Raw genomic sequence first — 69228 nt, 5'->3', positions numbered from 1 at the left:
CCCATCATGATCTTCCTTCACACGAAGGAGAACACTGGGGTCATCGCCCGAGGTATTAAAATAGCCACCTCCCTCTTTATCAAAAAATATCTCATCCTGGATAAAATCTCAAACAAACTCGCATCAAGACAATGGAGGAAGGTGGAAACTCACAATAATTTAAGATGACAAGTAATGTTTCTTGCCTGCATGTCTTGCAGTTCAATTGCCCAAACTAGCCAGCTGAGATCACCACCAAGTTCATAAAGATCCAATAACCCCAAAACAAGAAAAGCATAATCATCTAGAAATCCAGGTGCTTTAGACGGGCCTTTCCTAAAGCTGTGTTCAAGTCGACGAGATTTCTCATTGTACAGGTGCCGCCTGATGAAAGATGCTGCCTTCTCCGCAACTTCAATATACTCCCCCGGCTTGAAATATTTGGAGTGCAATACACCAAAACAATCAGTAAAGTAGCAGAAAAAGACGTCCAACAATGTGATTCTCATGAGTCATGACTACCCTTTCAGTCCAGGCCCTATGAACTAATAGTTATTACATCTAAGGAATGGACAACAGTAATAATGTCTTGCTATAAGATATTATGAACACTTGAAACTACCAAAAGTATTAAATTTAGGCATCACTCGAGAAGCATTTTCCATAACTGGTAAACCTTCCATCTATTAACACCTCATCCCCCTATTAATAAAGTGAAGTTGGTAAACTCTTACATCACTGCCAACAACTGGAAAGTTGAACTTGATCTCCTTGGGTTCATTCTTCAGAATTTTAGAAGCTCTTGCAAAGGCTGAGATGGCCAATCCATTCCATGCTACAATTACCTGGCAAGCACCTTCTATATCAATTTATGACTCACAAATAAAAGAAAAGGATGACTGTTTGAGGTATAACATACGACAGTTAAAAGAGAAACACCTTGTCATCCAAATGTGGTCGCGGCCGACTACATCTTTTCTCGAACAGCTTTCGCTTGCTCCGACCCAGAATATCAAGGTACTCCTCAACCGACAAGGAAAACTTTGATGCCTCAGAATCATTTTTTCTCTCAATGAGCACATTCTTACCCTTGAATTCACTTTGAGGATCACTCAATCTGGAGAGGTCACAGTTACCTGCAGGCTTTATGTAATAGTGGTTCTTAAAAAGTGTTGCATCCTCTCCAAGTATATCTTCAACCTGTACAGAAAAAGATGATCAAGAATAGAAAGATAAAAATAAAAGAGTCGACCAAGTATTGTACTCTTCACTAGTGACAGATAAAATTCACACCATTGAAGTGGACATGGAGCCCAAAATTTAAAAAAAAAAAAAGCAATGGAGAAACCTCTTTGCTAGACCAAACATAAAATGCTCCTTCCTTTTTTCTGGTAGCACCTTCCAACTCAGCACTATCAGCATCTTCTGCTGAATATATTTCGCCTTCTGGCCCTATCATGTCTCTCCTCAGATAATCAAGAACATCCCGAGCAATAGATGCATAAAATACATCTTTGGTTATAGAGAAGGCATCTAGGTAGGCACTAGCAAGTTGCCCTTGATCATACAACATCTTCTCAAAGTGTGGTACTACAACAGAACAGAACAATTTGTTACGAAACATATCAAAAGAGACACATGCATCATAATTTGTGACCATGCTATGAATGCACTTGATTTAAACAGTTCAGTCTGCCATCATGCTCTGATGATAGAAATTGATGAAAATTATTCCTTAATAAGGAAAAACTAACCATGCCAGCACTCATCCACACTATATCGGTGGAAGCCACCTCCTATGTGATCGTGAATCCCCCCTCTTGCCATGCATTGCAAGGTGAAGAGAACCTTTCTAACAACTTCACTGGCCTTTCCAGAACTTCCAGTCTCCTCCAACTTCTTTGAATAATAAAGCATCAGATGAATCTCAACTGGTCTAGGAAACTTAGGGGCGGATCCAAACCCACCAAAATTTGCATCATAACTTTGGGAAAACTGCAACAAGATTGAAGCACGAGGTTCAGGGAAATAGATGCACCACTCAATTAAACAAAGCTGACATTTCATACAGCAGAAAAAGCAAATGACATGTTTTTCACCACAAAGCTTCATTATGAGCTTCAAAACTTAATGACACATTGGTGAGTTGGTGACCAACACGTCCCAAAATGCTCTCATACTGAAGTGGAAGAATGGGAAAGAAAATATGCAGCCGATATTTGACTTGGAACACCAAAAACTAAGATAGGTAAACCCATACTCAGGGAAAACCAGACAAGAAAATTCACAATCAAGGATACCTACTTGCTCAGCACAGAGACGCAAAGCATTCATTGGAACCCCATCCGACAATTTTTTAGAGCTTGCACTAGTTGACAGTGCTTCTGACAACTGTTCAATAGCAAAATCTCCGCTCTTAATGAGCATATCCCTCTTGGTCTCCCAGGCTTCTTTGACCTTTCTGAAGCATAAAATGCAGATACATGTAACATTTAGAAAAATCAGCATATTATACTGCAACTTTCCAAGTATTTGTGCCAATCAAGTAAACCATCTAAAGGGAAGGGGTGGGGTCGCTCAATTTACTCTCTAAACATGTGTTCTCACCCAAGTATCGTCTTAAATCCTGGTCTTCCATACTTGTCCTCTGGGGGAAAGTAAGTTCCACCCATCAAAGGTTTCAAATCTGGTGAAAGGAACACGGTCAGTGGCCAGCCTCCACCACCATACAGGGCCTGTACATAGGTCATGTATACCTGGAGAAATGAAAAATGTTCTCAGCACATCAAGCTGCTCATGAAACAGATGCAAAATTGGTACCATTTTCTGAAAAAGAAGTTTATTTCCAAACAAATAACATCCATTTGCGCCAAAGTTAACCATGCACTGGAATGTAGATGCCCCAACTTTTTCTCATATATTTCATTAGATCATATTAGAGTTTATATGGTTCATCTTCGGACACAGTCTAACTGGTATTAATCACCAGTGGAGTATATAGACTTCTAAAGCACATTACACATTTAACCTCGTACACATGACTGTAAAACCTTTCCGTTTCGCCTCCTTATCTTTTGGAAATACAGAATGCTCTTGAAAATCTCTAATATTGCTAAAAATATCATAGCAAGTAGAAATTCAAAGACTTTCAGAAGTAAAAAAGATCTCCCAGTCATATGTTAGGATCTCTTGAAGGCCTACTAATAACTTCTGGTATTAATGGATGTTAACTTCGTAAGGACATCATCATGAATCACTCACCTTATCCACATCTGGCCTTTCCTCCCGGTCCACCTGTGTCAATACTGTGTTAGGAAAAAGAAAGAAAAAAACTACAGAATATAAGTGTTTAACTATGACACTGTCTAACATGAAAATGTGGTAATAGAAATTAGCAACAGAATCATCTCGACTCACCTTGATGCTAACAAACCACTCATTCAGCAACTTGGCAACGCCTTCATCCTCAAACGACTCAACCTCCATAACATGACACCTAAATGACAGTTCCACACCAAACAAATCAGTTCCATTTCATCCCCAACTTCAACATCCAATACAAGTATTAAGTCTGATGAGAAACCTCACCAATGGCATGTGCTGTACCCAACTACACATGTAAAAAGCAGCACACTTTGAATGAGTAATCATGTAATAAAATGCGTCAACATATAATAAGGCTAGAATTATAACAATTTTTACTTGATAAGAAGATGGGCACATCTCTCTTTCGAGCTTCGGCGAAAGCCTCTTCACCCCATGGATACCAATCAACCTTGTAACACAATCAAAATCCCATCTTTAATATAAATAAAGCAAACAACTTTCAGCTCAATCATGGCAAACAAATAAAAACAGAGAAATCCGAGGTACCGGGTTGTGGGCGTGCTGAAGGAGATAGGGACTGTGCTCGGCAGCGAGGCGGTTGGCGTGCCTTTGGGAAGTTGGGTTTGAAGTGTGTCGGTCAGCCATGGCTAAAACCTTGGAAGCGTAGAAGGGTCGACGAGAGATCAAAGAGTGCGGAAGTGAGTGTGGTTTTCTGGGCGAGGAGAGTAGTAATCTTCGGTGTGAAGAGAGGAAGCAGTGACCAAGTTTTCGGAGCATAGAATTGTGGAGAAGCAGAGAAGAAGAAGAAGAAGAAGAAGAGATTGGTGTATGTATAGAAGGAAATGGAATGGAGGAAGTAGGTGGTGCCATGTGTAGGGAAGTGAGTGACATGTAGATGCTGCGCTTGTTTGACAGTTGGAGCGGATTTGACTGTGTTAACTAACTAACATGTGGCCCAGCCTCCGTCATGTATATATGTAGTCTTTCAGGATAGCGGGTACCTTTACAGAACAACAGAAATGAACAAAGAAAGAAATACGTAACTCTATAAACAAATAATTGTCATTGTTATGGGATTTGGTTATAAGCAATTTGCCTCCCTCAGAAAACGCACCTGCAACTTTGTGGTAAAGCTCGTCGTAGTCGCAGCCTTGATCAGCTTCATCGTTTGGTTCATCTATTGCATGAGTCCATGAGAATACCGAGTCCACATCTCCCCGAATTCAAGGTGGAATCAGCCACCGTCTCCCGACTCAATACGGAAGGCTCCTTATTGACCGCCACTTGGTACATCTCTCCTCGCCAGTCGCCATTAACCCCAACCGCAATCACAAAATTTACTTCGACAACGCCCATGCAGGGGTCAATTACAATTACGGTGACACTCCAAACCTTTATTTTTGAGAGCAATGCATATTTGCTTTTCGGTATACGAACTTCATCAGACATTGGTGTCCTAATTCTGGCACAACTCAACTCCTCAACTCTTCTGAGTTTGAATTCCACTGGTAATTAACTCCTTCCGTACCCAAAACACCATATCTGCAGGTTATACCAGTGGCAGACCCAGGACTTGAACCTAGGGTGGACTTAAGTTTGCCCATAGAAAAAAAAAACTTCAGGAGAAAATTCATTAACGGGAAAGGAGAGATACACATAAAAATTGAGGATATAAAGCATTACTTCTCAAATGAAATGAAAAAAAATAAACTAGCTAAATTTAATTCTACGGTTCGATAAAACTTCAAACTCATGTATAATCTCCTCATTGTCAATAGCCTCGGCATACTCTTTCTCAATGTGAAGTACCAAACAATCATCAAGATACTCACCTTCCATCTTGTTTCTTAGTCTATTCTTAACAATATTCATAGCTGAGAATGACCTTTCAGTGGTTGTTGTAGACACAAGAATAGTCAAAATAAGACTAATCAATCTATGAAAACATAGGAAAAAATTCAAACTTCCTTGTTTGCACCAAAGTGTGGCACAATTCTGCAATGGATTCTAATTTCTTGAATTTTGGATCACTACGCATATCCTTCTCATAATATGCACACTCCAATTCAAGGTGCACATTTTACCATCATCAAAATCAGCAGGATAAAACTTCTTTGCAAGATTGCAAACATCTTTAGTTTTGAAGCTTTTGAAATCATCACGAGGATCCAAGGTTGAACCAAGTATAAGGAGTTCTGAAGCTTGTTCTGAGTATCTTTTGTTCAACTCACTCAACTAATAATCAATCAAAATATTGAACAAATCTCTACGGTAGTGATGCTCAATTGATATGAAATTCTGTTGTTGGCAATCACGACATGTTCCGGATTTGTAACGTGCACTCATATCTGACATATCAAGGTCATATTTTTCACAAAAAGATTCAACATCCTTTACCAAATCATCCCAACCTTCTTCTCTCATCTCCTGAAGAAGTGCCTTTGTAAGTCTAACAAAGTTCATTGCTTGCACAAAGTCGAGAGCTTTCCGCTGTAACGTCTGACAAAGAAAATCAGTAACTTTTATGACTTTGTTCATTAGAAGCAAACAGAACACAAACTCAAAAGATCTCAAAGCTTTAAGAATAGCTTCAGCTTGTCCTTCCACCCTTTGATCAATCGTATCATTAAGAGTTTTCTTTGTTGAACTAAACAATTCAACCAAACTCTTAATAGAACGGAAATGTGAGCTCCACCGTGTAGCACAAGCTCGCTGCAAAGTACAAATTTGGTTTAGACCACTGCCTGTCTGAAGTTCTTTACAAGCTACAAGATTTGTAAGTTCTTCTTTTCTCACTTCTCTTAATGCAGAATGCCGCTTAGCAGAAGAATCAACAAAATTCACAATAAGACTCAAGGTTTGAAAGAATTGCCAGATCTCATGAACTCTTTGAGCTGTAGCATTCAATGTCAATTGCAAACGGTGAGCATAACAATGCACAAAGTATGCATAAGGACAGTCTTCAAGAAATAATGTCTGCAATCCATTATAAATGCCTCTCATATTACTAGCTCCATCATACCCTTGACCTCTCATGTTTCTCACTTGAAGATTGTACATAGTGAGAACTTTCGAGATCTCATTTTTAAGAGTCTGTGAGGTAGTGTTAGGAACACCTAGAATCTTAAAAAATCATTCTCGAGTCAAGCCTTGAGAATCAACAAATCTGAGAATAATTGACATCTGCTCCTTACCAGAATTGTCTAATGCTTCATCAACAAGAATACAATATGGTGAGTGCCCAATCTCCACTCGTATCTTGGTCCTCACTTTATTACCAAGAATATTTAGGAGTTGCTTTTGAATTTTGGACTTGTGTACTTAGCATTTGCTGGAGCATTTAACACAACTTTATTAAGCTCAGGACTCATTCTTCTAAAGGCTTTTTGAACTTCCTTAAAATATCCTTGGTTCAAGGAACTTTCGGATTTATCATGACCTCTAAAAGGAGCTCCTTGATTGGCTAGCAATCTAATACCCTCTATTGCAGCCTTAAGCCTCAATCGGTTGTCTTCCACATCCTTCAATGACCTTGAATGTAAAACTGCTTCAATCCCCTTAGTGGGGTTTCTTAACGAGTCTCATTTTTGCATTGCAACATTATGTGCAGAATTAACTCCTCCAACATGCCTTAACAACACATTATCACTTGGGCAAACCCTCTTCCAATTTCTAAACCCATCAACCGTGAAAGCCTTATGTGTATTCTCTTCGGTTTCAAAAAGAAAACATGGGAAGCAATAAGCTTTATCATGAGCAATTGAATACTCAAGCCATGGGTTATCCTTGAACCAACTACTCTGAAACTTACGTTGTTGACCCCCTTGTTCACTATATGGAAATGATAATTCGGGTTGAAATGGACCTAACAAACTATAGGCTTTTCGAATATCATCCCTCATATTTATTAGCTGTTTCCAAATAGGACAACATAATCCAGGATCACGTTGGAGATCATTGATATTATCTTGTGGTAATGACTCATTATTATCTTGTTGTACTGGCTCAGGAATGGAAGGTTGGGGTGGATCATCAATATGTGGAGTGCATACAGAAGGCTCATAGATGACATTAGGACTAGATGATTAATTTCTTCTCGAAAAACCATGAATCAATATATTTTGTTCTCTTCGGTAAATGCTCAGACATTATAATCTAACACATATACATCAAAACATTGATATTCAATTATTCAACTAAGTGAACTGACAAACCAATTCATCTACATGTTTATATATATATATATATATTCAATTTTAGACAATATAATCTAATCACAAAGACACAAACATGAAACATGCAATCTAAAATCAGTTAATCAAACATATAAATTGAGATATTCTGATTATTCTCACCTCAATAGAGCTTGCTATCTCATTCAATTATGATATTACCAACTTGCTTTTCAAAACCCCAATAATTCAAGTTTGAAAATTGAAACCTCACTACCACGGCTTCAGATTTAGTGAAGTCTTTTTCAATCTTAGACAGCCTAATTCATCAATCTATATTAGTATTGAAATGGAATCTGATGATGCATAAATGCAAAACCTCCACAAATCCCCCAAATTTATTATGAAACCCTAAAAATTCAATTAATCAATTGACATTGCTTACATAGAGTGAAAGGAGGGATGAGGGAATGACTGAGTGAGGACTGAACTCACTCAAGCACTCGATCAACTGTGGAGGGACTGAGGGAGGCCGGAGAGCACCAAAGTAATTAAGGAAATGATGATGGAAAACACAGAGGATAAGAGAAATGGTTCAGTGGCCGACTGTGATATATGCTTGTATTATATATTGATTTATTGGTTGATTGGGTCAGCCGGTCAAGACTTCTAGCTTCTATGGGCCAAGTATAATTATTTTGATAGTTATATATGTATAGCATTAGAATTTTTTTTTTTTGCCGTGAGAAGTGGGTGGACTTGAGTCCACTCATCAATATACTTGGGTCCGCCCCTGGGTTATACATATATAGAGAGTTAGCTAGTCCATGGTAAAGTAACCTGGATTCTTCATTCACCTTTAGATTGAATTCGAAGCACAACATCTGGTTGTCTAGCACACCTTCATTCAATGGCTTATAAGAACCTCATCCCCAGGCCATTGGGTCAACTAGGTGCAAGTCCGTCGGATGCCTCATATGCGGCTTCTTCGTGGTTGTGCTCTTTTTTGTCGCAATAGCTGCAGTTTGGTTAATCTATTGGCTACTGACCCTGTTGAGTGCATATCTCCCCCAGTTCGAGGTGAAATCAGCCACCGCCTCCGAGCTCAGTGAAAATGGCTCCTCATTGACAGCCACATGGAACATTAGTCTCTTCACCAAAAACCCTAATTCCAGAAAATTTCTTAGAAAACACAAAATTGACGTCAAAAAGCAGAGGTCCGCTACCACTACATGGGGGACCAAGTTATCAGGCTAGGGAGTACGCAACTGTCTCCCTTGTCTTCAAAAACAAGAGAAGAGAAAAATCTCGATTTCAAGAGAGAAGCGGTGGCGATTAGCGTAGTGGATCGGCAATTCTGTGGCATAACAAATCTCCATCGACATGTCTAGCGGATTGGTGAGGTTTGCTGTTAGATTACCGGGTCCTAATAAGGCGACCTATAAGCTGGTTAATCTAGGGGTGGGTACGGGACTCATCCCACATCTCATCTCATTTTTTTGAAACGGGACAGAATTGGGATGAGACTAGGATGAACATCGAGGTGGTCGGAGACGGCGACGATGAAAATCAGAGGTGTTGTGGAGGAGGTGGAAGTGGCCGGCAAGATGGGAGATAACTCAGAGAATGATGAGTTCTATGCATTGACGAGAATGAACAAGAATGAGGTTGTTGAAGACATAAACCTAAAATGAAGGGTGATGATGAGATATTTAATGGCTAGGATTAGAAGTTATTTGATTGCGGGACGGGACAAGATGAAACGAAATAGACATTATTCGTCGCAGGTCTCATCCCACTATTATGAAATGGGACGGAATCGGGACGGGACAGACGTTTTTAGACCTTCGTCCCCTCCCACCCCTATGACTTTCGGGACAAGATTGGGATATCAACTTTTATGCCCACCCCTAGATCAATCTACTGCCTAACGCTGGATATGGGTTTGAGGTCTCCTGCGATGAGCTTGATATTGAGTTTCTCGGGAATAATAATGGGATCGGCTTATTGACGAGTGAGTCTCTGTGCTCTGTTCATTAATAATCATAAATTAATCTCTTTTAATCTTTTTTGTAGACACTAACTTATTGGTTGCAAGTGTTTGGAATAATCTATAAGAAAATTTGATTTTTTGTTTAAACACAAAAAAATTTGAGTCTTTTTAACTGAAATCGAATGATTCAATTCTCAAGCTTTATGTTTGAGCTTATTTGTAGAAATAATTCCGAAAAAAAACTTGAATATCTCACGTACGTGTACGGTGGGACGATTAGTTCATCTATGACTTGCATGGATTTAGTCCGGAAAATGAGTTCTCTTACGACTCACAACGTACGTGTGCGCTAGATACAAAATTATGACTTTAGGCTATTAAATTTGAAGATTCCTATATTTTAATTATTGGTTAGCCAAAATTGCGATAAAAGCTACAATTGCTCCATGCATGAAGATGTACACTACCACTAAAGGTGGTAAATGGTTCGAAAAACCCAAGTTTGGCACGGACTCGGCTCGTTAAAAATCAGTTTGGTCCGGCCCGATTCCGTTTTGAGCCCGGCACGGTCCGAATACGATAAATTAATGGGTCAGCCCGTTAAACACATAATTTAATATTGTTTATATAAATATTTAAACAATTATCATTACTAGACTCGAATATTATACCTTTTAAATTAAAATCTCTTGATTATTTTAACTATAATATTTCACAAATATTATCAATATAGTGAAGAAAACGTCATTGTTTTGACATACGTAACGTTTTAAAAATAAGATTATGAAATATGTTGTAGTATTTTATTTATTTTACTATTCTAAATAGTTATATAAAACAAATATTCTAATTACATAATATATTTTTTATTCTAAATGTGCCTTATAATGCTAATGAGCCGGGTCGGCCTGTATCTTGGGCCATTAGTCGGGCTGAGTTTGATGTTTAAGCAAATAAGCCGGCCTGAGCATGATATGGGCACAATTTTGGCCCGCTTAAAATGGGTCGGGCCGGCCCGTTCCGACCCATTTGCCACATCTAATTACGACCATAAACATGGTTGGTTTTACTACATATAAACATCATTATTTGAAAAAGGAGCAGCGTGAGCTTTCGATGAATCAATGCGTATATGTATATTTATGCACTCCCTCCTAGCTCGATCAGGGCAATACGTACTTATCAATCTATCATGGACACATATCCAGATCTTTTATGTAGCTTGTAAGGCTGAGAATAGTCGGATGGGTACGTTTTTTAATGGTAATATGGTACATCAGAACCTTTTCTAATAAGCACCCTCTTGTTGATGACTTATTAAGAACCAAAGACTTAATTATTAATTAGACATATTTTTTCATTTCAACCGTAAATTTTCAGCCAATTTGGTACTGATTAAAGTATTAAAGTAGATCAAACTAGTGAACGGACCAAAATTATCAAGCATGAACCGTTGCGAACGCCAAAACAGGAACCACCTAACCTGACTAATCTATGCAAATGCAGCCAAGATTACCATATTAGTTTGATGAGCTAATTGCAGATGCATCAACGAGCCTGGAGATGTTTGTTGCAGATATCCATAGAAATTGGCAAGAAAAACGAGACTGGTTGCAACAGTCGATATCTACAAATTATTGCGTACCTCTTGGTTGAAATCTACAAAGTCGCTTTTTCTGATCCATCAGCATCTCGTCTTGTAGTAGGTTTTGGATTCGCTGGACATTGTAGAACATAAAACTCGTCCTACCCCAACTGAATTTCTTCAAACAGAATGGTGGAGTTTCGTTCCTAGAACTACTCCGCTGGGCAAACCCTTGAGACGATCAACATTTTAGCGCAGGCAAGCTCAATAGGCAATAAATGATTCCGAGGAGGGTGAGGTTCTCGACACTGATGTCTCTAAGGGAGCAATGAGTGAAAGACCTATTAATCTATTATGAAGGAAATCCCATATGCTGCTAGAAGAACTACGGCCAACAATGAGGTCGGGAGCTTGAGTCCAACTAATCTCAGTTAATGTTCAATCTGTCTTAAGATCATCTTTTTAGCTTAATATATGAAATGCAGTGTCTCATGAGTTTCTTTACACAAGGGGATTCAAAAAATACACATCCAAATGGGACCTGAGCTCAGCAATAAGGAAAAAGAAATTCAGAAAATCACCAGATCACCGTATTTGAAAAGGTTTATGTTACAGATTTTCTGGAACAACAGTGAATCTTACAACAATATTGCCTCAGATGGTTGTACTATTACCATGTTGGAGCTCCTACAGATTCAGCAAGTTCTTCCAGGAGTTCCTTTTGCTCCAAGGAAGTACATGCCTGCAAAAAATAAAAATAAAGGAAATCAATTGCACCATGGGCCAAACTTAGAATTCCATGAACCTCATCCTTTCTACGGTCTCAATTACATACAAAGAAAATGGACATGTCTTGCAAGAGAAATGTTGTAGAATGATACCTGAATTGCATTATCTATATCACCACCAAGGAAACCGGTGAGCTCATAATTTATCTTTAACCGGTGGTCAGTGACTCTATTGTCCTGATTCAAAAACCAAAAGAGTATTTAACTTCCAGAAACATAACAATCAGTATCACAGTTCTAATTGCTGAACCTTATGAATTAGAAAGTTTCTAAAGTAGCCAGTTAAAAGTTATTTATTTACCAACACTGTATGGTCAATATCCAACTTCAGTGGCAGGAAACTTGAAATTGATGTCATGAATATATAGATCTAACTACCAATGTGATGTTATTAGTACCTTGAAATTATATGTTCGAATCTTTTCTGCACGAGAACCAGTACCAACCTGCATTTTGAGGACACAACATTAACATAGTAAAAATAGTTCCTAGAGGTCTTATTCTATACCCTCTTCACAGAAAAGCATGAATGAGATGCAAATGTCCACACCAAGGTGTTAATTACATGCATCAGAATTAGATTTTTAGCTAAACAAGTAACAAATACCTGTGATTTCCGTTGATTCCTAATCAGTTCCTGCTGCTCTCTCAATTTTATTTTATACCTGTAAGATCGTCATTGATCATCTAAACAGCACCAAAGAAAAGGTGGGTGGAAACAAGCATTTATGTTTGAAAAAACTGATTGTTTTCAACTAAGTCAACAACTCAACATGTTACCAATCAAAGTAAGAATCTGAGGACACCTAAAACACGGTTCTAATCAGCACTCACAATTTTGCTCTCAGCAACTGAAAAGCACGATGCTTGTTCTGAAGTTGAGACCTCTCTTCACTACAAAAGATGCGGATGCCAGTTGGCTTATGTACAAGATCAACAGCTGTTTCCACCTTGTTGACATTCTGCCCTGCATGACAATGGTGCATAAAATTGTAGCATATAAACAGTCCTTTGACTGGCGAAATTGCGGCATGTAAAATCAAGTCATCTTTAAAATATATATACACAAACATATAATCATTGCACATTTATACCTCCAGCTCCCCCAGACCTTGCTGTTGTCAGTTCAATATCTTTTGGGTCGATAACCACCTCAACTTCATCTGCCTACATTATGGCACAAAAAAGCCATAATAAGTTAATGATACGATCATAAAAGAGTATGGTAAAATAATAGTCACAAAAAAAACAAGATTCAGAATTTCCTGGCTGCCTCAGCATGCTTGACTTGAACAATTATGAAGTGAAGAAGGCTGAATTTAGACCCATAATAAATATGATAAAGCCATCTGGATACAAATTGAAGGAAGTAGCAAGACGGTGCTAGTCAAATTCCTTAAAATGGACATCCATACAAAAGTTTTCTGCAATGGAATCTTTTTAGCAGATATATGGAATATTTACAGGGTAAACTAATTCAATATTCGGAGATAATTTAGGTAAACTCAACATTTTTTTTACTGTTATTTTTGTAATAGCTATGATTTGTATCTATCATATACTTAAACCATATGCATTAGGAAAAAACTCATTCTAGTCTATTCGTCTGGTATTGCATGCTGTAATTATTCTTCAGCAGAATTGCAATGAAAGTAAAAGATGCATATCCTGTTTCCCTCATTCGGGAAGAATCCATTTGAAGCAGCACCTTTTCAATAGAGTTTGAATATAAACAAATTCAAAGATATGTGGACCTAAGGTAATAAAACACTTTATTGAATCTTTTCAAAATCCAGATATAGTGTATAATCGAGTACAATGTGCAATGATAAGCTACCTCTGGCATGATTGCAACAGTTGCAGTGGAAGTATGCACGCGACCCTGTGTTTCGGTATGAGGAACACGTTGAACCCGATGAACACCAGATTCATATTTTAATTTGCTGTATACACGCTTTCCTTTGATCTCCATGACATAAGTCTTGTATCCACCTCTTTCAGCCTAAAAGAAAGGAAGAAAGCTCTATTGGTCATGCCAAGAGCAATAGGATATATCTCAATCAAAATGTCAGAAAAAAATACCTCTGAGCTTGAAACTGGGTTGAACCTCCAATTGTTTCTCTCACAGTACTTCTCGTACATACGAACCTTCAAAAGGAAATTAAAAAATATATAAAAAATGAAGAAGCATCAAGGTATGCTCAGAAACAACTTAAGGAATGGCTTCATGGACTGCAAGAATAATTGTTTAGGCCTAGAATGCGTTCCATTAAAAACAAAACACAGAAAGCGAAGAAGGCAGGCTTGGTATTGTAACAAGTTTATCCACATATATGATAGATACTGAAACAAGCTAGTCCAAAAACCGGGTAAGATAACCCCGCATTGTAGTTTTTTTTTTTACTTTATGATCAACTGCCAGCAAATTTTGCAATATATCTGTATGATTTAATCCTGTTATTAATTTCTTTCTTTATCTCCAATTTGGTGTTGCAAGCAAGAAAGGCAGACAGATTATAAAGGACAAAAGAAACATATATGATATACCTACAAGATCACCTGCCCAGATTCCAGCTTCATCGCCACCAGTACCAGCCCTCACTGTAGCAAGGAAGAATTCTGCTTTTAGTTAATATGAAATTGACCAACCAATACCAAAATTGCCAGCATAAAAATGAATAAAGATGATCATATCTAGTAGGAACAACATGGTGAACCTAAACAGTCATTGAGTTGTCTACCATATTTAGTCCCAGACCACCCCAGTAAAGGCAAGCAGCTTACTCAGTAAAAAATGATAAGAGGCTCACAATTAATCAAATTAAACAATTTACTGAAGAAGGAAGAAATGAATTTACCTTCAAGCATTATATTTCTGGCATCAAGAGGGTCAGTAGGAAGGAGCTTTGTCTGTTAATATAAAAGGTAACATAATTAAACAAAATATCCAGTCTATAAAGAAACAGAAAAAAGGTGTTACTTGAAAACAATCGAATTGCTAATAGCCTAATACAGCGGTCAACAAAATCAACAATATTAAATCAAATTAGCCATAATGTACCTTAAGATTCTCCTCAAGTTCTTTAATTTGATTGGACAAAGATTCAATTTCATATGATATCATTGCTGCCATTTCTTCATCGTCCCCATTTTCGTCCGCCAAGGCTGATACATTGGTTATAAACAAGGACTTTAACACAAATTTATTTTCAAAACCAGAACTCTACTCATATAGTCCAACTGCAGCAAACCTTTACTCTCTTCTAACTGCTTCTCACAGTCCTTATATTCCTTATAGATTGACACAACCTGCCCATAAAAATAAAACAAGCACAAAACCGTATTGAGACGAAATTCGACATGAAACTCAATCAGAAAATAATGCCAACAGAAACAAACAGTACCTCATCGAGCTCCGCCACGGATTGCGCCAGCCTCTGGTACTCAGTGGGATTCGACACGATATCTGGATCAGCCAGCTTGACCTAATTCGATTTCCAATTTCCAATTTGCTTCTCTATAAGTAAAAACTCAAATCCTAGAGTAACTTCCGCAGTAAAACAATTAATTAACCCTAACTACTCTAATCAAACTGTAACTAAAAATCATACCGATAACTCCTTCCATGTCTTCTCCGCAGAATCCAGCTTCGTAATCAAATAGGGCGCCTGCAAATTCAACCACAATTATAACACATGAAATTACTCCAATGACCTCAGTAGGTTTCTCATCAGAAACTGAATGAGGAGGTTAGTGAGGGCTAAATGAACTGACCGCCATGCAAGTGAGTCGTGGAGCTCTGGGATGAGGCTTGGGGATGGAAATGGAAGTCCATGAGTGGTCGGTGAAACGGCGACGTGATGGGAAGGCGAGTAATCTCGGCGGTGCGGAGGTGGTGGTGAGGCCACTCATTGCCGCCGTGGGAAGGAAAAGGCGCGGTAAGCCGGAGCGGACGGGATGGAGGAGGATTTGATTTTGTGAGGAGTGAGGAGTGTGGATAAGTTCCGTTTTAAGGTCCTCGATGTGACAATTGTACATACAGAAAGCCCACACCTCTCATCCTCTGCTCTAGGCCCAATCCGTCAACTCAGACGTTCGGTAATGTTTTCATAACCGTATTTTTAATTGTAAAAGTAAAATATAACGTATTAGTTACTTTTCAAAACGCATATGATGATATTTTCAACTTTTATAAAATTTATAAAAACATCAATCTAAAGTTTTCACTTTCAAGAATTAGGAATATAATAACTAGATAAAACATTACAATAGGGTTTCTTCTTGGCAACATTTAACATCTCATGCGGCATACTTAGTGCGTATCGCTAGTCTTCCTTCTTCTCCTCCTCTCTTTTGGAGGTTTTGGTCTAGCGGTGGTGGGAGGTGAGTCTCCATTTCCTGTCATGTTGGCATCTGCAGCGAGGGTCGGGATTTTTCCCTCCCCTTATTGGGCATGAGATGTTGATGAGAAAAGCATCTCTAAGCAATCAGAGGTGGAGGTGGTGGGTGGTGCTTCCCACTCGCTCACTGTTGTTGATGGTTTCGGATGCGATGACGGTGGGAGAAAAGTTGTTGGAGGCTTTGGGCTACTCAATGTGAATAAGGTCGAGGTTGTCGCCGCCTTGCCATTGTCTCGCGATCGGGATGCTTAGGTGTCATGGTGGGGTGCCCATAACAATTGGATTTGGTTCTCCTCTTGCAATAGGGTTCAAAGTGAGCTTTTAGTTTTTATCGATCTCGAGGATACCTTCTCTATGTAGGGTGGTTCCGGTTTTTTTTTCCAAATAAGCGAGTGTAGTCTTGCATTTAGGGCATTTGATTACTTGATTACTTATATAGATCACACTCCGGTTGTTGACATTGAGGCAATTAGTGTTTAGTTTGCTAGGCTTTGTTGTTTCGCATAGTTTTAACTTCGTGCCCACTAGGTGGGTGTTTCATATTTATGTTGATCTCCTACATTTTAATATATTTGTCGACTCAATTGTTCTATATAAAAAAACGTTTTCACTTTTCATTTTTTAAGAATGGTGTTCAAAAACGATACCAAACAAGGAATTAATGGCAAAAACTTATAACGCAACCTAAATATACAAATCAAACGCTAGAGTTGAGGCGATGGATGAGGTAAAGTGTGACTCAAGTTGTTACGACCCGAATCTTTTACAATTCGTGGCGATAATAGTTTAATCTTTACTCGGAACGAGAGTCGTACTAAGTGTGACGACTTTAAAAGTTGACTTTTTGATGCGTAAGTTTTTCGGGAAACTTTCATTCACGAAAGTCGTAGAGCACGCCTAAATCGGAGTTCGTACGGGAAAGTTATGAATCAAAAACATATTTGGGCATTTTTTTGGAATTTAGTATAAATAGGGGGTTAAATTGAAGAAAATGGGAGAAAATGGGGAAAATTGAAAAAATGGGGCAGGTACTGTTCATCCCGAGCTCCCCCGACCCCGTCGCCTTCCTCCGTTGTTTCCGTCGCCGTCCGACCGATCTAGGGTGGCGCACCGGTCCCGTTCGAAAGCTAGTTCAACCTTCCATCGATCTGGGTTGGTGGCATCTCCTGTCTCGCCGCCGTGAAGGAGCGGTGCCGCCCGAAAGTCCCGCCACCGCCGAACCTGGTTTTCGTCGGAACTCCCTCCTCCGGCTGCCATGGCCTGAAATTCTTGACGGGTTTTGCTTGTCTCAGCCTCGTCGACAACCTCTCCAAAGGAATTGAGCCGAATCGAAGTGTAAGTACTCGAATCGACGAATTTCAATTCTAGGGTTTGTGAATAGTGCCGATTTTGTGTTCTTCGTTAATCGGACTGTTTAGGCTTGGATTTGGACTTTGTTGTGAACTAGAAAGTTGTTAGAAATGTCGTATAGATTGTGTTGATGAAATTTGGTGATAATTGGAGGTCGTCGGTAGCGGCGCCGCCGCCACTGTTCCGGCGGCGCGTAGTGCCGGAATCCGGCCGAGTGTAGGGTTCAAAATAACCCTCTTGGTGTAGGGAATTCGTGATTACATTATGAGATTTGATCGATGAAGTTAAGGATCGTTAGGATTTGTTGAAAATACACATCATTAGGTTTGTAAATCGTGAAAATCCACCCGTTGGATTGATCATGTTTTCGTCCTAGGATATAAGTATTATTTAATCGGGACTTACTTGATGTGTTGGTGGTTGACTTGGTCGAGAATGAGATTCTCGGTTTATTTCCTCGACCAAAATGGTGTTTACCTTACTAAGTTGAACTACGAATGGCTTGATCCCTCGTAGAGGGTACGTAGGCAGCCCAAACAAGGTTTGGGTGCAGCCACAATTAAATTAGATTAGATTTTCGGTTTACTGATTTTTAATTTGGTTTTTAGTGCGTAATTAGGTTAGTTTGGGACAAGTCGTCTCATAAGCAATCCAACTTCCAACATGATTATTGTGATGGATTTACAGCAGCCGCACCAAAATTAATTTCTCACCAAATATGAGAGAATTCAATTTTCAATAGATATGTTGAGGCATTTTATTTGGCTTCGAAGTGCGATTGGAAAAATCTGCAAACACAGATTTAATCAGCAACAACTTCTAAAAGGTCTATTTTGTAACTTTCATAATCTACTTAAAAGTTGCATTAAAGTTTGTGAACTTAGTAAGTAACTTCACTAAATATCTTTATCAGATTATTTGAGAATTTAATCCCATAATATGTACCAAAGTCAGCCATAATTTACATTTCACGAGAGAATTGAAGTAGGAGAGGGAGCAGACGATCTCATGATCCTTTTTTTGTCACCACAGCAAATACATGACACTAAAAACACATGGGAAAAGCGTAGCTGCCTAAGTAATAAAGCACACGAACTGAAACCAAACCCGTTGTGGAAACATATGATTAGGGGAACCCCCAATAATTAACACACTAAGCTAGACTTCAGCGCCAAAATTTTCTATTTAACCCCAATTGCGCGCCGTACAGCGGTAACACCAAACTGAGTAGGCGAGTCCCACTCCCAAATCCCAAATCCCGAACTGTCTATTCTACCCCCCGCCATTCCCTAAACGAAATTGTAACGTGTCAATATCCCCTAGGGCTGTAACGTAACTTCCCAAGCGTCGGTTCCGAAAGTTACCCAAGCTTTCCAGATGCGCTTTATTTCAAAAAACAAAACCCAAAAAACAAAAAGACAGAGAGAAGTGAGTGAAAGTGTGTGTGAAGCCAGAAAGGCCAAAATACCAGACCGTACGGATACGGTCGCTCTCTCTCTCTCTCTGTTTCTCTTAATAGAGAGAAGAAGAAAGCTTTGAGCTTTCCTCTCTTTTCTTTCTTTCTTTTGTTTCTCCGTTACTTGTGTTTTTGTTTTGTTTTTATTTTTATTTTTTTTATTTTGTTGGTTTGGTCGGGGCTAACACACTCTCTCACTCGATCGAGCTCGGCCTCTCCAATCAGTCTGCTAGTTCTTGCCGGTGGTTGTTGTTGTTGTGAGGAGCAATCCTGTGCAGCCCTCCCCCTTCTCTCCTTTTCCCTCCTTTCCCCTTTTCTAGTGTACAGAAGCAGCTACTACACGACGCCGTTTTAGCCCACCAAACATGGAGATGTACGGTCGGAGCCCCGCCAGAAATGGGTCCAACCCGGAATGGAGCTCCGGTGCCGCCGAGACCGGCCTCGAAGGTGTGTGTTTTCTTTGTGATTTTGGGTCTGATTTGGGGAGGTTTGGGTTTCTAGGGTTTTGAAATTTGTGCTGTGGTAATGTGGGGGGTGGAATTTTGTAGAGCAAATGTGGCAATTGGGCCTGACCGGCGGCGAATCGTACCCGGAGCGGCCCGGTGTGCCCAACTGTGTTTACTATATGCGAACCGGGTTCTGTGGATATGGTGTGAGGTGTCGGTACAACCATCCTCGTGATCGTGCTGCGGTAACCCTAGTTATCTTGTACTTTTGTGTTGGTTTGCAACTAGTTCTTGAGCTTATGTCTGTGTTTAAGTAGTTTGAGTGTTTTGGAGTACTTATGTTGTTGTTACGGAACTAGATGGTAGGTTGAATGCGGAGAAATGGGGTTAATTTTGGGTTGATTTTGTCTGTGATGAGAATATTGTGCGTAAATGTGAGTTGTTTGATATGAAATAGTATTTTAGCTTGTTGTTTACTGCAACGGAAATATAAGCCATTCTGGTTTTGGTGCATTTAGTTTCTGTATGTGGACTTGTGGAGCTTGTTGTTTATTTGTTTGAAATTAGAGGGTTGTTTTTTGCTGAGAAACTTGAGGAGCTGGGGATGGGGACAAATTTCGGAGTTATGTTTCTTTGGGGGATCTCTGTTACACCTAGATTGGTTAGATTTGGACATAAAGAAATTATTAGACTAATTATTTGTGCTTTGGACTGAGGGAACAATTGGTTTTAGTGCCAGACAATGTAAATTCATTTCTTGGATTTCGTTAATAGCTGAAAGTATATTAGTTGAGGATCTGGTCATTCAATGAATTGAGCTACTGCTACATTCAGGTTGTGGCAGCTGTGAGAGCTACAGGGGACTACCCAGAAAGAGTGGGCGAACCTGTTTGTCAGGTGTGCAGATGTTTAGTGATGTACTTAAGGATAAAATTTGGCATTTCTTCTGTGGTTTTTACAATGTGATCTGTACCATCAACTTATGGCTTTTTTTGCTTAATGTCCAGTATTATTTAAAGACTGGGACCTGTAAATTTGGTGCATCCTGCAAGTTTCATCATCCCAAACATGGAGGTGGATCCTTGACCCGTGCTCCACTAAATATTTATGGCTACCCGTTACGACCGGTTTGGATCTTCTTTCTCAAGTTCTCAACTAAGTACATTTGACATTTGCATATCTATATGCAAAATTTTGATAAACTTGTCGTGCAAATGGCTCAAGTTTGTTTGGATTTTACAGGGTGAGAGTGAATGCTCCTACTATTTGAAAACGGGGCAGTGCAAATTTGGTTTAACCTGTAAATTCCACCACCCCCAACCTGCTGGAACAACAGTACCAGCCTCTGCACCTCAATTTTATCCATCGGTGCAGTCTCCTTCTGTTCCAATGCCAGAACAATATGGGGGCCAATCCACCGGTTTGAGGGTGCCCAGGCCTCCACTATTACCTGGTTCATACGTGCAAGGGGCATACGGTCCTGTCTTGATTCCTCCAGGAGTTGTTCCTATTCCGAGCTGGAATCCTTATTCGGTATGATAAAAACATAACTATGTTAAGACTTCGTGGAAATTTGTTACCTGTATTTACCTTGTTTATTTGGTGCAGGCACCTTTAAGTCCTGTACTATCTCCTGGAACTCAACCCACAGTTGGAGCAACTTCTTTGTATGGACTGACACAGCTATCTTCTCCCACCCATGCCCTTGCAAGACCTTATACCTCTGTACAATCTTCTGTTGGCCCTTCTAGCAGCGGCCCAAATGAACAAACCTTCCCAGAGAGGCCTGGAGAACCTGAATGCCAGTATTACCTGAGAACTGGAGATTGTAAATTTGGACCGTCCTGTCGGTACCATCATCCTCGAGATCGGATTGCTCCAAGAACAAATTGTCTCCTCAGTCCAGTTGGTCTACCTCTCCGTCCGGTATGTTGAGTTATATATGTATTTCATTTGAAGCTTTACACTTTACATTTCCAGTTTCAGAGCTTAAAAGAACCAAATAAGTGTTTTCACCTGACTAAACAGTAAGATATTATTTATATTCGAACCTGAGTAATTATTATCAAATTCAGATTTATTCAAAACTTACGACCACGATTATGCAATTATGCCACTAAAAGGTTTATTTGAACATGTTTTGATGTGAGATGGCTCTGCAGTTATCAATATAGTCTTTTAGCAGAATCTTGTTGTAAACGGCAGCAAGGATCTTTTGCTCATTGAGTGCCAAAAGTTGATGCTTCTTTTTCAAATTTGTAATTAAAGTTGGGTTGTAGTTTCGTCATTGTTGAAACAGAACCAAATGGTACATAGAAAGTAAGTATTAAGTTGTAATTATAGTGTGCCTCTGGTCATATAAAGAATATTTTAATGTTGTTTTTTCTCCATAGTCCACACATGACACATCCTTTCATTTTAGAGATGGTTAAGACTGAAGTGGCAAAGTTTTCTGATTGCAAATGACACTAGTTTCTTGGTTAAGACGTATGTGCCCAGATTCATCACTAGTTAATCTGTCCTGTGTATTCCCTTGCAAATGCATGTGTTTTGGTTTGTTCTTTGGTACTTGCATTGTTCATTTGCAAATATTCATCACTTCATACCCTGCATTTGCAAATATTCATTTTCTCTTCATCACATTAGTCAATAATAACTGCCAGCACATCACATCTTCATAAAACTATGCTCCCTTTTCTCCGTCAAAGGTTTTCAGCGACAGGGTTTGAGCTTTTCTTTTTATTTCTATTGGTGTCTTGTGCTTTCTTGTGATGCTGAACAGTTTTATTTATAAACCTGTTAAAGATTTGATGTTATATCCTAATCTGTGTACCTTGTTTCAGATCTATTATTTGTTTCATGTCTCTCAATCCGATTTACAGAATTCAAAATTGTGAAATTAAAGTGATTTTTGTATGTTTGGCAGGGTGTGCAACCTTGTACATTTTACTTGCAAAATGGGACTTGCAAGTTTGGGTCTTCCTGCAAGTTTGACCATCCAATTGGGACTATGAGATACAGCCCATCAGCTTCATCTCTCGATATTCCTATTGCTCCATACCCGGTTGGATCTTTGCTGGGTACTCTGGCTCCTCCTTCCTCATCTTCAGAGCTGCGACCTGAATTAATTTCAGCCAGAATGCCTTCTTCTGGGAACCCCTCAAGTAGTTCGGTTGGAATAATTTTTTCTCAGAGTGGACCTGTTTCACTAGCTGATGTGCAACTATCAAGTCAAACTTCTGCTCCTATAAGCAATAGCAGAAGCACAAGACAAGGTGGCGAGGTTCGTCGTTCGAGTTAGTGTAATTCCCGAAAGTCACTCCTCTTTGCCCCCCGGTTGTGCAGTTTCACCAGCCTCTGTTTATAGATGTCGGTAAATGTTGTAATGTTCAATTGTGCAAAGGTCTCAGATTTCAGTCATGGTCTATCAAGAAATTGTGTTTAGCCCACACTAGGATGGATATTGTTGATGCCAGTGTCATCTCTATACAGCAATCAATATGATCCCAAATAAGCTGCAATTATCAATTCCCATATGTACCTAATATCTATTTCAAAATTTCAAGTAATCATAGTAGAGAGCAAGCAATTCAAGTAAGCCTGCTATATTTCCTTTGTGGACTCCGAAACATTTACAAATGCATATCATTTGGTTTTCTGCAAATAAAGGTGTCACCTTCAGGCTGCACAAATGTATCTCATGCTTTTCTCTTTTAGTACCACCATTCATAATATTTAAGAATCATATGTTGAATGTGAGTCCTCACATCGGATCCGCATGTCTGAGACTCTGAAACTGTGGTTTATGGTCAATGCTCAGTCCTCAATATCTGCCCTGAAACTGAAAAGTTGATGACCTGAATCCAATTATTTTGATTTTGAAAAGATGATTCCGGTTTCCTAGTACCTGTATAACCCCAACCCCCCGCCCCCGAACCAGACTAGTCCCCTAGCTCAGGCAAGCCAGCCATATCCTCAATGTCTGGTTGTTAGGAATGATGTATGATGTAAGGCCAGTCTTGGTCGAGGGTAACTTGGAGTTGGCTTCGGATAAGATTGCCTTACACCAATCCTCATCATATCAGAGAAGTTAGTGCTCTTTTGCATAGATGATGAACAAACAGGTCGTTCAGTAACCTGTGTCTGAAGTTGAATTCTATGTCTCCTTGTTGCTGATACGAAACATGTATCTTTAGCTACTTGCTGGCATTGAGGAACCCAGGGCGAGGAAGTAGAAGATAGCACCGCATTATATGGAGCAGTGTGACCTGAACCTCAATTCAGATTTGCAGTCTACTCGAGGTTTTGATAGATTACCATACCTCAAAGCACAACAATGTTGATATGGCCGAGTTGGTCTAAGGCGCCAGATTAAGGTTCTGGTCCGAAAGGGCGTGGGTTCAAATCCCACTGTCAACATATCTCTTCTTAGATTGACATAATGTCGGTCTATAATTCGAATGGTTTTGTTTTTAACATCAAAACCAAATCTACATCTTTCTGAGTTTTATTACAAATGGTGTCTATAATAATCCAAAAGCATTATGATGTATGATCCCACCGACCCACACGTTGGATGAACACAATGCATGCTTGCTGCACATTCAATCATATTCCTCAAGCTTTAAATTAGTGGGATCATCTACTTTTTTTGCCTCTACATAATTAGTGGCACACCAGTCTCCTCACCTGCGCTAATCATATCATGTCCTTTGTCACCCTCGCTCACGTCTATCCTAGGCTCCTAGCTCTCAAATCTAATATACGTAAAAAGAGAACTTAAATTGGTTAATTTGGTAGACAAAAGAGTTATATGGGTGTGACACATGGGAGCATTTGCCTCCGTTGAGCCTTACGGTGGATAATGTGAATGGCTAAGAGTATCTGATTCAAATTGAGAATGGTTAAATATACTAATTCATATGAAATGTTACTTTCAAGTTTCAACTAAAACTTTCAAGTATTCTGATGAATGAGATTCCCAAACCGTAGCCTACCAACTAGGTCCAGGTGAAGATTAATTTGATGAAGCAACTTTAACAATTCATATGGAGCTAGTTCCATGTATAATTGATGCTTCAGGCTATAGACCCTATCTGCCTATCATTATCATCCTCAACCTTAAATAATTATATCATGTCAATTTGATTGACCATAACAGATCCACAACAAAGTTTCTGATAGATTGGAACAAACAGCTTTTGCCTTCCTGATGCTACTTATTTTTGACCCAAAAAAAGGAAAAAAAAGGCTACTTATTATGAAAGTTTAAATTACCTATCACAAGCTTTTCCATAAAACTGGTGAGAAACTGAGAACTGGGTTATTGTTTTATTTTATAAGTGCTAGATTCTATGAAGATTGTGCTGCATTCTGACTGAATAGGCAAACAAACAGGGTACTATATCAGTCCAAACCTAGTTTTACTATATATTCTCATTGTCTGTCACAGACCACCATAGAGCAAAGATTACCATATACGTGGCAAACAACATTAAACCTCTGGGATTCACCCTGGGACTCATGTTTTGATTCATTTGGCTAAAAATCATGAACACAAATAAGCATGCTCGCAGTTCGGAAGTTTGTTACTCTTGGAGTACTGATGATAGAATTTTTGCACTTTCTCACACTTGTGCTAGGTAATTTATTACTTGATTACATCTGAATCTGTAGCAATGTTGAACCAGGAAGGACCACTAGCCAACTAAGAAGAAAGAATCCAATTCATTTTCTTTTAGGGTTGAGCCTGTGATATAATCATGTTTAAAAAAATGTAAAAGGGTGCATATGCCATATGGTGGAATGAATGAATTGATCTGACTACACATTAAGCTGGTGATTGTGTTTGGCTTTGCAGTTCTTCCTGTTTACATGCTGTTCATGACCTACCAGTAGCACAAAAGAATTGAATAGATGGGGTCATCATTACCACCTGATCGACGCAATCTTAGGCCATAATGGAACCAACAGTTGTCACACCAATAGCACTCGATCACGATCGGCTTATATTTTGATATATTGACAGAAATTGTGTTAGAGATATAGTAATTCTGAGAAATGTACCCAGAATAGTATTACAATACAATCATCTTTGCTATACATATAGTTAAGTGGATGCATTGTGGTTCTCATTATATCATGTAATTCCACTAATCCTATAAACCTCCATTTGGCTTAGCTTTACACATAATGGATGCTTAATTTAAGCAAAAGCTCAATGTGGGTAGCCTTCAGTCACCATGATTATATCCCCCAAAAGCCACTGCAGCATCTCAGAAATTCAGCAATTTCTCCAAATCAAAAACCATGTAAAAAGAATACCTTTCACCGAAAAGTGTCACAGCAGTTACAAATTTCTTGACTTTTAGATTAACAACATCATTTAAAAAACCAAATACTCATTAAAAGCATTGGTTTCAAAGTCATCACTACCCCCCTTTGTTCCTGCATGGATTCATGTGGCTTTTTCCTCACTCCAGCACTCTCTTCCTTCAGGCCCTTAAAACCGTTATGTCAGAAAAAAAATGAATTATTTGTGTCAAACTGATGAAAGCTGAGATGGGCTGCTGTTGCGAGTACTTGCTTCATTGAAAGATCGAAACTTTGGGATTTGGGGGTAGGTATTTGTGTTGCAGTAGTTTTAGTTGTCAAAATTTAGATGGGTTTTTCTGGCAGGTTCAAAGATTGAAGCTTTGGAATTTGTATTGGAGAAGTTTGAGTTTGAGTTTTGCACAACAGTTGTTTGAGGAAATGGGTGTTGTCACTGTTGGTGAATTGAAGCCTAGCATTTCAGGGAAGAGGTCTTTTCGTCCAAGCTCAAGTATAAGGCATGCCACAGAATGGTAACCTCCTCCATTTTTTTGACCTGCATTTTCTACTTGTAAGCCAAAAAAAAATCACTAAATTGAATGGGGGTGGCTTAGACTTATTTATTAGCTTGGTGCCTCTAAATTTATTGCAGAGAATTGGTAAATGCATTAACTTTGTGATGTAGATTCATGCATCTGTGTTTGGGATTTTGAGTTGTCAAAGACAGTCTGGGTTTTTTTTTAAACGCTCTCGTGGCCATGCTTTTGGAACCAGCCTAATCTTAGGCCCCCTTAAATTTATGGAAGACAACAAAACTTCATGGTATATCATTATGGAATATGAACCCTGTAAACTTGACCTTGGAGACAGTCTGAAATCAAAACGACATCGGCACGAGGTGGAAACATGTCGATTTTCAATACTTCACTATCAACATTGTGAAATGCCAACTGCCATACGCAGTGAAATTCCTGGTCATGAATTATTTTTGTGTCTTCAACATCTGTAGGTCCTGAATTAAGTACGAACTAGTTGCACAATTGTTCTCTAAGTATGACAAACTTTTTGGCTTTATATGGGAATATGAACATATTATGGAATGAAGCCAAAACCAGCTTGCTAAATCACCCAAACGGACCCCTACAGAGCCCTATCAATCTCTTAGGCAGGTGAATTGGTCATTTTGCTCCATTTCCGGAGAACAAGTTTCCGGAAAGCCTCAAATCAACTATTTATCCTTGGCATATCTCTAACATTACTGCTTGTGCTGAATGTAATCCACTCGTTTTTCCAATTATTGAGTCGTCCTTTTACAGTTGGGCCATCCATATTGAGTCATAATAGCTAAGAGGATCAGAGTCATCAGACCATCCATAAGTTCTAATGTGCTTACTGAACCTAGATTGAACCCGATTGTGTAGAATTCAATGGAAAATTACAGAAGTTCATGCATGGTTTTTGATATGATGGCAAACATCAACAACATGTATGCATGCAATTATAAATGATATATTTATGTGTTTAAGTATACCTTCTCTTCAGTTGCCATCTAACACAATTATCTTTTGCAGGCCGGTCTCTGATGTTTCTAGTGATCTTACTGTCGAGATAGGATCATCAAGCTTTGCACTGCACAAGGTAAGGAACTGTGATTCAGTACTAGTGACTTTATTGTTGAAATAAGTCCTCTATAGATATATGTTTACAGTAGCAACATATTCATCATTTTGGTATATTGAATGAAAGAAAAACAATGTGGATATTATTGCAGTTTCCTCTAGTTTCTCGGAGTGGAAAGATTCGGAAACTGTTGCTTGAAGCGAAAGATTCAAAAGTTTCACGCTTAATTATTCCGTCTGTTCCGGGTGGAGCAGAGGCATTTGATCTAGCTGCAAAGTTCTGTTATGGACATAATATTGAGATCACACAAGCAAATGTTGCCTTGCTCCGTTGCACAGCTCACTTTCTTGAGATGACTGAAGAGTTTGCTGAGAAGAACCTGGAAACAAGAACTGAAGCTTATCTAAAGGATATGGTGTTCCCAAACATATCAAAATCAATTGCAGTTCTTCATCGTTGCGAAACACTCTTGCCAGCAGCAGAAGAAATCAGCCTGGTTAGTAGACTCATCAATGCAATTGCAAACAATGCGTGCAAAGAGCAGCTCACTTCTGGCTTACTAAAACTTGACCACAACTTTCCTTCAAAAGTAGCTCCCTTGGAACCTGAAACACCCTCAGATTGGTGGGGAAAAGCGCTTTCGGTGCTTAGTCTGGACTTCTTCCAAAGGGTTTTATCTGCAGTGAAAACCAAGGGTCTTAAACAGGATATGATCAGCAAAATTTTGATAAATTACGCGCACAACTCTCTACAAGGTCTTGTTGTAAGGGATGCACAGTTGGTCAAAGGAAGTCTCTTGGATTTAGAACTGCAAAAGAAACAAAGGGTAATTGTTGAAGCTCTTGTCAGCTTACTACCAACACAATCAAGGAAGAGTCCAGTTCCTATGGCATTTCTTTCGAGTTTGTTAAAAACTGCAATTGCATCATCAGCATCCACTTCATGCAGATCCGATTTGGAGAGGCGGATTGGTTTGCAGTTGGATCAGGCAATTCTAGAAGACATCCTCATTCCTACAAACTCACATGGAAACAACCACAGCACAATATATGATGCGGATACTATAGTGAGAATCTTCTCCATATTTTTGAACTTAGATGAGGATGATGAAGATGACACGAATCTGTTAAGAGATGAAAGTCAAATGGTGTATGATTTTGACAGCCCTGGATCTCCAAAACAAAGCTCAATCTTGAAGGTCTCAAAGTTACTGGATAATTATCTTGCCGAAGTTGCATTGGACTCAAACTTGTCACCATCAAAGTTCACAGCTCTAGCAGAACTACTTCCAGACCATGCACGAATAGTAAGCGATGGGCTCTACAGAGCTGTAGATATCTTCCTAAAAGTGAGTGTCTTAAAATTATCTCAATTTGTCTGTCCATTTCTCTTTTATGGTTTGAGGATTTCAACATATATACTTGTGTTTCTGTGTATAGGTTCACCCAAACATGAAGGACTCTGAAAGGTACCGGCTTTGCAAAACCATAGACTGCCAGAAACTATCCCAAGAAGCCTGCAGTCATGCAGCACAGAATGAAAGGCTACCTGTACAGATGGCAGTTCAGGTTCTATACTTTGAGCAAATCAGGCTGAGGAATGCAATGAATGGTGGCCACAATCAATTCTTCTTCGGCGCAATAAATGGTACTCAGTTCCCACAAAGATCTGGCAGTGGTGCTGGCAGTGGAGCCATTTCCCCTAGAGACAACTACGCATCCGTGAGGAGAGAGAATCGAGAGCTGAAGCTTGAAGTTGCTAGAATGAGAATGAGGCTGACAGACTTGGAGAAAGATCACGTCTCAATGAAGCAAGAGCTTGTTAAGACACATCCTGCAAATAAGTTGCTCAAATCCTTCACCAAAAAATTGGGGAAGATCAATGCATTGTTCCGGATTAATAGTATCAAGACTTTAGGTGGTAAGGCGCATTCAGAGAGCAGATTCCCATTCCAGAAGCGAAGGCGTCATTCGGTTTCATGACTGTCTAGGAGTGAATATGTAGTATATGTACAACTACGACAAGAGTGCATACTATAGTTATAGTATCAGTATAAATATAAGCCAAGTGTGATGGCTTCTAATCTCAGTTTCCACAGCTTTTTTAGTGTGTACTTGTAATTTGCTTCTATTTGCTGTAAAACATGCATTAATGTGATGAATCCCTCATTCCATTTCCTTCTATTGAAGTGTCTCTTATGGGGTATCCTTGCCAATCAAGTTTAATATTGTAGGCACTATTAGCACTAGTTCATGAACTCAATTGCAAAACCAGGATTAATATGAGGGTTTGTAGCATGATTGGTTTGACAAAAACTATTAAACAGGCTAAACCAAACCAATCATGTTAGAAACCCTCATATTAATCCTGGTTTTGCAATTGAGTTCATGAACTAGTGCTAGTAGTGCCTACAATATTGTTGTTTAGTTAAATGATGTTGCGAGTTTCTTGTTTAGTTAAATGATTTCAGTCTCTTAGTGGTAAGATGAAACTTGGTGTCACCGGTATTATTTTCCAGTGGCAACACGGTGGGAAAACTGATAGACATTGTAATTTATAGCTCTACACGAGCATTATCTTTCCGGTGTGTTGCTGAAATTGTAAAGCAAACGAAATTGTCAATGATGCACTCTTGCTATATGGTGCTTAATAGAATGTATAAGTTATGTAAAGACGTATGATATCATTTCGGGATGTTCTTACACTCTCTCTTTGTATTATACGGTTCCATTAATATATATGACATGAGGGGGGAAACGGCTAGTTATGACTCGCACAAAGGTATAGTTCTCAACTTGTATTAAAGTAGGATTTTATGAGGCTAGTTGACAGCAGGACTCTGTGGCCCAATGGATAAGGCGCTGGTCTACGAAACCAGAGATTCTGGGTTCGATCCCCAGCAGAGTCGTTATTTTATATTTTTATATTTTCAGCTAATTTTTTATTTTTCCTTATGAGAGACCAAAGATTAAACGACGTCGTTGCTCTCCTATTACTTTGTGTATATTTTATATTTTGCATGCGTGCCACCGTCGTCAAATAACAGAACCGGCGGGTGTAGAGAGAGAGAGAGAGAGATGACAGTATCTCCCCCATGGCTGCGGTCTTTGCCCTTCTCCAGACTCTTCGGGTACCTCTCATTTTAATGACCCAACTATTTGCTTTATTCAGATTCCAGCTTGTTCCCTTTGCTTAGTTCAAATTGGAATGGCTATGGAGCTAAAGTGAATATCAAGTTATGACTCACGAACCCATCTGATAGAAACCCAGTAAACCCAATTGCAGATACACAATTATTTCATCTAAATTTTCCAATAAGTGTTGCAAGCTTGGAACTTTATGTGAATGGGAAAAGGAAATAGCCAAATAGGTTGTTTGATTGACAATATTGGTTTAGTATCGTGTTTGTTACAATTGAAACTCATGTTCCTTTGTGTGGAGTGACCTTCTAATCTGTTTAGTCACAGTTTCATCTAATTGTAGATCTATTACATGTGTTGTGGTCGTGAAACATGATGCTAAGTAATTGTTAGGCTCTCAGTTTACAAAGCTAATACATTAGTATGAAACTGAGAATAATAGAATGTAGAGGCTTTAAAGGAGTCATAGCAGCAACCTGCCAATGGAGATTATTTGGAATTGGATGAAAGTGTTGAATTGGAGAATAAGTAGCGTGAGAGGTCAGAGCCGCGGGACAGAAGGCTAGAAAAAAACACTTTTTCTTAGATGCCTATGACTATATTTGTACCTATAATTTTCATGTTATTAATAATTAAGCTGCCTAAAGCACTGAATTATGATGTTCAGTTGTGCCTTGCTCTCGAAGTGTATATATTTGCTTACTAAAGCATCTTATAGATCATTGTACATTTGAACTTGGATCGTGTTCTGGTTCTTAGGCAGCCGGAGCATGAGATGGAAACTGTTGTGACACTGCTGCAACCTGGTCCGTTGGGAATAATTGAACACAAGTTCTCTTCTGAGGATATACGCAAGGCAAATGCTACGGTTCAAAAGGCAGTACATAACTGGTGTCGAAATGCAATCATAGAAAAGAGAAATTGCATCTTAGAAGAGTATATACAGAAGTGATAGATCTTAATCTGTTTGTAGGTAATAATAAATTAACAAACCATGTTGCCATAGCATCCCTTTCGTTAAATTTTAAGAAAGGCTTCTACTTGTTATAGTTTCCTCTCTTTCTGCGAAACTTGTTATATTTATAGGCAGGACTTGTACTTTCTCTTCAGATTTTGTTTGTAACATTATACAATATGATAAAAATATATGCTTCTTTTTGGTCTGTTTTGATGACACTTCTGTTTTACTATAAATGGTGGCGGTGATAAAGTACCAAACTGGAATATATAATTTACTTGTTGTTCTGATGAAGGTCTCTTGTTCTTTTGAGGGAGGAGTAACTATGACCGATTGCAATAATAGATTTACACGTGTTAAGGTGCTGCCAACTGAGTCGATTTAGGAAGAAAAACAACAAATAAGAAGAATTACGCAAATTATATAGTAAGTATATAGGGAGATTACATGAACTTGAAAATTAAAGCTCCCCACTCCAGGAGGGAGGAACTTCACCCAGCTCTGCTCTTCTAAATAAAGAACTAGTAGTACAAGGTCATATAAATTTGCCAGCCATGGTTATATTAAGCACAACATATTCACTCCAGTGTACTAATTAAACCCAAAGGATCCGGAGGGAGGGAACACGAAAACGTACTGTTATTTAAGGTCATGTTTTATGAAGTAGATATAACTGGGAGTCGCATACTACTGCTGGTTCCAAATCCAAATGGCATTGGCAGCTAGGAGCATAGGCGCGAGCTGGTTTCGGAGTTGGAGGGTCATGACCTGATTAGCTCCACCAACGAACTGTTGGCCTATGTAAACAGCCGGCACGCTAGGGTCGCATTTCAGCTGCTCGACTAGTACTTTCTCTACTGCTTGCCCATTTGGGATTTGATCAAGCTCATAAACTGTTGGATTCGCCCCGTACCCCGTTATCAGTGACACGATGGAGTGACTCATGCAACAGGTGCTCCTGCTGAAGATCACCACTGGCTTTCCGGTCACCATGCTTGTTATCGTATCCATTGCTGAAGCTAAACTAGCTCTTTCAGTAGTTTGAAACGTGGAAATGCGGGTGGTTTATGTGATGGAAGTGACTTTGTGGAGGTGATGAACTTTGAGCTCTCACTTGGGTCTATTTATAGTGTGTTGAACTGATCATCATGGTAATATTGTTTCTCAACGTGCAAGATGTGATAATTGGTGATTGGCCGTACCAAGGAATAACAAGATAGATTACCAAAAAGTTATTTGATTCGCATTTTATCCTTATAAGATTTTTATGCGCATACTCGATAATGAATCACTAGCTCTTTGCACATCCATTCACTAGATAATTCTGGGACGTTAAACACAGATAGGATAACTTTCTTTTCTGGTCTGTGTCGGTGAGTTGGTCTGTAATAACCCTTTTTTTTTTCAAACAATATTTTGGTTTGATATAAATTCTATGAAGTTGTGAAATGTAATTAGAATGAATGTGATCGGTTGCGACGTTGTGAAACGAGAAACGGAAACGTTCTCAGAACGTTTAATTAGAAAAAACGTTACGTTCCGCAACGTATATATCGACTTTTATTCCGTCGCTCGGTTGCGAAAACTTCATTCACGAAAGTTGTAGAGCTCGTCGATACGAGTGCGTGGACATGTGACGCGTTCGAATCGGTTATCGGAGGTGAAAGTTATTAATGTCGGAAGTTAGTTTCCGATTTTGAAAACAAGTATAAATAGGATAATTGTGTGATTATGGTTTCCATTTCAGGAAACCCTTCTCTCTCTCTTCTCTCCGCCCCCCTCTTTTTCTTTCTCTCTTTTCTCTCTTCCTCCCCGAGCTCTCTCCCTCTTCCACTCGGCTTCACCACCGATCTCCCTCCTTAGGGAGACGTGGCCCTCACCGCCGGTCTAGGAGGCGTCGCACCACCCCGCACAGGCGACCCCGAGGTCGACGCTCTCTCTCACGCCACGTCGGAGCTCCACCAACGACGTTGATTTCTGCAAATTTTCCTCCGCCGTACCCAAGCCATCTCCGATGGTTTTAAAACACGATTGAGGTGAGGGTTAGCTTAATTAGGTTGTTGTGATGCCTTGTTGTTGTTTTGTGGTTGTTTGGTTTCGATTTGGAGGAGATTGGAGGAGAATGGATTTGGGGAAGATGCCGCCGCTTTAGGCGGCGCGTGGGGGAGCGTGGTAGGCGTAAGAGGTGGTCTGAGACCGTAGGAAGGAGGAGGAGGAGATGAGGGAGAGTTTTGGGGTGGCGGTGGCGTGATACGCGCCGTTGGGGGTGTCAGCGCGTGTACCCCACGCGCCGCCACGTGCGGCGGCGTGAACAGTGATTCCGAGAAGGGTATTTTGATAATTTACTTACGTACGGTAAATGTAAATGTAAATTTTATTTACGTACGGTAAATGTAAATTAAATTTTACGTACGGTAAATGTAAATATAAATTACTTTCAATAATTGTAAAAGGTAATTTAGTAAATTTTATTTACTGAGATTGTATTTATATTTGAATAGTATGTATATGTACAGAAATACGTAAACAGTATGTATACGTACAGAAATACGTATTAATTGTGTATTTGTACAGTAATACATGAGCAGTACTGTGAATAGTAACCGTGAACAGTAAATTCGTAAACCGAAAATTGCTGAACAGTAACCGATTATTACTGTTTCGGCATTTAAAGGTTTACGAAACGTTTCTAAATTCTTTTCTTATCTTTTCAAGGTGATCGATAAATCAAGGAAAAGAATTATCTTCGGAAATTGTGGAATTACGCTTGAGTCGATAAGGTGAGTAAAATCTCACATATTTACGAATCTACCCTTGCGGTGATTCTAAGATATTTGCAAGAGTTTTTAATATTGAAATACGACATGTATACAATATAATGGATTCTATATATATTGTATAAATGGTAATAAGTACATATATATATAATTTACTATATTATATACTGTTATGAATGGATCTGAATTAGGTCAATTCGATGACAAGCATGTGAGTTTAATATGGAGTTTGTTAAATGTTTTGTCTTCGGACGTGTTTATAAATTATGACATGTATAAGATATAATGGATTATATATATATCGTATAATGGTAAATAAATACATATATATATATATATAGTTTGCTATATAATATACTGTTATGATTTTATTGTGATAATGTCATTTTGATGACAAGATATATCGAACATGTGATTTTGATTTGTACAATATGATGTGAGATTATTGTACGTGATTTTAACATTGAGACTGTTAAAATGTGATTTGTTTTCGGACCTGATGTTTGGTACAATATGATGTGAGATTATTGTACGTGTTTGGCAAGTCGAAACCTAGCCTTTGGCCGGGCGAAAGTTACGATACAGTTAGAGCTCTAGTCTGTCTGCCTTAGTACTGCATGTGAGGCAACGGGTGGTTATCTGCTCATGGGTACTCAGATTGTTTTGGATATTGGGTAGCGGGTGGCTATCCAATATCGGCGGTGTATTACGAGAGGGGTAACAGATGTGTACCAGCGTTCTTGGTACCCGTAATATAAATGCATTTGGGTAACCAGAAGGGTTACTTAATTTCTCATGAGCGTTTTATTTCATATTTCTTTGAGACGACCAGATGGGCCGTCCATTGACTCATGAGTGCATTTATATTTGATGATTTGTGATTTTTCGTATATATTGATATGCGATTATATTTTCATTTTACTCATACGAGCTATAAGCTTACCGGGTTTGTGTTTACAATCCCGGTGCACCAATCCGATGGTGTATGAGATAATTCCGCAGGTGTTGATTAGTGGAGATTGAGTGACAACTCCGGAGGCTCGAAGTCGTTCGAATCCTACTTGTGGTGAGGTTTTTAGCGTGGATTTGTGTGTGAGAAATTGGTGTAGTTTTATTTGTGAGATTTGTGAGTGATTGTGAGGATTATTACATTTCCATTTTATGTATGGATTATAAATTTGGTTTGTAATAATTGGTTTGTCTGAGTTGTATTGAGAACTCAGAATTGATCCGCTGTGACATTTTAAATGATTTCGATTTCATTGAGATTATTTTGTGTTTAACGACTTTAAAATTTTGAGTTTTTAAGCTCGAAATTTTAGGGCCGTTACATGGTCAATCCATCTACATATATTATTAGTTATGTGTCGCGATCGGTGTATAATGTATGCATGCATTAGCTTGGAATAGTCAATAGACTATTTGCTCATTTTACGCGACACACAGTGTCGAAAGCAGAATTTGATCTTAGGGGTTGATTATTAAATACTGAATCATAAAATAGAAAGTACTAATATAATATAGTATTAAAATTCTTATTCAATAGCTTCCAAAAATCCATTTAAGAGAAAATATAAATAGTAGAGGTTTAATTATAGTCACGTGGGAAGAAATGAGATTTGACTCATTTATAATACAATGAGAGGTAATATTAATTGTAAAAAAAATACTTTTATAGGGAGTCTATTTAAAATAATTATACTATATTTATAATACTTAACAAATAATATATAGGAATTGTTAAAAAAAAACTGGGATGGGTCCGGACCCGGATGGGCCTGTGCATATGGTCCCGCTACTGGTGACACATATATGATCAGAATACAAGAGAAACGAGCAGATTTGAAGATATTTTTGGATTGAAAAGAAGGCCATCAGATAATGTGAGTCATGAAAGAGTTTCACTACATATGTGCAAGGTTTAAGAGAAGCCAGTTGCGATCATGCAAACTTCGATTAATTCTTAGTCTGTGCTAATAACGTTTTAGTTGCAAAACTTGTGGCCGATCAATTTAACACCAAAATATAACAGAATGCATTTTGACCTGGATAAATCTAGTTGCAAAACTTGTAGTATGTTTCCAATGTCAAAATACGTATGTACGTATACGCAATTTGAGTCTAATTATCAGATGCATTGATTCGTCCTCATTCCTTCGGTCGTGGACGTCGACTCGCTCATTGTACATGAGAAATTGCTATTAAAATTTTTAGAAAGCATGCAGCCATGCATGCATGCAATAACTTAAGGGGGAGAAATTTTAGAAATGATTCCAATTAATCTTTGACATATATGCAATTAAGCTAGCTAGGGTTCTATTTGATTGGAGCATCTGTCATAAAATTGGCAATATGCTGATGTGGAGAAGGAAGATGGGTGCTATATCAAGAAAAGGAAATTATTCTCCCCAATTCAGTCGAAGTAAAACCGACGATATAACCTAGTGCAGTGATAGCTGATTTGCATGCTGTCCTTGTGTGAATTCCCGTACAGGATAGGAAGTCGAAGCTAGATACCCCAAAGGACCTACCACCCTATCAACAATGGTGAAGAAATGCCACTAGCTAGCTGGCTGATCTATTTTCTCTGTCGTATCTAAAACATGTTATGTAGCTAGCCACATTTAACTAGTAATTAACATATATGTGCACGGTTCTTCATAGAGCCACTTTGTAATTCTTAACCACCAACCAATGATGATGTCTATCGTAATTTGATAGTAGTTCTAAAGTAAGATCCGGGGCTTCCCGCAAGTTGGAGGAACTTGAAAGCTGGTGTTGTGTGGTGATGGCCGCTTTTGGTGTTTGTACGTTCATTAATTAACAAGGATGAAGATGATATCGAAGACAAGAAGTATTCGAATGCAGCTAGATTTGTTTTAGGGGAGAATGTAGCTAGATCTGATTTTGTTTGATTATAGGATCATTTCAAGAGCATATATTATGTGCCTGCTGTAGATCGATGAAACCAGCTAGCTAATCTTCTCAAAGTTGTGGAACTTCCAATCAATTTGCATTTGAAATCAGAATCTCCGCGTGCCAGACCATACAACAACTATATTTAAAAAAATTTGAAAAGTGTGCGGGTACGATTAATCAACCTTAATTATAATCATAAATGATTGGTTTTATATGAACTTGATTGCTGGTCAAGCTAGCTCAGAGCATCGACCTAGCTGGAGGATATATGTAAATCAATCCAAATAGTTCTCTTTATTATGATTTTGATCGAGAGAGAAAACTGGCCAACTGGGGGTGGAAAATGTCAATCTGAAATCAACTTTTTTTTTTTGCTGGATATAAGTGGGGGACTGTTTTTTTTATGGATAACAGTTTTCAGATCAAGAATATATACACATGCAAATGCAGGACGTTTCTGGCATCACAAATTTCTGATTCCTTATGAATAACAATAGTAAATTAACAAATATATTTCTCATGTCTAGCCCTGAAGTTTTAATTAATAACCTGAAGCATTACAACCTTTTATTTATATTGATTTAGTCCGATCGAAATTCCAAACTAGTGTAGTTAAAGTGCAATACATGTGCATGCAGCGATCTATATTATCAGTATCACCAAGTAAAGTTGAGCGAAGATAATGCCCTAAGCTAAGTGGGGACTGTTCAGTTTTGTGGACAATAGCGTCTTTAGTTATTTTGGCCCAGGTGGATAACAACATCGATCTAGAACAAGAATATATACATGCACGAACGATTCCTGTCATAAACACCAATGACCGTTAATCCCTTGAATCGTTTGTCGACGCAGCTCCTCATCAGGACCAATATATTGGTAAGAGCATTTATAGTACCTACATGTTAGATTTAAGGGTAATTATCCGAAGCATTATAAAACTTAGGTTCAAAGAATACATAAGATTTACTTTATTTAAATGAGATTGACATCCACTTCCTTGTTCTCAAAAAGAAAGCAAAAGAAAATATCAATTATATAAAGTGAAATACATGCAGCAAATATATTTTGTTATATAAGCTAGGTTTACGTATATATCATGTTCAAGTGGCTTCATATTCATAAAATTAAGCACACCTTGATAGATAATCTTCACATGGCTCCCTATCCATATTTTGTTATCGTACCAAGTGATGATATGCCACATCATCGTTTAATTGGGACTCTGCAATGCATGCATACAACACACCTCTTTAATCAGATATACCAGGTGCGTCACTGGCTAAAATCAGCTAGTCGATCGATCAGTTTCCTGGGCTCCATGCATTTACCATTCACAATTTGTATGGCTGTTTGAAACTGGAAATGCTACGAAGCTATTGAATTTGAACTCTCCGATGAAATTTAGGTTCTGCAAGACAGCAAATCTCTGGGGAATGATCTATTAGCTAGACTACGTACAGTGTTTGATAAAGTTTCTTTACGTACGGTTATATGGTAGTCATCGTAATCTGCAGAGAGCCGTTTTGTTGTGTATGCTTTTTCCTTCTCATGAATTATGGAAAGTAACGCTATTCCCGATTTGTATATGAATTCCAAAACCGGAATAAAACAAAGCGAAATCATGAAGATGGATTTGTGGTGATTGCATTACAGTATAGTCCTGGATTCACAAATCACAACTACTGGTATTGTTGGTTCTAGAAAAGCCAAACGACACAGGCCGTTGACTAGACTATATGATCTTGGCTTTGAGCTGTGCTGATTTCTGAGTTGTAACTTCTAAGCTAGGTAACATCCTGAGCTGAATAGCTCCGATCCACAACGAATTGTTGGCCTATAAAATTTAAAAAACAACCGGCACATGCACTTGGCTCGCATTTCATTTGCTCGATCAACTGATACAGTAGTTTTTATAATAACTTTTGATCAAGCTCATACAATGATGGCTTCGCCCCGTACCCCGTCATTAGTGACCTGATGAAGTAGCTAACGCGCGCAAGCATGTGCTCCTACAGATAGCGCCGAAGATCCATCACTGCCACCATGCATGCTTGTTACTTGTCGTATCTGTCGCAAACGCTAATCTTGTTCAGTAGTTTGTAACTTCGAAATGCAGTTGTTATATATGAGGAACCATGAGTTACTACTACAGGTGATCAACAGAGATTCTTAATTTGCTGAAGTACTAATATAGACGATGTCGAACCTGATAGATAGCCAAAAGGACGTTCGACTCTAAATGACAATCCGAAAAGTATGTTAATGAGAGAGCATTCGGACGCACATATTAAGTTGGTCACAAGTTTTTTCATGTATAGTGTAGAGTGTGACGTTATTTAGTACTCAAATTAGATTGGATTAGATATTTAACTGTTAAACTACTTGATGCAATCGGCTTGGTATATGATTTTTGTTTACACTAATTTTTTTTACAGTTAGATTATCTTTATTGGTCAACTTGTGAATAATTTAAAATTTTGATTTTACATTACAAAAAAAATACAAATAAAAAAGAGTTTAGATGCATGAGTACGTACTTAACTAATCAAGATGTTCCTATCTAAGTCGTCATTGGCATAGAAGGGGACATTACGTTGCTAAGAAATTGAAGGCATGCCTTGGCCTATTCACAAGGCGTAAACAGTAAGTAGAAATCGTTGACATCTTTAGCTAGCTAGCGTTCTATCAAATATAAAGATTCTCTTCCAGTTCGGTCCTCAGTCGAAAGCAAACCGAAAGCAGGGAAGAGATTTTGGAGGATCAAATATGGTACTTTATAAAATTTGTCTATATATTAAGGGCTAATCTTCATGCCTTTCTCCTAATTAAGTAATCCACGTGATTTCCCGTGCAAGAAGCTCAGTATGCATGCAAATAAAAGATATTACTACGAAGTTTGATTTGTCTGCAGATACGACGCACATAATCAATAACCATGCACGATCATATATCGATTTCATGAACCTTATTCCCGATCGAGCTAGTTCAATCATATCTACCTTGAAGAACAAATTAGAATAGCATATATAGCTCAGGAATCTGAGAGAGATCGGAAACGTCAATCAGCATAGTGAAATATATGAAAGAGATCGAAGATTGTGTGTCGTACTGTGGTAGATTGGCGAATGTCAATATGAATTTCCTTTTAATATTCTAGATAAGCTGGGACTGTTTGTTCCTTCTAAAAAAAAAAGTTGGGACTGTTTGTTGCCATGGGGAACAGGCCAAGGTGACATGCTAACAAGGTCTAGCTAGAACAAGAATATACACATGCAATGCAAGATCGGTACGTTCCTGGCATCAATATATATATATAGTGCGTCCCTTTGTTTTACTTTAGCGTTCTTGATCGAATACACACACACACACGCTCTTATGAAGTCACTCCATAAGTATGAGTTAAATACTTAAATTCGAGTACAGTTTGAATACTTCTATCAGATCTTTATTATTGAATGATGGAACAACAAATGTATATATTTACAAAAATATGAATATATAGGTGGTTTGTTGAAATTCATGACACGTACAATGAACCATATTCTAGTTTAATCAGATGGATAATGCCCGAGCTTGACATACATATCAAAACTGTGGTCCTTGGGCCTTGGCTTTGATTACGATGCTGTTTCCGTGGTTTTTCCTTCAGCTAAACAGTTTGATCATCTTCACATGGTTCCCCATCCACGTTTTGTTCTTAAAGTGGATACCGCACGCAGCATCGATCGTTTAATCGGGACTTTGCATATCGAAGCATGCATGCAACACGTGCTTTATCCTCTTTTAAGTGTGTCCTCCTGAAACGAATCAGCTTCACTAGGGCATTCACCCACACAGATTCGACGAACACTAGTACTAATGGATTATTGAACAACTCGCACCTATCAATTGACGTAGAGAAGAGCTATACGTACTGAAACATTAAAGCATTTATATGTATCTCTATCCTTGTTAAGGAATTTTGGATTCTCATGACAATGTGGCGCGGATGGGTGTTTGGTTCTGGAATTCTTGTTTAGGAGAGTGTTAAGCTCACACTCACTCTGAGCGTGAATGAGACACACGCGCCCTTATTCCTCCAAGTGGTAAGAAGAAAAACACATTAGAAAATTTGACATTTTTAGAAAGAAAAAATATGTATAAATAATCCAAAATTACAATCAGAGGAAGATCCGTTGTGGACATGAAAACTATACACTTATTCATGTTAAATACGTACCGGCGATTACAGTAAATGAGTAACTTAAAAGGATTCAGCTATAACATAACATATTCCATGTTAGGAGTATCGACACCTCCTCACGGCCAATCTCAATTAAGAAGAAAGCTGCTCCATCAAACACTAGGGAGAATTTGGATCATGATCCAGTTAATTTGGAAATGAAAATAAAAACTTCACCATGATCTAATTCGCCTCCTCTGCTCCGTACCGAGTCCCGACCACCCTTTTTTACACCAACACTGAAATATGCTCCACACTTGTTGGCATCTTCACGGCGTCACCAATACGGCGAGACCCGTTAATATACATAGGCCAACGCCGGCAACATAGAGTCATCACCCTTGCCTTCTCTAAATTCAAATCCAAATCCAAACTCACTAGCCACTTACCATTGTTGGTGGCCTCAAAAACAGAATTGTGACCGACGAGCCTAGGTGAGCGGAGAAGATATATGCAACAAATAAGAGTTGCAATTATTATTTATTATAGTTTGAGGAAGAATTGAAACCAAAAGTAAACGATAATAGTTTAGTTGTTATTATTAGCCTCAGTAGTTAATTAATTTTAGATCTAATGGATAATAATCGGAATACAATTTTGACTATAATTTGAGGCCCCTAATTCCTAAAGGAAATAATAATTAAATTAATAAATTACGTGGTAGAAAGAGAAAAATAAATATCTAATTTATGTGTTTGCCAAATTGGCAAGCTAAGAGTGATGGAATGTTCACACTCAACGTACACAAAGTACCACCTGATATCATCAAGATGATGGAATGTTGTAAGATATGTATCCTTCAATTTTGTAGATATATATTAATTTCATGAGGATTAATATGGTACTTATGTCCACTCTCTAAGCATACGTATTGTTCTAAGTTCATAATTTACACAGTTCTCTCTGTGTAACTGTGTTGCATAATTAAGTACAAAAAGAAGTTCTCAGAATCCATCAGGAGCGTGCAGAATAGTTAACTGTAGTTCTCATACAACTTCTCATTTAATTAGTACTGATTTTACCAGTAACTGAAAACAAAACACAGAAAGAGCCTCAACGGCCAAAGAGGAAATTCAAAAAAGAGGCTCTTGCTTAATACTATAGCAACACTACTTGTTGTTCCAAATCCATATAGCTTTTGCCCTCATGAGCAACGGGACGAGCTTATTCTGCATATGGAGACTCATCACCGTGTTCGTGCCACCGATAAACTGTTGCCCTATGAACACAGCAGGCACACTCGGCCTGCACCCGAGCTGCAGCAGCGCCCTTTCGATCTGCTGCCCGTTTGGCATTTGGTCGAGCTCGTACACCGTCGGGTTCGCCCCAAAATCGTACATGAATGTCTTTGTTGAGTGACTCATGCAGCACGAACTCTTGCTGAAGATCACCAAAGGCTTCTGGTCCACCAAACTTGCCACCATGTCCATCACTCTGAGCTGATGAGAGAGTACTGAACTAGAAATAAGCAGTAGTAATGCAGAGTACGCTAGTGAAGTAGCTAAGTGAATAAATGTTTTCGCTTGATGATGTTCATTATGGATCAGAGGTCTTTTTATAGCTACGGAATTGATATTCAGTGGGTGGCAAATGGCGATTGTACTACATTTAGAACTCTGGACACACGGAGAATAAAGGAAAAGCTTAATTAGCTATAGCTAGCTCAGAGGTACATCATGATATCATGTAATCTGATTCCCAAAACTGTATACCTTTATGATCATTTCTTGATAATTACCATATAATTACATGAGTTAGAATGTACAATATCGATAATTACATGTAAAATATATATAACTAAAGAAAAACGTGTAATTTAACTGTGCATGAGTGGTATGAATCCAACGAAGGATCTAGAGATTATCAAATTCACCATATGATCCAGCGGATATCACGCATGGGTTTATCGTATGTATATATTCTAGCTAGGATTGGACACATGTCACTATGGTTCAGTTTTAAGTAAAACTCATAACTCAATCTAAATTTTAAATTCGATTCGGTTCGGTTCGGTTTTTTTTTCTCGGTTTTATCCGTATGTAAATACATAATATTATACATTAATTTAAAGTACAAAGTTTAACATCAATATCAAACATAAAAGGTTCAATTGATTATTTCAAGCCTAATTGATTCTAACATCTTCATAATAGATATTTAGCTCAAGTACAAAAAATACTATTACGTTAAAATTAGAGAGGACCTTATATGATATGAAAAATTAACAAAATCATTGATCAAATAATTCAATTCTAGAGTCATGATATAAAGAGAGACGACATGAGAGAGGTCGAGGGATGAGGGAAGAGCGAGGGAGGAGCTATGTGGACTGATATTGCATATTGAAGTGAATTTGTAGTAGAGGGTTACACTAAAGAGTGAGAGTTTAGAAAGTGAGAGAGGATCATAAGTTTTTTGTTTTGTTTTGTTTGAGAGAAAAGAGGGACGCACGATTGATTAAGTCAATTAGGTTTACGTTAGTTTTAGTTTTATTATATTTTTTACTTTAAAAAGTAAAAATATACCAGAACAATGACATTAACCATTGACTTCAGGTTATTTAGGTCGATTCGGTTTTGTTCGGTTTATAAGGGACTAAACTCAAAACCCAACATAATCGGTTCAGTTTTTGTATTTTTTATTCGGTTTTTTAAAATTTTCAATTTTTTAGAATTCTGTTTGAATTTAGATGTGATTTTTTTTTTCAATTTTTAAGTTTGCATGTCCACCCCTGATTATAGCTAGAGCACCTAGTTTAGTGGAGAAAGAGGTTAGGATTTATCTTATGCATGGATAGAGGCTAGGTAATAAGATTCGAATCCACCACCTTAGCCACCTCTTCAACTCGACACTCGGCACAACAGAAAGCTACTCAACTTTTATTTTTTTGAGAAGACAGAAAGCTACTTAGCTGAGCTTATATAAAGTCAAAAAAAAAAGGTAAAACTTATCAAACAAGTAATTAAAATATGTCTAAAAATACTTCTCGCAAGAAGTCTACCCTATTTTGGATGCCACTTGGATTGATTAAGATTCTAATTTAGGTTTCGACCATATTTTATAATCAATTATTGATTGCTCATGGCAATTCTATATGCATCCAAGAAGTGATATCAATCAATATTAGGTTGATAGTGGATTCTAATTGGGATTTTGATCGATTATAGAATAAGATTCCTGAAGAACATTACTTCAAGTGTGTAAAAGCTCTTTGGCTAGATATGGATTGTTTGATTGGTATATGTAAGAAGGTACTCCGGTTTTGAGCTATACAATTGACAATGACAAAGCCAAAACAAGGAATTTGGGTCTATATATTCTCACCGTAATCAACATGCCTGATCTCATCAGCTTATGATATAAAGTCATATAGAAGAAAATGTAATTGGAAAGCAATATTCTCTTGGGCTCTTGGCCCTTGCTAAAGTGTAGAGACATTATATATCGTTAGTTAAGGTCGTACGCAGGGATCCGTTTGAGATATTACCAATAACATGATTTGATTATATTCTACTCTTTCTTTCTCCTTTATTATTTGTTTAAAGTTGGTAGAAATAATAACACGTTTAGACCATGAATGCTTAAATAAGATTTCCGGACAATATTTCATACATGCTTATTAGACAACAACAAACTGAATTAATGGAAAATAAATTATTTAGATTTTAAGAAAAAATACGACGGCGGTTCTTGGCATCCTCAATGGATTATATTAGATGAAGATGTTAGACTACTTTGTTTACTTTTGCAGATCCTCTTTCGTGACGTATTCTTCTTATAGATGATATAATCTCTTTACTTATCTAAATCGGGTGAATGTGTAAAACCTAAATGATCCCAAATCACAAAAAGCAAGATCTTTCTTAGCTTAGCCATTTAGCAACTATCACAGACAAGTAGGTCTTGGCCTCCAGGTTGATTTTTATGCTTTATATGCTACAACTTTACAAGTTTATATTGATTTTCTAGATTTCTTAGGATATCTTTAATCTATTGTTCTGAACAAAAAGGATAAATACAGATTGATTGCATTAATTCTTCATATTTATCTGAATTTGTAATGGTGAAATATGGTAAACCAGAAATGAGAGAGAATAAGAGAGGAACTGCATTGTTTTCCTACTAATAATCTGTGGGTCTAAAAAGAATAAAAACCGTTTCCATTACGGAATCTCTAAAGCCCCGAGTAACTGAGATAATTATCTTAATGTGGTGAGCCTTTATGGGCGGCTTTGATAGGTCCGGTGAGTTGATAATTCTGCGTAGAGATGTCCGGCTATTAATTAAAAGAACTTGCCGGCACGATCACAACACGATGAAGTTATTGAAAGACAACAATGACGAGCATTAGGTCAAGTATGTGACAATGGAAATGTCTCAAATGAGTAAAAGACGACTCTGAGTCCCTCACTGAAACAGAAGACTTAATCGGGAATGTCTCATAAAGCAGGTGCTTGACGGCGGAGCAACCACCAACCTGACCGAAATGTGGATGTGCATGCCGCCTGTAGGATGAAATGAGTGGCATGAATCTGCAACTCGATCATCGCGACATACAAACAATGAAGCCCGCTCTATGTCTGTTAGGCAGTATGGTATGCTGGGATGCAAGAAGCATACCACTGTAAGAAGCATGAGTTTATGTTTTGAAATGTATCGAATACTCATTAACCATATTTAGCTACAACATGAAGTCCAGCGAAAAATGGAAATAAAATGAAACACAGATTGTAGTCACTACTGTCTACTGTAGTATCAATCATCAAAGGAGCTCAAAACGTGCTTGTTCTCAGCACAAATTACAACCTGGAGAGGAGCCAAGTGTTTTTGACGCAGACGCTGCTACTATTTGATCATATCGGGACCACAGAATTATAGTGCTCACCAAGCCCGAATGCGTGCTTATGATATGACAACATAATCAAACCAGAAACATTTGCACTCTCAGATTTGTACTCCTTACCCATCTCCACATCAGGGAATGATCCCGAGTATACCATGATGGGCTTTTTAAGGCAGTGAGTTAAAGCCCCGAGCTCTAGCTGTCCTCCCCATGCTGCTGTTGACTCCACTAACTTACAGTAAGTCTCAAATCTTTCAGCTAGTGATTCATCGGAATCACCATCATATTGGTTGTCTGATAAGAAAAAGGGGAGAAAATCAGGTGCATGCTTCCTCATATAAGTAGCCACCATTTCTCGAAGATCTTGGTATGTGTAAGGTGATGAACCTCCAGAATGGTACGCCAGCTGATCCTGGATAGCTCGGTAAAGGCAATGACCATCAGGCTTTATCTCATTAATTGTCAAACAAAGCGGTTCAAGCTTTTTTCCTAGTTTCTCATCCTCAACCATTCGGTCACTTACTAAGTTGCTCTGCTCTTCTTGAATTCTTTGCTCCCTTGCTGCATCCTCCTGCGCCCTTTTCACTTTTCTCTTTGAACTCTTGCTAGGCTTTGCATTCTCGGGTTGACTGCTAACAGAAACACCAGCTATGGCCTTTACTAAAGTGTCCAGATTACTCTTTTCACCTCCATTATTAGTGCTGCTATAGCCTAATGATGCAAGTTCTTCGGCTTGCTTTTCCTTAAGCTCAGCAGAAACTCGAGAAATTTCTTCCTCCACCTGCTTTTTCTTAGCTTTTTGTTCGGCCTTGCTACCTTTTGCTGCTGCCTTTTTCAATTGAATTTCCTTGTCCTGTAACTTTGATGTCTCTTTCCTGTATTTTCAAATAAATGTCTTCAGGGGAATGAAATGAACTCTTCTGGTAAATTAAGAGAAGTTGACCTAGTGAGTTGAAGACACCAGCCTCTATTAAGTATTAACTTACAAGTGATCCCGATTCTTACCATTCATACTACCACTTTATCCTCAGTGAATATATTATAACGACAAATATACCAAAGTAGAAACAACAAACAATTCACAAGTCAGCAGAGCACCCAAAAGAAGACTGACTGAGTTTTTAATGTTGCAAAGCTGAGTATAGTTAAATAACATATCGAAGCTCCTACAAGCTTTCTTCTTGTCACAATCGAGTCTCAAATCACCACAAGTTGAATCAAAAAGGGTACACAGATTACAGAGGCATTACATGACAGCTCGAGTGTTTGAATACCTCTTAGATGCACGTAAAGGAGCTTATTTCCACTACAGACCAATCACCAGCGAGATACAGATCATACTAACAGAACCAACAATGAGACCTGATGAGCAAATTACCTGTGCCTGGAGAGCATTTCATCGCGAGTTTCCTGTATCTTTCCAGATGAGCCCTCTAACATTGTCTCAGATACTTCTTGGGCATCCTCCATTTTAAGCAACCCTGAAGTCAAGTTTGAGCAAATACAAATCACCCAACATGACAAAGTTTCAGCCTTTACTAATCACTCACCTAACCAAACATCAGATGGTTCAAATTTCAAGACCACACCAATTTCAACCATCCAAAACTTCACACAAGCAGAATAACTTGCATTTTCAGTCGTCCTACACCTTTTAACAGTTTAACCCATCAAGCAATCCTACTTTTCATTCGCAAAGATTGAAACTACTAGGCTGTTTGACGAAACCCCCCAAATTAATTGGAAGGGTTTTAGATGCTTGAATGCAAAGTATAATCTTGAAATTGCGCAATTGAACAATTTTCAGGGGTAGAGCTAAATCACTTACCCCAGACGCCGCAAGAGGAGTCTCAGACCTCCAACTCCGTTAGGCTCTTCTGTTTGGAAACCCTAATTGAGGAGAGCGGAGCGACAAAGCATTTGGGGGTTTTAGTGTCACTGTTTCAGACTAGTATTTATTATAAGGGAAGGTACAGATGTAAAATCACCCACTTTAGCATGTACATGAGATCGTGTGGCTGAAAATTATTATGATCTCGTTCACAATGCGATCAACGGCCGCATGATGTCCGAAATGGATAGTATGCAATGATGTACGATATAAATTTCTATCCTTTAATATATTTTTCTGAGGAAGTGAGGATAAAATATTTATTAATAAAGGCAACAGAAATGAAATAATCTAAGAAATACCGGCGGAGGACAAGGTCCCCCTCTTATTCTAGTGTAACCAAGTCTTTAATCAGAGATACGTTCATGAGTCAGTCAAGCACTCAAGCCTAATACTTTGGGTTATCTATAATCTATCACTCATAAAATTTCTTTTGAAATTGCTTTTATAATCCTTTTTTCTTGAAATTACATTTACTCAAGGTGTTTCATTAAAATTTCTCTAGCGATGATATTGAGGGGATACAGGTACAAGGGGCTATGTAAAGAGTAAATTTTTGTGTTGTCGCAATGGCAAAATGAAACCTATGCCCCTTGTGCTCACCACCACGCCGTGATGGACTTCAGTTCTCATCATCGCTGATGTAATCTGGTCAAAGCCGCTCACCAGCAGCAGAACCTCCATCAAGTCAAGCCTCATATTAGGTAGCGGCAACTTCAGCCATGCACAACGGGCAGAACACCAAGTTTCCTTGATGTCTTCAAATACTTACATAGTTGAGGCTCCAAAATCAATTGAGATAGAGTCGACGGAGGATGTACGTGTTAGGCAAAACACCTAACCAAGTCTTTTTGGAGGAGGCAGCAATAGCCGGACTAAACGGGGTGATGAAACAGAGATCGGCATAGTTCTCCATCGGCGATGGAGAATGATGGTTACATGTTGTACATCAAGGGCAGCACGAGCGTAATCTTTGTAGAGCGGACTAGAGCCACTATTGCAGGTCCATATTGGAGTTGGTTTTGATATAGAAGCTACAATTTAGATAATTAGTGTCAGATGGGGTTGCATCTGAAGGGATGGAACATGTGTTTACAACCCTCAATTGGAGAAGTCTTTAGAGTGTTATGGCGGTGCGTTGGAACTGAAGCTCTAGTTGTAAAGTCTTGAGGCTGACCAAAATAAGAGATGGCAAGTGATCGATAGGATAGATTTATGAGGTACAGTGTACGTGTTCCTAGTCCAACTAGGAGAACTCATGGCTTTTGCAATTTCGGGTTTATGCACTTCATAAAATGATCTTGATATTTAGTCGTTATACAATTCGTCATGTATAACACTACCTAAACCGTACTTCGATCTAAACAAATTAAAATACGTTCACAAAATCTAAACTACGGGAGATCCAAAATATCACCCTCATACCACAAAAATGTTTCATGGTTAGCTTGGTTAACATAACATTGATAGGTAAAAGTAAACATAAACAAACTCGACCGATGCAATTTTAAACTCTCTGCAAGACCAAAATTCGTCTTTATATTAACTGTATATGTACAAATATCGGTTAGGTTAGGGAATCCAGAAACTATATGGAGTAATCATCCATGCATATCCATCTTCATCAGGAATCAGGACCAACATGACCGACAACATGCAGCCCACGTAATTCTGAATGCCTCGTCGATTCTCATGCATCTTCATTGATGAGGACAACTATATGACACCGATCATGCATATATGTTCCTTTCCCTTTACTAAAATAATAAAATGGTGACACGTGGTATATTCTGGAATTGATGGACAACAAACGAGAAGCTGCACTTGTTCTCAACTGTCGATCGATCTTGTAAAATGAATATTAGAATCTCTGGCCCTCAGCTATATACCTATATCGTCTCTTCAAACTAAATTGGGGCAAATCACCAATTGAACTAGTGCTGGATCAAAAAGCCTTGCAAACAAAGAAAAGTTTTCTCAAGTCATTTTACGGGTTTTTTAGAGCAACTAAGCTCGATCGATAGCGAAGTAAACTTATTTATGCAGGAACTCTAATATATACCAGACGATAACGGGCGTAGGGAATAAGAAATGGATTCTCTCTTATAAATGAGTATTCAAATCGTCATGGATAGAAACACGTCGGTAATCTAGCTAATCTCGGATTCTTATTCAATGCATTTTGATGTAGATACTAGATTAGATGCATAGTCTAAATATTCCATGAATTTGATGGAGGGACCATAACAGAAGAAAGTAGAACTTCATTGGATAGACTCTTATCTTTTTCCCCATCAGCCACGTACCTTGACACTACCATGACAAAGAACTAAACAAAGAGCATGCAATTCAATCCGAACAAAACGAAAAAGGAGAAGCTTAGCTTTAATGTTGTGTTTTCGAATGATGATTGAACTTGTGAGGTTGTACATAGAAACTACCGATCGATATGCTGAACGATGTATTAGTACATACAAGTGTATCATCCAAGAATGAAGGTTTTAACTTTAAACAGGGTCTCTTATTGCCCTCTCACTGCTCTAATATATATGAGGTATTCAGCATACACAATGTCAAAGAGTACCTTGGATATACAATTCTACTGAGATTTTCCTCGCTAAGCTATGCTCTGACTTCCATCAAGACATTTGGAATATAACTTGATTACTTTTTCATGGAAGTCCACTCCTGTTGTTCCCCCGGCCTCATCCCTAGAGAGCTGCTCGTAGAATTTTATAATCAATAATTTATATTCTTGATGCCTCCAACCAGGCCGAAAGTGTTAAATCTTAAACATATATGATACAAACGATTCTTATTCCAAAACAGTTCATATATAGTACGGACATTCCATGAAATCTGACCTGAATTATGATCATCATAGTGTGTGATCGATTATACATATATCGATGTGCTGCCGAGCCTGCAATTTGTTTATAGCATAAAGGGTCACCATCAAGCAGATCATCAGGTAGAGGAGGCATTTTTCTTATCCATACTAACCATACAAATATCTAAAGGCAGCTACTTTCTCAGCTTTTTCCTTATCCATTTTATGATTTTTTAATTTGTTTTCCACACTCCATTGCCACTATAAATAGGCTGATGAATCCCAACTTTCTCCACAACCAAGCTTAGCTCACTTACTCATCATCTGATATTCATACACAAAGCTTTCTTGTATCCCAAGGAAACCAACCAACCAACCAACCCTTTTTGTAATGGAGAGTGTAAGAGAATTGGCTACAGAGAAGGCAGCAGTCATCTTCACCAAGAGCCAATGCTGCATATGCCACAGTGTAGAGAGGCTTTTCTACGAGCTCGGTGCAAGCCCTGCTATTCACGAGATTGATCGGTACTCAAATGGGAGGGACATGGAGTCAGCGTTAAAGCAGCTCGGGTGTAACCCTTCTTTCCCTGCTGTGTTCATAGGTGGGAAGTATGTAGGCTCATCAAAGGATATCATATCCCTCCATGTTGATGGGTCTCTAAAGCAAATGCTCAAAGATGCAAGAGCCATCTGGTTCTAGCTACCTAGATATGTATTATACTAATTAGTAACTGCACAGAAACTAAGCTATATATGTACACATATAGGCTAGTTAATGTGCACTTAATTAGCTGTAGTATGTATGTAAACACAGAAACCTAGCCCCAGTGCCATGCTTAATAAAGAAAATGTAGTATTGGGGTTTTTAACGTTTCTACTATGTACCTAATTTTCTGGCTACATGCTTGAAATGCAAGTCAGATCATCAATATGAAAAATATTATATACATATGAGCTACGAGCTGACAGGAGTACGTCTGCAAAGTTCAATGACTTCAATCTAATTTCATACAGCACTTTGCATACATGCATGATCATTAATATGAAAAAGAACAAAATACTTGTCATTCTTTATTGATACCCAAAAAATCACGAATGTATTTTACGCATTACTCCAAGTACAATAAGAAAATACACATAAAATCTACATTCAAAAAGGAAAATATTACATGCTTATTATTCGGACAATCACACCACGCATGTGGACCTAAGCCACAATCACGTTCTTGGGACTTACAAGTTTGAGTGTGGTGTGGAAGGTAAAGCAAGTACATGAAACCCAGTTTAGATTTTCGATTATTATTGATTTTTGACTTGGGATCAAAATCGAGGTTCAATAACCTTAATCTTTAAATAGTAGTTATCATGCAATTGCATAGTCTTCTTTAGTTTACTTCCCTATCTGCATTTGACGTATATAGTTTAATGGAAATACGGGTTTTACATTATTTTTGTGATTTTCAAAGACACACACAAAATTTTCCAACAAAACTAGAGATTGGTATTGTAACGACCCTAAAATTTCGAGTAGAAAACTCAAAATTTCAAAGTCGTTAAACACCAAACAATCTCAATGAAATCGAAATCATTCAAAATGCACATCGGATCATTACTGAGTTCTCAATACAACTCAGAAAGTCAATTATTACAAACCAAATTTATAATTCAACATTACATAAAATGGAAGTGTAATAATCCTCACAATCTCTCACAAAACTCACAAATAAATCCACACCAATTCTCACACAAATCCACTCTAGAAACCTCACCACAAGCAGGTTACGAACAACTTCGAGTCTCCGGAGTCGTCACTCAATCTCTACTAATCAACACCTGCGGAATTATTCCCTACACCATCGAATTGGTGCACCGGGATTGTAAACACAAACCCGGTAAGCTTATAGCTCGTATGAGTAAAATGAAAATATAATTCGCATATCAATATATACGAAAAATCACAAATCAAAAAATATAAATGTACTCATGAGTCAATGGACGGCCCATCTGGTTGTCCCAAAAATATATGAAATGAAAGTGCTCATGAGAAATCGGGCAACCCTTCTGGTTACCCAAACACATTTATAATACGGGTACTAATGAACGCTAGTACACATCTGTTACCCCTCACGTAGTACACCGCCGATATTGGGTAACCACCCGCTACCCAACATCCAAAACAATATGAGTACTCATGAGTCGATAACCACCCGTTACCTCACATGCAGTACTCCGGCAGATAGACTAGAGCCCTAACTGTATCGTAACTTTCGCCCGGCCAAAGGCTAGGTTCCGACTTGCCAAACACGTACAATAATCTCACATCATATTGTACAAAAATCAAGTCTGAAGACAAATCAACATTTTAACAATCTCCATGCTAAAATTCACGTACAATAATCTCACATGAAATTGTACAAATCAAAATCACATGCTCGGTAATATTTTGTCATCGAAATGACATCATCACGATAAAATCATAACAATACATTATATAGCAAACTATATATATATGTACTTATTTACCATTTATACAATATATATATATATAATCTATTATATCATATACATGTCATAATTCATAAACACGTCCGAAGACAAAACGTTTAACAACACATTAAAATCACGTACAATAATCACACCTCATATTGTACAAATTAATTCACATGCTCGTCATATAATTCTCGTCATCGAAATGACCAATTCCAATGAATTCATAACAATATATAATATAATAAACTATATATATAAGTACTTATTTACCATCTATATTTTACTCATTTTATCGACTTGAGTGTAATTCCACAATTTCCGAAGATAATTCATTTCCTTGATTTATCGATCACCTTAAAAAGATAAGAAAAGAATTTAGAAGATAATCGGTTACTGTTCATGTAATACTGTACAAATACACATCCGATACGTATTTCTGTACGAGTACATACTATTTACGTATTTTTGTACGTATAAATACTATTCAAATGTACGTATTGTCTCAGTAAATAATAATTACAGAATTACCCTTCCAAAATTAATTTTTACATTTACATTTACCGTACGTAAATAAAATTTACATTTACCGTACGTAAATCACCTTTTTACATTTACCGTACGTAAAAATAAATTACAAAATTACCATTCGGAAACACTGTTCACGCCACCGCATGTGGCGGCACGTGGGGTTCACGCGCCACCTCCGTCAGGCCGCGCGTGGGGCCCATGCGCCGACACCAACCAAGGCGCGTATGACGCCACCGCCGCCCCCAAAACCTCCGTTTTCCTTCCCACGGCCTCACGCCGTGCCTAGCCACCTCCACACGTCCACACGCGCCGCCTAAGGCGGCGGCATCTTCCCCAAAACCCTCCTCCTCCGATCTCCTCCAACACGAATCAAACAACCACAAAAATCACAACCAAGCATCACAACAACCTAATTAAGCTAACCCTCACCTCAATCGAGCTTAAAAACCACCGGAGATGGCTCGGGTACGGCGGAGCAGAAAACGCAGAAGTTGACGTCGTTGGTGGAGTTCCGGCGTGGCACGAGAGAGGGCGTCGACCTCGGGGTCGCCTGTGGGGGATGGTGCGACGCCTCTTAGGCCGGCGGTGAGGGCCACGTCTCCTTGTGAAGGGAGATTGGTGGTGAGGCCGAGAGGAAAAGGGAGAGAGCTCGGGGAGGAAGAGAGAGAAGAGAGAAAGAAAAGAGGGAGGCAGAGAGAAGGGTTTCCTGAAATGGAAACCCTAATCACAAAAATACCATTTTATACTCGTTTCCAAAATCGGAACTAACTTCTGACGTTAATAACTTTTACGTCCGACGTCCGATTAGAATGCGTCACATATCAACGAACTCGTATCGACGAGCCCTATAACTTTCGTGAATGAAGTTTTCGCAACTGAGCGACGAAATAAAAGTCGATATATTTGTTCGGAAACGTAACGTTTTTCTAATTACACGTTCCGAGAACGTTTCCGTTTTCCGTTTCGTAAAGTCGCCAACAATCAAATTCATTTTAATTGGGTTCCACAACTTTATAGAATTCAAATCAAACCAAATATCGTTTTGAAAAATAGGGTTATTACAGGTATATAGAAAATGTTTTCGACAGAGTGTCCTTTATATATTCATCATGATCACGACATTTTTCATTGATCCTCACTTTGTTTTTGGTTAATTAACGAATTTTCGTTCATTAAAAGAGGGGCAAGCCCAATTACAAATCCCGCAAACACGAAATCAGAAAAACCAACTAGGATCTAAGAGCACATACCATCAACTCAATCACACAAAAATGAGTAATCAATGACCAATGGCTCACTAATCTACAAAATGCAATAAATACTTGAACATTACCTAATCAACCACTCGCACAATTCATTCTGGCTAACATTGTCGTCGCAAACGCCGCTCGCTGCCATGAAGAAGGGAGGAGTGCCAAATTAGAGCATTGCTACCTGAGTAATTGATGCCAAAGAACCTCATAGTACAAATCATATGGATACCCGCAACCATGAAGAGATATACACTCAAAACAGTTCCATACAAACCACCATCAATACCTAATTCATGAAAAGTTGTGGTTGACGAAGTAGAACCAAGAACCATAACCAAAAACCAAAAATCGAAACCAAGAAAATGGGGGTGATAAACCCACGCGTGGCTAATAAGTTACGCACCCATAATCCAATAGGTAAGTGCCGAAATGCACTTTAAGCGTACAAATACACAAATTCTCACTAAGGTTTATAATGTTGATCAACATGTTTTGGTGTTAGATATCTAATAATCTAGAAACATATGAAATTCTCTCACACCGGTTTGAGGAACCAGGTTCTCCCGTGCTGGACAAAGCCAACAAAATCCACAAATTGATAAAATGACACCACAAGGGTGTAATAGGCTCATATATGTGTAGCCCAAGGAAATTAACATCATAACTAAACAAAGCAATAAAGATAGATATCTCATGAGGGTTAACAACCTGAGCCAAAGCCATGACCCAGTCCCAGGCGTAAGCCCAATGAGCATGTGGTCGATTGCCATGCAGAAACACAGTCCTTCTCCAAGGCCCATTAGCAGCAGCCCAGTCCAGCCACCAAATCTTCCAAAGCACAGACGCTCACCGACAATCTCGATGCCGAAGCACATAGGAATCACCACCGCGATTCAAGATGTTGCCCTAACGCCGAAAATTAGAGATGCTCCGCCGATCTACAGTAGGGTTGGGCATAAACCGATTGTAAATGGATAAACCGACCGAACCGAACCGAATATATGGTTTGGTGACCGAATCGATTTCAAATAGATTGGAAAATGGATTCAAAAAATCTAAAACCGAAATGAAATGGTTCGAAAATGGTTTCATAGGTTGAACCGACCGTTTATAAACTGAACCGACCAAATTAATTTTTATGTATTAAAAAAAATTCATTATAAGTTAATAAATATATTGTTTGCACATAAAATAACAAGAATTAAGTTTGGCGCAATGGTTCTTTGTCATTCTCTACACTTAAGAGGTAGGGATTTTGACTCTCACCTCATGCAAATTTTAAAAATTTTGTAATTGGGTCGAATTATCAACTCATTTACAATGAATTAGGTTAAAACCATAACCGAATCCGACCCGATTCAAAATTCGGTCAAACCGAAATTTTTGGCCGAACTCATTCAAATACGGTTTCGGCTTTTGTTTTGGCCTAACCGATTGGGTCGGTTTCAAAAATGATTTGAGCCAAAAACGGACCCGAACCGACTTGCCCAGCCCTAATCTACAGTGACAAAGCTCCGCCCCGCCGCCAAAAGCCCAGTCAACTACCGAGAACGAACATCCGACTGACCTTATGCTCGGACCCGCCGCTGGGATTTCGATTGCAGACGATGAGAAACTAGTCTCCTCTATCGCCTAGTCGCCGACCCACCAAGACTAGCTCTGGATCTCCTTCTGAAATCAATCGAAACAGATCAATACCACCGATCTGTCCAAACCTTTTCCATATCCCATCCATCCATCCCTAGACGGTCTCTCAGCTGCCTAGTACCCTTGTAGATAGCCATGCCTTTAATCCCCTCCCAGGCCGCAACACAGCACCAGACAAGCCGGCGGCGTTCGGCTAGGAGAGGAGGATTCCTCATATCTCTCTTTTTTCTCGCGCGCGTGCGGCGCGTTATATTCTAAAGGCATGTACCGATCCTTTGTGTGTATAGATGGAAATGTTCATCGATCAAGGATCAGAATTATTATTATTATTTTTTGGATCAACACTTATCACTAGCTTGTGTTGGATTCTTGTTTGAATATTATATTGGGTTAGCTAGAGATATATCCGTCCCTTCACTATCTGCACTTAAATTATAATACAGATGTGGAATGTGAAGTTTTCTGGATTGTAATTAAGTTAATGCATTTCCTTATCCAATATGAAACCTGTAGAATCCAGCTTTAATCATAGGCTGGGGTATTGATCTTGTATGAAAAAGATGGAATGGTTGGCTCTCAGCTGGGCCTAGCTAGTATTCCCTCAAATCTTCAAAAGGCCAGAAAGGTTCTCCAATACAGCATTCAATCATGTATATATGCAAAGATATATAGTATAAGAGCTAGCATGGTAATACTTAATCATATATGGCATATGTATGTTCAGCGTATATTATAACCACCACCCCCCCCCCCCCCCACATTCATCCTCCTTCTCTTAGTTTTGCCTGCATTAAAGATTCTTTGTATTGTTTTAGCGTAAATTCTAACTGCTTTTGGATTCCTTGTAGTTAGCTTCAATTACATTGTTGCAATTTTTAGATCGTTAATAGCTTTAGTTCAACTCTTAACTTTCTGCATCGATCTGTGATGACTGATGAAACTAGGGAGCGGAATGAAGGCAACTACCCCTACTCCAGTTATTGTTCGAGGAATTGTCACAAAGAGGCATATATATGTAATTAAGACCAACTCGGTAAGAAAGCAAGATAGTGTGCCAGCTTCTATATTTTCTATCAGGAAGAAAAACTATGGATCTGCTTAATAGATTTTCATAAATCCAAGAAAGTAACTAACTTAACTAGTTATGCTGCATGTGCATGTTTATGTGATAGCTTGAGCCTTTGGCTGTGGCCTTGCTGGTAACAAGGGTTCACTTTGCAGCCATCGACCCTAAGATGAATCATCATTTTAGCTCGGAAGATGATTTCTTTCTTTCTTTCTTTCTTAATGGAATCTCAATGCTCATCCACACAAGTAGCATACATAGGAACAGTTCGATCTATATGAACTACTCAATTCTCACATGCAGTAGTACTTATACGTGTGGGGAGGAATTTCGGCAAGTTGGTTGTGGGCGCAACACCAGGAATCGATAGGCACCGAAAGCAGTCTATCTCATTCGCCATCTTTCTGCACAAGGATTCAAGGAAGGTGATTGAGGGAATCTGGTGTGAATTGACCAGCTTTGCTTGCCCGTAGAATTTTCTGCTTTTGTAGTGTATAGAGTATAAACAGAACATTAACCTAAACAAATGGTGCATAGTCTGTACACGTCTGTTACAAATCAATTGCACCACTCAATATATTTTCAGGAAATTATGTAAATTTACTTCACTCAGTTTGATGTTGTTTCTTAGTATTAGTAATGTATTGCATGCATGAAATACATTTGCCAACTTGTTCAGACTGATAAAACAGTAGTCTTTATCTTCTAAAGTTGCTGTATTAGTTTGGGAATCTAAATAAAGACCATCCTCTTTTGAATGTTGTTGTTCAAACAAAGCAGTCCACCCTTATACTGTCCCTATAAATAGTCCAACATCAGCTCTCTTCAAACTATCATAAGCTTCAAACGTTTCTTCCTAGCTTAGTTCCCTCCCCTTCCTCCGAACTCTGAAAACCAACTTCCCCATTTGGTTGAGTTCCCCTTGGATTTGATCCGATGGTCTTAAACTTTCATTAAGTAAACTACTCTTTCGTAACCAAGGGTCGCCTTTCGTCTTCCCTTGGCTTACATTTTCCTTTTAAGACGAAAGTTTGCTATACCAAATCAAGCTTATCAAGATGGATAAGGTACTACGATTGGCAAGAGCAAATGATGTGGTGATTTTTAGCAAGAGCTCATGTTGCCTGTGCTATGCAGTCAACATTCTATTTCAGGAGATTGGAGTGCACGCTTCAGTTAATGAGATCGACAATGACCCTGATGGCAGAGAAATGGAGAAGTGTCTTATGAGGATGGGGTGCTCTTCTGTTCCGGCTGTGTTCATAGGTGGAACACTGATTGGATCAACCAATGAAGTCATGTCTCTCCACCTGAAAGGCCAACTGATCCCAAAACTGAAGGCTTATGAGCAGAAGGCAACATCTTGAAGATTAAACTACTCAAATATCATGTCCCAGAAACAAAAATAAACTGGCTCAATTTGGTACTGTAGTGATGAGCTTTGTATTCAAATTTTATGTAGTGTTTGACATGTCATGTACTTTGTAAGATTGGATTAGCAATATATATAGCATGTAATCTGTTTCCTATTGTTAATGAAAGTTAGCTTGCATACATTTTATCTTGGTGCACTTACTAATGTAATTATCAAAATGCATGAAAACAATGTCATTGCTAAAACATGTATCATGCATGAGAACAATACCATTCTAAGAGTTCAGACTCTTAAATCTACAACTTCATACTCATAATCAAGTATTGTACGATCAAATTTGACACGTATATCAGAATGTTCACAGAACAAAGTACAATACCCCAATATTCTCTGATGGAAAATGAAAACACAGGCAGCAAAATATCTAGGGCAATTTCTTAAGTACTTGCATGTATGTGATACTCTCATTTTTTTTTAGGGATTTAGAACCCAATTAAGCTGGAAGGCTCAATCCCACACCGGGTTCTATTTATTAATGATACCCACATTTACCTTTACATATAAATGTGGGTATCATTATACTTTTGATTTGTTTCTTAATTAACGAGATTACTGTTGACTGTTAAATTCATCGGTTACTCTCTTTAGCATCTTGTAAACAACCATAATAGGAAATCTTGAAGCGAGAAACTTTATGTAAAATTCTTGTTTTAGTCAAATCTATGATTTAACTTTTAGCAATCCATGTTGCTTCCCTCCATATGGGAAAAAAAGGAAGAGAGTTGAGAAGAGAAAAGTCTTCTTTTTGGCATGGAATGGATTCTTCCAAACTTTATCACAGATAAAGAAAGGTATTGCATTCCTTTCTTTTAGCACTTTGTAATCTTTTCATTGATTCTCTTGCATGGTCTCCCTCCAACGATCCTCTAGTGTTTGGTAGTCAGTGTCAGCCCATCCCCGTAAGCTATTGTGTTCCACATTATATCTTTCTAGCTAGTGCATATATGCATAGCAAGATCAACATGCCGGCATCTCCACTGTATATTCCTTTCCAAAATCACAGTCTCACAGACATGTCCTTCTCACTTCTCAACACAGAAATCACGACAGTGCTACTAACAGTCCCTAGTTAAGATCTTTGTGTTGTCTAACATGATACTAAAGCCTTATTTGCTGTGTGCTTCCCGCGCAGTTTGGCACTGCGTGGAAAGTGTATGTTAGCTTGATATATGTTTTTGGCTCAATTCTTGAAAGCTCAACCTTCCGGGACATATTGAATCTCCGATAGGGATGAGTCCTTAGCATGCATGTGTTAAACAGAAAGAAGATAGCTACAGTCACCTAAATCATGAAGTAAACGGTCCCCTCTATATGATCTCTCCCTAACATGATTTTTGGTTCCATTACAAGTGGGAATGGTCCTCCCCCTAGGCATCTATAACATCACATTCATTAAATTTGTATATCATACCGAAGTAATCTTTTAAGATTCCCCAATAGAGGGAGACAAGCACATGAACGTAGTTGAGGTGAAAAGAAGAAGAAGAAAAAATCTGTGAAGCTGCCCCAGAGAATCAGAATAGAACAGACATTCATGTTAGGACTCCATGATCAATATATAATCGTCAGTCTTAATCCGAAAAATTCAAACTAGGCATTACTTGTAAAACTTATGGAAAGGGCAGTGTTTCCTGTTCACCCCAGATCCATGGAGTGTGATCAATCTGCTGATGCATAATGTGTTTCATGGTAGAACACATTTAGATTGCGAAAACCCAACCAGGTCCAAAACATTAAGATCCTGCCCTGTAAACTCCAATACTGAAATGCTAGGTTAAATCTACTGTGGAGAGGCTAGGGTGTGAGTGACATATTCGGCATTAAATCAAATTCGAGTCTTTATCTTGCATCAACGATTTTTAAATGATGACACTAAACATGAACTGTAGAAAATATTTAACAGTGGATTCCAGATAAAGATTAGTGCTTGCAGCACTGCTACAATATCCTACTGTTCTTCCAAGGGTTTTGGAATCAGCTCATTCAGTACGTTGAATGCAGTAGAATGTGATAAAGGAATCGAAGGAACAAAGTCTCTGCACTGAGTAAATCATGCTTTTGGGATCAGATGCATAAATGCATTATGCTAAGGTGAATAATGTTATTATTGATTCTCATTAGGTTTTCCCAGCAGATTTATTTTTTCATTCCCACAAGCAGCAGAAAAAATTGAGCGCATTGCTCTGCCTGATGCATACACATCTGACTCTCTTTTATTGCCGCACTCCTCCTCAAGAATTATGACAGCAAAAGAAGCTTTTGTTTTCTTCTCAAATCATGGTGAGCATAAAGATTGGGGTAAAGTGATATGGAGTAAAACAATTCAATCCCGCAAAACTCTTGTTGTTTGGAAGGCTCTTCATATGCGTTTACTAATTGATGATGTTTTACAACGGCGATGTTTTTCACTTCCATCTCGTTGCTCCTTTTATGGAAGTCATGCGGAATCGGGTACACATCTTCTTTTGCATTGTTCTGAAATTGTGGGTTTATGGAAATAGGTTTGACTTTTATTTTCTCATTCATTCTCGTTTTGGGGGTACCCTTGATGAAGTGTTTAATGATGTTGGTGTTTCAGCGTTTTCAAAACCTAAACGTCGACTTTGGTTTCTAGTATCTTGTAATCTAATTTGGTTTATTTGGATCACTAGGAATCTGGTGCGTTTCGAATGTAAGATTTTTAATGTGTTGAAAGCCCAACGTCATCTTTTGGAATTGTTCAGAGAGTTTGCTCTATATTCTTTTCATCCTTACAAGAAGCATCACGATATGTCTATTTTCTCTATTCTTGGTATCTCACAACTGTCTGTCAATGCTACCAGTTTCATCTTGTCCTTTAATTAAGGGTTTCTTAACTGAGGGTTTGCTATTTGCTAGAGGTTTTTATATCTATGGTTTTGCATGTGTGAGTGTACACATGCCGGATTGAGTTTTTGTTTATCCTCTTTGTTGAAGTTTATCAGACATATGAGGTCATGTTCTTTTGGAATTATTCAGAGAGTCTGCTCTACATTCTTTTCATCCTTACAAGAAGCATCACGATATGTCTATTTTCTCTATTATTGGTATCTCACAACTGTCTGTCAATGTTATCAGCTTCATCTCGTCCTTTAATTAAGGGTTTCTTGGCTAAGAGTTTGTTATTTGCTAGGGGTTTTTATATCTATGGTTTTGCATGTGTGGGTGTACACATGCTAGATTGAGCTTTTGTTTATCCTATTTATTGGAGTTTATCAGACATGCGAGGTCATGTTCTTTTGTCCACATAATTTGTTAAATAAATAAATTTTTTTAAAAAGTAATACATACACTCACAGGGGCATTATGGTCAAATGAAAGCTGGCTGAACTAGCGGCGCCGGTGAAGTAGTAACTGACGGTAACGAATTCATGGATTGGTGGCGCGTTTGGACCTCAACTGCTTCCCTCATTTTGACCCAACTACTCTCGACTGCTTCTACCAACATCTCCTCCTACCCAATCACAATGCAACAACGCACCAAAACAGGGGTAAATTCGTCGTTGCATGACATGTTCCTTACACGTGGTAAAATCAGATTGGATTAAAGAGACAGACCTCCCTCGAATGACTAGCAGGAGATAAAAGCCCTGCAAAGATCCGTAATTTCTTAATGCGTCTCTTTCTTTTCGCTCTGGGATTCGATTCTCTTTACACGATTCACGATTGAGAAGAAGGATGAAGACGAAGCACAATTCCGGAAGATGTGAGAGTCTTGATTAGAATCCAGGTCTTCTTAATCTCGTTCCCCCGATTTTTTACGCCGTTAAATTTCGTGAAAAATTTACATGGGTAAAGATTCTATCTTTCATGCCTGTGATTATGTTATTTATGAATATATTTATGACTGTAAATTACGTTACATCATTGTAGAGATTAAGTGAGATTGATAGGAGTACTGGAAGCAGTGGAAAGGTCATATGAGGTGCTCACTTTGCTGGATTGGTTCTGATTCTTTTGATTCAGATGTAAAGCCTTTGATTCTTGTTCTTGACCGATTAGTTGAGTTTTCTAAGGTTAGTCAGTTAGTAATTTTGGGTTTTTCATTTCTGATTATATAGAATTTTGATGATTTATGTGAAATTGGGATTTTTTTTTTTTTGTGGCAGGTGAGTTGGGGGAGATTGGATTTCGGGAGTGGAAGTTTTGTGTTTAGGTAGTGTAGTGAATCATGTCTCAGAGAGAGGAGCGCATTGAGCTTAAGTTCAGGATTTATGATGGAACTGATATTGGGCATAGTTCTTATGCACCTTCCATGACTGTAGCTACTCTTAAGAAAAGGTTACTTTCTGAGTGGCCTCAAGGTAAATTTATTAGCTGTATGCATTTTCGAGATTCTGTTCTTGGTTGATTGAACTTCAGGGTTAACAGATTGTGTCGTATTTAGATAGATTAGTATTTTGATAATTGCTGACAGGTTTGTTGATTTGAGTCACTGTATACAATAATGTGTCTGGTTACGTTATGAGAGATATTGACACATTGTTGTATATAGCCTTTGATAGGGTAGATTAGTTGTAAATGCATTTGCAGATTAAGGAAATTTTCCTATGTTAGAGATGGTGATATTTTTTTGTAATTGATGGAGATTCTTGGACCATTGCAGCCAAGACAGTGACACCCAAGACAGTGAATGAAGTGAAACTGATACATGGTGGGAAAGTTCTAGAGAATAGTAAGACACTTGCTGAATCCAGAATAACGTCCTTCGGGAACTTGCCTGGTAGTGTTATAACCATGCATGTGGTTGTACAGCCCACTATTGCCAAAGAGAAGAAAGGTTGGTCTAGCAATCTTTTTTAGTTTGTGTCAAGTTTTTTGCTATAGAAACCCTGTTTTCACTTATGACTTGTATATGCAGCTAAAAACCAGAAGGACATGCAAAAGATGAACTCGTGCTCATGTACCATTCTTTAAACCTGGAAGGCAGGCCCTTGGCTCCATCCATGGCTGCCATTGCAGAGGAGTGAGGACTGCGCTTTTCACACGTTCTTCTTCTCTGATGTAGTTGATTGCGGTGTGAAAGTTAGATCACATCTCTATAGTGATTGAGTTGCTTTTGTTTACTTATGTCAAACTTGTAGCGCTGCACTGAATCTACAAAGATTTTGACTTTCTGAGATGCTTAGAATCCTTAGATGCTTTCGTGTTTTCTTTTCTTCTTCTTGGACTTGGCTGTGGCCTGGTGGCCGAAAGAAACTGTGTTGGGTTTGAGGGCTTCTCTTTTGTCTTTGGTTCTTCTGTTGCCGCTACGTATGTTATTCCCTATTTCAGACCAATCAGAACAGATTGAAAAGACATGGAATTCGAATTGTTAGTCGGAGAAGTGCCACAGTAAGGCTCACAATGTTATTATATGTGATTTGGTCATAGAAGATTATCCGAAGTCCAAACACATGTGGACCTTGGTTGGATGCAAGAAAAGAAGAACATAAACTAACTGCAAGAACCTCTAACAAATATGGATAATTCATGAACATGCATTTGCCAAAAATTAGAGTGGAAGACGGAATTCTATGGTGGAGCGCTGCATACCATACATACTTCTAATCCACTATTCATACACCATACGGGCCCCAAGTGCATTTAAAGACACCCTCTATCTACCGTCCGATTCGGTATGTATGGTATGCAGCGCTGCACCATAGACGAATCCAGTGGAAGACTACACAATGCATGTTTAATGTCAGGATTTGGATGAACAACTTGACGGAAGGGGTCATGTTTGAAGAGGTAATCTCCAAATAGTACACTAGATATGTATCTTAATAACTCTGAGAAATTTGGGTATATTTCTTGTTTCATTTTTTTCATTCAAGATGCATATTATGTTCACACATTCTACTCAATACTTTCCGGGATATTATATATCAAATAGAAATATGTGAATAATTGTTAAATAGAATAGGCTACAAATTTCAGAATTTTAATCAAAGCACTCGTTGGCACATAAGCATATCAGTTACTCACTTATAAGTTTAAAACTTTGTCGGTGCATAATCCGAATAATTTTATTAAGCGCGCCATAAAACGGTCCCAAAAATAAAAAAACTATAAAAGGGAAAGAAAGTAAAAAATATGTCAGCCGTTGGATTCATTGGGGACACAGATCAGGAATATAAAGGTGCCGGCCACCCGATTCTGATTACGAATTTACCGTCCTAGTCTAGAGTCAAGAATTCGTATCAGACTCGGCCATATTGAGCTTTTCCGGCGATGGAATACTCCGAGTCTCCGGCGCCAAAGCCACTGGATTTCGAAAAGCTCGCGCACGGGTAAATAGCATTTCAGAGTTAACCCAACGCTTTTGCAGAGCTCTATGGTTTTCTAAGGGTTTGTGGATTCCGGCGGCTAATTTGGGTTTTGTGTGGTGCTTCAGGTGCAGCCATTATCGGCGACGCTGCAAGATTCGAGCCCCTTGCTGCGATCGGATCTTCTCCTGTAGACATTGCCACAACGAAGCCGCCGTAACTCTCTGTTTCTCTCTGTAGTTTGGGAATTTACTTTTTACTGTTGGTTAATCTTGTTTGTTTTGGTTGTTAGAGCTCTCTGAGCAACCCGAAGGATCGACACGAAATTGTGAGGCAGGATGTGAAGCAGGTATGGACATTGTTGATATATTCACTGTTGTATTGAAAGTTTGAGTTGTTTTGGTTTGGCGTAACTGTTTGATTGATTTGGAATTGGTGTTGCAGGTAGTGTGCTGCATTTGCAATGCCGAGCAAGAGGTTTGTTTTCGGTGCTTTTGTCGATTGAATGCTGTTGCAAGGTTTTGGTGTTATTAGGGATGATGTTTTTGTTTTGGTCTGGAATCTGTTACAGGTTGCTCAGGTCTGTGTAAGCTGTGGTGTGCAAATGGGAGAGTATTTCTGCGACATTTGCAATTTCTTTGATGACGATGTAAGATGGTAGTGTCTGTTGGAGTTGTATTTGGATGCAATTTTTGTGTGTGGTGTATTTTAGTGGTTTATGTTAATGTACTGATTAACAATGCAGACCAGCAAAGGGCAATTTCATTGCAATGAGTGCGGAATTTGTAGGTTAGCAAACTTGTTATCTTCCTACATTTGATTTTTCTGTGTTTGATTAGGGATTTTATTGATAGTTGATTCATTTCTGACTTGCTAGAGTTGGTGGCCGTGACAACTTCTTCCACTGTCAGAAGTGTGGTACGCTCTCTGTGTCCAATTCTGGATATGTGATGCTATTCTGTAACTACATAGTTGTATTCCCATTTTCATCTCACACCTTCGAATGTACCGTGCTTTGTGCTCTATGCTTAATACACCTATGGTATTAGGTACAGGCTTAACTAATGCACATCTGATATATGAGAAGATGAGTTTCTAATGAATGGTAAAAAAATATTGGTTTCTAGTGTTATGGATAGCTAACTACCTAGTTGAGAGACCTAAATTAACAAGGTGGAAAATATAACAATAGGTCAAGTGATTAATAAGATAAAATTTGCTGGGAATTTCTGCTAAGAGTTGAAAAATATACACAATTAAACATCAACTTATGGTCCCGGAAGTATCCACACAAATTATGTTGATCTAACTCATTTCTTAGGCTGGTCTTCGTTTGCTAATGGTGTTCCATTAAATAGGGTCTTGCTATGGAGTGGATCTACGTGATAATCACTTGTGTGTAGAAAATTCCATGAAGAACCACTGCCCTGTTTGTTACGAGGTTCGTTCTTTGACTTTTACAGTGATTATTTCAAAGGTGTGTCACAGATAAAGAATGTCTAACAACTGTTTATTTATCCTGACAGTATCTCTTTGACTCAGTTAAAGGCACTTCAATAATGAACTGCGGGCACACAATGCATACAGATTGCTTCATTGAGATGCACTCACAGAATCAGTTAAATAATGTTTAATTCTTAGTTTGTAAATTGGATGTGTCAAATAGTATTTGTTTGCTCATATATTATGGATGTATCGTCCAGGTATCGTTGCCCACTTTGCTCCAAGACATTGATCAACATGACTCGTTTCTGGAGTATGTTGGATGCAGAGGTAAGCAAATTTGCTGTTTGTTCCTCTTCAATTTTTGTAGTCTATGTCAAGTTGTCGTTTTTTTTTTAATCAACATTTTGCAAGCTTTCTGTAAAGGATGGTCCATATTTTTTTCTTCTTCAAAACACTCTAACCTTAGGAAGTCCCAACATTTGTTTAGTTCAGTCTTCACTTTAATTCCTCTGCCTCCTGTTTCTAGTTGTTGTGCTACTGCAATATTGTTTCTATTTTAGCTATCAACTGTTTTCGAGCTTTGTGTCTTGGGCTCATCTCATAGTGGTTGGAGTCCGTTGGTCTTTGATTTCTACTATTCTGTCATTTATGATATTTATCTATATGTCTGCTGCTAGTTACCACACATTCTGATTTGCTGTTTCTTCTTCTCTTTTGGACGATAGATTGCAGATACTCCCATGCCGCAGGAGTACATGTATGAGGTACCGGCGCTATCCATCGTTTGTTTTAGTTTATCTGGTAGCTTATACACATTATTATAGACATGAATTGCATTGCCATTATCTGTTTCCAGGTGACTATCCTCTGCAATGATTGTGTCAAAACATGCAATGTGTCTTTCCACATTCTTGGGCTCAAGTGCACCCATTGCAGTTCATATAACACCCGCAGAGTTTCAGGTGGTCGAGACTGACATTCAATTGCTTAGGAAAAATGAAATTGACGCTTTTGACTATGATTGTGTTTTGTCTAGAATTGTCCCATGTTCCTCTTGTTGTTGTATCCCGAATATATCAAAGAATTCAAGCTACAAGTTGTCGTGGTTCATCCATTTCATATCAAATCATTGGTTCATCGGTGTCTGAGCTGAATCAGGTTTCTCCATTCATTTTATCCATTCCATCTTCTACACTAGTTGAGCAACTTGTTTGGAAGATTTTTGACATTATGACAAATATCTAAATGCACTTGAATGTGCAAGAAAGGTATTCTCTTGCCAAGGACAAGGACACCCGAGACAAGTCGGCAGCTTGTCATGTTCTCCTTGTGGAGTCATTCTTTGCATGTTCAACTTTCGTGATATCCGACTCTATATGCAGTGATAGAATTAGACCCCTCATGAGACATGTGATGTTTTTATTGTAAACAGAAAAGAAAATAAAAGAAAGAGCTTGTGATATTATAGACTGAGAGATTTTCGGATGAAGACCATCTTATTAGGAAGTAGTTGAGGACTTTCTAATTAATTATTAATTAGGTTTATTTTTTGGTCATATTTTTTCATCTCAACCGTTTAGATAGTAGGTATATAAATGTAGATTAAATATACAAATTTTCAACAAATTTAGTAATTGTTAAGGTATTAAAGTAGATTAAATGAGTGAACGAACTAAAATTGTCAAATATGAACCGTTGAAGTTCATAATGAGTAAATTACATTTAAGAATTTCTTAACAATTATTAATTTTGATGAAATTTTACAAGGATGATCTACTCATATATATCTAAAAATTAAACGGTCGAGATTTGAATATGAGATCGAAAAGTAGGTAAATCAAATTAGTCTTTATTAAGTCCTTAACAAGATGGTCTTTTATTGGAAAAGTTCCATTGTAGACTTATTTTTACAAATGGAAAGAAATTTTTAGTTACATAAGAATTAGGTATTTCCGAGTTGATCGGTGAGATATATCTCAACATCGTTTACAACCCCAAACGTCTGAAAATGTCTCGAAGTCTGCCCTAAGCGTTTTCGCCGTTTTGTGCTTTCGACAGATAGTGATATTGGAGCAAATCTGGAAGT

General features: G+C 38.4%; 11 protein-coding genes and 2 non-coding genes across 14 annotated transcripts in view; 8 read left to right on the top strand and 5 right to left on the bottom strand.

Moving 5' to 3' along the window:
* LOC126782482 (uncharacterized) overlaps positions 1-4130 on the bottom strand; it is a 4965-nt gene extending 835 nt beyond the window's left edge. The window contains exons 1-13 of the mRNA XM_050507741.1: positions 3853-4130; positions 3682-3754; positions 3568-3589; positions 3397-3475; positions 3241-3273; positions 2587-2735; positions 2284-2440; positions 1734-1974; positions 1328-1569; positions 919-1179; positions 714-824; positions 186-410; positions 1-96 (exon numbers count right to left, since the gene is read on the bottom strand). The exon at positions 1-96 is cut by the window's left edge and continues 108 nt beyond it. Of these exons, the coding sequence (XP_050363698.1) occupies positions 1-96; positions 186-410; positions 714-824; positions 919-1179; positions 1328-1569; positions 1734-1974; positions 2284-2440; positions 2587-2735; positions 3241-3273; positions 3397-3475; positions 3568-3589; positions 3682-3754; positions 3853-4083 (1920 nt within the window). The 5' untranslated portion in view covers positions 4084-4130. The remainder of the gene's footprint in view (positions 97-185; positions 411-713; positions 825-918; positions 1180-1327; positions 1570-1733; positions 1975-2283; positions 2441-2586; positions 2736-3240; positions 3274-3396; positions 3476-3567; positions 3590-3681; positions 3755-3852) is intronic.
* Positions 4131-11487: 7357 nt separating this feature from the next.
* On the bottom strand, positions 11488-15816 carry LOC126782852 (peptide chain release factor APG3, chloroplastic). Its single transcript, XM_050508181.1, has 15 exons — positions 15619-15816; positions 15456-15512; positions 15249-15329; positions 15096-15153; positions 14906-15009; positions 14703-14754; positions 14396-14445; positions 13927-13992; positions 13682-13846; positions 12939-13011; positions 12679-12811; positions 12452-12509; positions 12243-12290; positions 11938-12021; positions 11488-11798 (listed from the first exon to the last, which is right to left on the bottom strand). The coding sequence occupies exons 1-15, from the start codon at positions 15754-15756 to the stop codon at positions 11727-11729; spliced, it is 1239 nt and encodes a 412-aa protein (XP_050364138.1). The 5' UTR covers positions 15757-15816; the 3' UTR covers positions 11488-11726.
* Positions 15817-19141: 3325 nt separating this feature from the next.
* LOC126805523 (zinc finger CCCH domain-containing protein 32) lies at positions 19142-23157 on the top strand. Its single transcript, XM_050532306.1, has 7 exons — positions 19142-19497; positions 19599-19741; positions 20331-20393; positions 20504-20623; positions 20739-21029; positions 21105-21422; positions 22423-23157. Exons 1-7 carry the CDS (start codon positions 19416-19418, stop codon positions 22795-22797), a joined length of 1392 nt encoding a protein of 463 aa, XP_050388263.1. The 5' UTR covers positions 19142-19415; the 3' UTR covers positions 22798-23157.
* Positions 23158-23834: 677 nt separating this feature from the next.
* TRNAL-AAG (transfer RNA leucine (anticodon AAG)) lies at positions 23835-23915 on the top strand. Its single transcript has one exon. It is a non-coding gene; the product is annotated as a tRNA-Leu (tRNA).
* A 2052-nt stretch (positions 23916-25967) lies between these two features.
* Positions 25968-29526, top strand: LOC126782900 (BTB/POZ domain-containing protein At1g03010). Its single transcript, XM_050508253.1, has 4 exons — positions 25968-26341; positions 27380-27446; positions 27580-28776; positions 28868-29526. The coding sequence occupies exons 1-4, from the start codon at positions 26250-26252 to the stop codon at positions 29408-29410; spliced, it is 1899 nt and encodes a 632-aa protein (XP_050364210.1). The 5' UTR covers positions 25968-26249; the 3' UTR covers positions 29411-29526.
* A 737-nt stretch (positions 29527-30263) lies between these two features.
* On the top strand, positions 30264-30336 carry TRNAR-ACG (transfer RNA arginine (anticodon ACG)). Its single transcript has one exon. It is a non-coding gene; the product is annotated as a tRNA-Arg (tRNA).
* Positions 30337-31936: 1600 nt separating this feature from the next.
* On the bottom strand, positions 31937-32588 carry LOC126784506 (monothiol glutaredoxin-S6-like). Its single transcript, XM_050509968.1, has one exon. The coding sequence runs from the start codon at positions 32535-32537 to the stop codon at positions 32214-32216; it is 324 nt and encodes a 107-aa protein (XP_050365925.1). The 5' UTR covers positions 32538-32588; the 3' UTR covers positions 31937-32213.
* Positions 32589-42382: 9794 nt separating this feature from the next.
* LOC126783487 (monothiol glutaredoxin-S6-like) lies at positions 42383-42949 on the bottom strand. Its single transcript, XM_050508963.1, has one exon. The coding sequence runs from the start codon at positions 42872-42874 to the stop codon at positions 42554-42556; it is 321 nt and encodes a 106-aa protein (XP_050364920.1). The 5' UTR covers positions 42875-42949; the 3' UTR covers positions 42383-42553.
* A 3127-nt stretch (positions 42950-46076) lies between these two features.
* Positions 46077-48232, bottom strand: LOC126783165 (OVARIAN TUMOR DOMAIN-containing deubiquitinating enzyme 5). The gene is made up of 3 exons (XM_050508579.1): positions 48116-48232; positions 47666-47768; positions 46077-47162 (listed from the first exon to the last, which is right to left on the bottom strand). The coding sequence occupies exons 2-3, from the start codon at positions 47755-47757 to the stop codon at positions 46298-46300; spliced, it is 957 nt and encodes a 318-aa protein (XP_050364536.1). The 5' UTR covers positions 47758-47768; positions 48116-48232; the 3' UTR covers positions 46077-46297.
* A 2999-nt stretch (positions 48233-51231) lies between these two features.
* On the top strand, positions 51232-51957 carry LOC126784486 (glutaredoxin-C11). The gene has a single exon (XM_050509950.1). The coding sequence runs from the start codon at positions 51400-51402 to the stop codon at positions 51706-51708; it is 309 nt and encodes a 102-aa protein (XP_050365907.1). The 5' UTR covers positions 51232-51399; the 3' UTR covers positions 51709-51957.
* Positions 51958-58841: 6884 nt separating this feature from the next.
* LOC126783774 (glutaredoxin-C13-like) lies at positions 58842-59548 on the top strand. The gene has a single exon (XM_050509305.1). The coding sequence runs from the start codon at positions 59051-59053 to the stop codon at positions 59357-59359; it is 309 nt and encodes a 102-aa protein (XP_050365262.1). The 5' UTR covers positions 58842-59050; the 3' UTR covers positions 59360-59548.
* A 3538-nt stretch (positions 59549-63086) lies between these two features.
* LOC126783692 (membrane-anchored ubiquitin-fold protein 3-like) lies at positions 63087-64666 on the top strand. Of its 2 annotated transcripts, none has more exons than XM_050509205.1 (5): positions 63087-63237; positions 63319-63461; positions 63555-63749; positions 64052-64225; positions 64307-64666. In XM_050509205.1, exons 3-5 carry the CDS (start codon positions 63617-63619, stop codon positions 64360-64362), a joined length of 363 nt encoding a protein of 120 aa, XP_050365162.1. In that variant the 5' UTR covers positions 63087-63237; positions 63319-63461; positions 63555-63616; the 3' UTR covers positions 64363-64666. The 2 variants fall into 2 exon arrangements, with proteins under 2 accessions (XP_050365162.1, XP_050365163.1); XM_050509206.1 differs by having other exon boundaries at positions 63090-63175.
* A 927-nt stretch (positions 64667-65593) lies between these two features.
* On the top strand, positions 65594-68320 carry LOC126782361 (E3 ubiquitin-protein ligase MIEL1). Its single transcript, XM_050507590.1, has 12 exons — positions 65594-65720; positions 65825-65912; positions 65989-66045; positions 66141-66173; positions 66268-66345; positions 66442-66485; positions 66574-66614; positions 67055-67137; positions 67223-67314; positions 67400-67469; positions 67868-67906; positions 67999-68320. Exons 1-12 carry the CDS (start codon positions 65662-65664, stop codon positions 68116-68118), a joined length of 804 nt encoding a protein of 267 aa, XP_050363547.1. The 5' UTR covers positions 65594-65661; the 3' UTR covers positions 68119-68320.
* The last annotated feature ends 908 nt before the right edge of the window (positions 68321-69228 follow it).

The sequence above is a fragment of the Argentina anserina genome, chromosome 2 (genome assembly GCF_933775445.1).
Source record: "Argentina anserina chromosome 2, drPotAnse1.1, whole genome shotgun sequence".
Lineage (NCBI taxonomy): Eukaryota > Viridiplantae > Streptophyta > Magnoliopsida > Rosales > Rosaceae > Argentina > Argentina anserina.
The sequence above is the reverse complement of the archived record's forward strand: the minus strand, read 5'-3'. Positions and strand labels throughout refer to the sequence as shown.

Bases quoted from the DNA above. Each gene is read 5' to 3' on its own strand.
- LOC126783692 (XM_050509205.1), top strand. From the start codon at position 63,617: ATGTCTCAGAGAGAGGAGCGCATTGAGCTTAAGTTCAGGATTTATGAT. The intron at 63,750-64,051 runs GTAAATTTATTA...GGACCATTGCAG, and splicing joins ACTTTCTGAGTGGCCTCAAG to CCAAGACAGTGACACCCAAG. The intron at 64,226-64,306 runs GTTGGTCTAGCA...TTGTATATGCAG, and splicing joins TATTGCCAAAGAGAAGAAAG to CTAAAAACCAGAAGGACATG.
- LOC126784506 (XM_050509968.1), bottom strand. From the start codon at position 32,537: ATGGATACGATAACAAGCATGGTGACCGGAAAGCCAGTGGTGATCTTC.
- LOC126783774 (XM_050509305.1), top strand. From the start codon at position 59,051: ATGGATAAGGTACTACGATTGGCAAGAGCAAATGATGTGGTGATTTTT.
- LOC126784486 (XM_050509950.1), top strand. From the start codon at position 51,400: ATGGAGAGTGTAAGAGAATTGGCTACAGAGAAGGCAGCAGTCATCTTC.
- LOC126782361 (XM_050507590.1), top strand. From the start codon at position 65,662: ATGGAATACTCCGAGTCTCCGGCGCCAAAGCCACTGGATTTCGAAAAG. The intron at 66,346-66,441 runs GTAAGATGGTAG...TTAACAATGCAG, and splicing joins GCAATTTCTTTGATGACGAT to ACCAGCAAAGGGCAATTTCA. The intron at 67,907-67,998 runs GTACCGGCGCTA...ATCTGTTTCCAG, and splicing joins CGCAGGAGTACATGTATGAG to GTGACTATCCTCTGCAATGA.
- LOC126782852 (XM_050508181.1), bottom strand. From the start codon at position 15,756: ATGAGTGGCCTCACCACCACCTCCGCACCGCCGAGATTACTCGCCTTC. The intron at 15,154-15,248 runs GTACTGTTTGTT...TTTTATGGGCAG, and splicing joins CCGTGGCGGAGCTCGATGAG to GTTGTGTCAATCTATAAGGA. The intron at 13,993-14,395 runs GTAGGTATATCA...TTCCTTTTGAAG, and splicing joins GAATCTGGGCAGGTGATCTT to GTTCGTATGTACGAGAAGTA.
- LOC126805523 (XM_050532306.1), top strand. From the start codon at position 19,416: ATGGAGATGTACGGTCGGAGCCCCGCCAGAAATGGGTCCAACCCGGAA. The intron at 19,498-19,598 runs GTGTGTGTTTTC...GGAATTTTGTAG, and splicing joins CGCCGAGACCGGCCTCGAAG to AGCAAATGTGGCAATTGGGC. The intron at 21,030-21,104 runs GTATGATAAAAA...TATTTGGTGCAG, and splicing joins CGAGCTGGAATCCTTATTCG to GCACCTTTAAGTCCTGTACT.
- LOC126783487 (XM_050508963.1), bottom strand. From the start codon at position 42,874: ATGGACATGGTGGCAAGTTTGGTGGACCAGAAGCCTTTGGTGATCTTC.
- LOC126782900 (XM_050508253.1), top strand. From the start codon at position 26,250: ATGGGTGTTGTCACTGTTGGTGAATTGAAGCCTAGCATTTCAGGGAAG. The intron at 27,447-27,579 runs GTAAGGAACTGT...ATATTATTGCAG, and splicing joins CAAGCTTTGCACTGCACAAG to TTTCCTCTAGTTTCTCGGAG. The intron at 28,777-28,867 runs GTGAGTGTCTTA...TTCTGTGTATAG, and splicing joins CTGTAGATATCTTCCTAAAA to GTTCACCCAAACATGAAGGA.
- LOC126783165 (XM_050508579.1), bottom strand. From the start codon at position 47,757: ATGGAGGATGCCCAAGAAGTATCTGAGACAATGTTAGAGGGCTCATCT. The intron at 47,163-47,665 runs GTAATTTGCTCA...TTGAAAATACAG, and splicing joins GAAATGCTCTCCAGGCACAG to GAAAGAGACATCAAAGTTAC.